The following is a 72,089-nucleotide window of genomic DNA, read 5'->3' on the forward strand; positions in this document are numbered from 1 at the left end:
TTTTTTTTTCTGTATTTTTTTCTACTGAAGAGCATCAACAGTGGCAGAGGAGGGGGCCTCCCAGGGATACATTTTGACATTTAATATATTTTTAAAGGTGACTTTGAAGAGGGGCTGATGGGAAAAGCTCTCCTGGTTCCTTGCAAAGGATTAGTAGCCATGTTCTGATCTGAAATGCAGGTCTTGCGGCGCCTTTCCAAGACATGCTTCCCTATCTAGTAGCATAAAATCTGTGTTAATTGGATATAAACAGTTAAAACTGAAGGGAGCTTTGGAAGGCCTAGAAAGGCAAAACATTCTCATTAATAATATTAATCTTCTAGAAATGAAGAAATGCACCTCACTAAAGAACGAAACCCGTTCTTCCGCAATATGTTCTTAGGGTCATTTTGCATTTCTCTCAAAAATGTAAACTTTCAGCGCCCACAAATTTAATGCCTACATCAAAGTCCTAGGGAATGTGTTTAGGGAACAGTTCAGGGATTCTACAAAGGAGGCAAAGCTTTGTCTTCATCGATGTATATTTTAGGAATTCCCCCACGTGGCTTAATTGAAAGCCTGCTTTGAGTATGGGAAGAGGTAAGTCAGACTTCAGCTGGTAGACTCAGCTCTAGAAAGACTCTGATACATAGACACACACAATGAGTGAGGGCCCGCTCTCTAAAACCGGTTTAACTTTACACAACCTAACAGGAATCCTTGAGGCTGGCAGTACATTATCTGCTGATAAGCAAAGACCCAAGCGCTTTTCTTTCACAAAATATGTAAATGGTGGCATGGGAAGAAAGCCCAGGAACCCTCATCCCTAGACTTCTTACTGATTCTGCGAGAGTAGAAGAGCAAGCCCTATGCAATAGTTATCCTCCCAAAGACAAAGACCTGGTAGGCAACTAGTGCCCATCCTCTCAGCTGAGTGGGTCAGAAGACAGATGTAGAATAGCTCGTGGGGCGGGGGGAGGGAGGGGGCGAAGGGAGGGATAATCTGTTTTACGTGGGGCTTCCCCAGATCCACCCAGCACGCCGCCGGCCTAGCCCTGCGCGCTGGGAGGACGCAGCGGGCAGCCGCAGTGGCCTCTGCGTCATGGGGTGGTGAGGAGGAGAGGAGGCTCCCTGCCTGCAGACCTGGCTCGATCTTTGGCGCCGGATCCCCGCCCGCAAGCACCACCTCTCCCCCGCAGCCTGTCGGGGGGCCGCAGCACAGGCGGGCTGGGCACGTGGGAGCCTCCGTCACACCCTCACTCACTCACACAAACACACACACACACACACACACACACACACACACACAGGCGCGAGCGTGCGCGCGCACTCACACACACACATACACACATAAACCAAAACACACACACCAGGAACCGCACACCAGCATCCCGTGCCATTTCCCTGGCAGACACAGGCGCTCACGAGTCTCTTGGTGCCAGCCTGCAGGACAGCGGCTCCCGAAACCAAGCCTGTCCTTGGCAAGCTGTTTCTGCTCTCCAGACAGCTCCTCTGCAGCCTCTGGCCCCGTTACCTGGATCCGACCCTTTCTCGACCTAGGAAACAGTAAGAGGTGCAGGCTCAAGAAGCACCAGAGGTAATGTCACGCTCTGGTGCTGGAGCACCGCCGGGGGTAGGGTGGGGCTCTCTCTTAGACACCCAGGAGTCAGGCGCCAGGAAGGACAGCAGGATGCAGGGATGGAGCTCCAGAAAGATTCAGACAGGATCCTGGGACGGAAGGAGGAAGGGCAAAGGGAAACGCGGAAGGGGGAAACTGGTTTCTGAGGATACCCTCCGGCTCTGCGTCCTGAACCTGTGCAAATTAGGGTTCGGGTGGCGGGGGTCCGAGGCGGCACTTGTGGGTAGAACACGTGGGTCAAAACGTGCCTCCATCCTTCCTAACCTAGGTGGAAACTGCCTGGTGCATCCGAGGAGACAGGCTCCTTTCCAAATCGAGCAGGGAATTGACGGGCGCGAGGGGGGTGGGGGTGACAGGGGAAGTCCGTGAGGAAAGTTGGTGTCAGAGCAGAGCTGCGCTCACGAAGTAAATTGGAATCTAATCCTCATAAGGGCGGGAGGTGAGGCGGGAGAGAAGCGAGCCTTTTTCCCGAGGGCTTGTGGATCATTTGCCACAGTCTGTTAAGCACGGTATTTCGTGAACCGGATTCGATTCTCTCCCGCTGGAGGCATCCTGTGATCGGCTGCCCGAAAACCAGCCTTTAGGCGAACACTCGGCACGTGGTTGCTGAAGAAAACATAGCACCGCGTTTCTCTGCATCCTGAAATGGGAAAGGGTGACAGAGAGGATAGTGGAGAGAACGGTGGCACAGGGATCTTAAGGAACGGCTGGGGCTGGAGAGGGACTGGGCATCCCTACGCCTTCTACGTAGTCCACGCACTTGGTTGGTCTGTGTGTGACAGCGCAGAAAAATTTGAATATAGGAATGTTGTACACCGGAGCTAAAGCCTCACTCTCTTTAACTTGCTCACTAGCCTTAAGCAAAGGAATGAATCTGAATCCCATAGGGGTACTGGGCTGGGGTAGGAGTGGGGTCGGAGGGACCAGAGAGAGTCTGCTTTCAAGGGCTCCATGGGAGTTTTTTGTTTTGTTTTTTGTTTTCTTTTCTTTTCTTTTTCTCAGAGACGTGAGAAGCAGCATTAAAAGTGCTCCTTAACATAGCTAATCTGGCCTCTCTTTCCTTTTTATCTTCCACCCTAGTGGAGAAAGGTTGGAGTAAGCCTGGGCGGGGCCCAGAGGCCAGCGTGGTGACGTTGCAAGTGTTTGGGTGCTTATGCAAATAAGCCTGCAGCCATTGCCTCTGGTCCACCCTCCCTGTCTCTTCACATCTTAAAGACATACCCATTCCTAGATCTGAGTTCTTCATTGCAGACCTGAGAATTATGTGGGGAATAAAGGCTTTGCTTTAGGGGCTCTATTTGGGATCTTTTTATTCTCTTCTGTAAAACGTATCTTATTGCTTCCAGTGCTTGGTCACTTTCTGCAAAGCCAAGATCAGAGAGCAATTGCATCATGCTTCAAACCCTGAATATCTCATTTCTTAATTACTTCTTATTAAATACGGACCTGATTGCATCTTTCTCAACTTTCTTAGTCTATAGTGGTTTAGACACTTTATGAATACTTGATGGAATGAATGATGTTTCTTGTCTATTCATAAACAATATGTATATTCCTCTCACATTAACTCAGAAGATTTTGTATCATTCTAGGAAATTTAAAACTAAATTAACTGACCACTTTTCTCCAAGTGAAACTTTGAGTGCATTTTTTTTGTGTCTCTAGGAGACAAGAATTAACAAAATTTGAAAGGAAGTTAGTGTCTCGTGTTTATTGCTAAAAAGATATATTACTACACATTACCTAGATGGTTTAAGAATCATTGTAAAATTCCAATAACTATGACCCAAGTTGTGACTTGTATGGAATTTAAGAAGCATTTATACATGTTTCTTGAAGACAAGGGTTTTGTTTTGTTTTTAAATCTAATTAACAATAAATTGGGCGTTTTAAAACTGAGTGCTCCAGCCTTTAGGCGATGAGCAGGACGCCTTTCTATAAATTATTGAAACATCTGAAAATGATTTAAAATAGATATTACAAGTTGAGCTTTATGTTTATAATCATACTTTTACCCAGTTTTAGGATGTGCATGTTAAAAAATGTTTCTCAGTCTTAAAAATGTACAAAATAGGAAATAATTTGGTGTTTCTTTAAACACTGGAGTTATATGCAGTCAGTTTAAAAACATGATTCCTAAGAATGGCAAAGCAGAAAGAGACTCCAGTGGTTATTGCAACCTCCGGGGTTTACTTTTCTTTTGCTTCTTCATATATCATTCAACTTTTTGTTGAAATTATGTTAATTCTTTAGCATGACGTATGCACAACTGGATATAATAATATATTAATATGCAGACTTGATGGTGAAGTGATTTCTGGGCAGATGGTATTATTAACAAAACTCCATAGGCATAGTGGGATACACAGAAGGTATCTAGTTCTCAATGGTCCGAATCTTTCAACTTAGTCTTGGCTTATGAACAACTTTACTCTTCTGCTGGTATTCAGTAATGCTTGATGAACTTCTTATGCTACAGTGTCAGCTGTGGTCAAACAGTATCCTTTTCTTTGAGAATTTCCAACCCTAAAGGTAAGCATGCAGCAGCATAGTTTAAAATAAACATTATTGCTTGATTCAGGAAAGAGAGAAATGCTTTATCTTTGTTCGCCAGGTTACTTAATATCTGTGGGATTAATCTGCCAAGCTTTCCTCTGAGTCTGAATGTTATCTCTGAGTAGAATGGCTCGTCATGGAAGCTTTTCCATGCATCAGACTGGAAAAGATCACAAAGATGACTCAGGGTATGGAAGAAGGTACAATCACTCTCAGACGTTGTCTGTGACCGCAGAGACCGAGAGAGCTTTATAAAGAACAACTTGGTAATACCTATCAAAATTAAAAAAGTAGTTTTGATCCATCCGTTTTACCATCAGGAATTTATTCTGTAGATTCATAAATGTAAGAGGTGCAAAAGTATTTACTAAGATTTTCTAATATAAATGATCAGATGCAATTTATATGTATCAAATATAAACACAAAGGTATTGTATGGCTATTAAAATAAGTCCAGTATGTTAAGATCAAAAGTGTGGACTTCTAAACTCAAAAACAAGAGACGTGAAGACTTAGAATTAAAGAGTTTCATTTAATATGAAAATGAATAGGTTGGGAAAACATTGTAAAAGTAAAAAAAAAGGTCAAAAAAGAGCCCTTGGCAGAGTATACTCAGGCATTCATTAGCTTGATTTTATTGATGCCTGAGTACCATTCTACCAAGGGCTCTCATTTGACCTTTCCACATTTACAATGTTTTTTTTTTGGAACATTTGGAAACAACAATTAAAAAGGATTAATATTTTCTGACTTTTGTACTTCACTAGCTCGATTATTTTGAGTACAAAAATCAAAAAGTATTAAACCTTTTTACTATTGATTTCAAATTCATAAGGAATATACTTTCAATAATTTTTCATTATTTGTTTTATTTTTTTGAGATGATAAATACAACATTTCCACATTTTTTTTCCTTCCAAACCCTCCCATACAGACCTTTGCTCTCTTTCAAATTCATGGCCTTATTTTTTTCATTGACTATTGTTATATATACATGTATATATACAAATATCAGTATATACAGCATTACTTTCATGCATGTTTTCAGGGTGCATTTATGTAGGACGAGTTCTAGTTGGTATGAATAATAAAAGCTGGGAGTCAGATACAGGAGGAAATGCTGAGAGATTAGGGAGATGATGAATAAGACCACAGCCACCTTAGCTCTCAACTTCCCAGCTGAAAAGAGACTGAACTCCTGTCTCCTAACCCCTTATCACTTCCTCTCTCTGCACAGCCATATCACTTCCTGTCTGTCTGTACAGACCTCCGGATCTCTATGGTTAACTAGTGGCTAGCTCTGCCCTCTGATCTTCAGGCAAGCTTATTTGTACAAACAAGATGCCACCACAGGTTCACTATTTGGTATCTGATAATCAATTGATGAGATCTCCCCTGTGTAAGACTGTTCCCTTTGCTCCACTCTCATTAATCCTTAGCCACCTACAAGCTTAATGTTTTATTTTATTTTGTTGTTCTTATTGTATTTTTCTGTAGTATTTAGGCCCCTTAGACTTTTTTCTCTTTTTTCAGCAGATAATATAAAGGAAAACTACAATAAATAAAAAATTCAAAGCTGTGGAGCCAAGTATCCATCTACAAAACACTCCCATACGCGGGGCTCAAGAAACGTTGAGGAAGAAGGGACAGAAATATCGTATGAGCCAGATGATCAGGAAGTTTGCTGTGAGACTGTGTCTCCTAGCAATGTCAGAAGCTACACCCCAAAAGTTTAACCAACATGGATGCTTAAACATGTGTTAAACCAGGACACAAGAGGAGATATGACAAAGTGATAGGGAGATAGCCCATATGGCCTCAATATTTTTCAGAATAAAATTATATAAAAGGAAATTTAAGGTAAAATGTCTTAACCATCTCCCTCACAGTTTTATTTACAGTAGATTTAGTTGAATAGCTAAATTTAGTTGGGTATATACAGACATAACAAATAAACATACAGATAAACAAAAGGCACTCTTTTTAAAAATCACTGAATGGATAAAAGATTTTAACTTTAGTTATGAGGCATTCACAGAATCACATGTAGTTGTTTTAAGGGATGACAACACTTGTTTATGGGTCAAAATACATTTTAAACTTTCTTGCCAACTGTTAACCTCTTTAAAAAACTATACTATGAGGTCATTCTCTGTAGGCAGGGACTGCTCATTCATTTCCTGACTACCTAGACCCAAAATAATCACACAGAAATTGTATTAACAAAAACACTGCTTGGCCTATTAGTTTAGGCTTCTTCTTAACTAACTGAGAAATCTTAAGTTAACCCATTCCTATTACTTTGTGTTTACCATAAGGCTCATGGTTTATTGGTAAGGTTCCAGGGCATCTGTCTCCTTTGGCAGCTACATGGTATATAAGTATTAAGGAAAATACTCTCATCTATCCTATCTTTGTGAGTCTAAAGTTTCATATCTACTTTACCTTTTATAATAACTAAGGAAAATTTTAACTATAACTATCTGTCTTCAACTCTTCAAAGACCCCGGAAAGATATAATATTACCTAAGTCAAAAAAAAAGTGCGTTGGAGGCAACTTCTAAAACTCTAGAATTGACAGAAACATCTAGTTGCCTGAAAAGTCACCCAAAGTTCTTATGTAACATTGGGACATTCATCTTCAGCCTACAGGCCTATAATATTCAGCAGACTTTTCCATGAAGCAGGAAATTTGAAAGATTGTTTCACCTATATTTGCAGTTTGCCAGTCACTTTCTTCTGTATCCTGAAGAATATCTGGCAAATTCTTTCATGAAGCAGGAACCCTAAAGGACTGTCTTACCTTTAGGTATGTTCAGCTGTCATTTTTCTGTAGGTCTTGCATGTCCATTTCATACAACATTTTTCTGGGGCATGGGCTTAGGAATGTAATTGCTAAGTACTATAGTAATCTCATGCTCAATGTAAAAGCAAATTCTGAAAAAGAAATCACCTAAATATTTTCTGGAGTAGTGGTCCATTTTTTATTCATTTTCAAAAGAATTTAGACATTATGATGGGTATGTAGTACCATTTCATTGTTACTTTGTTTCCTTACTTAATGATAACATGGAATCTTTTGTCTTGTGTTTGCCATCCATATAACATTCAGTAGAGTTTCTACTTGTTTCTTCACTCAGATAGTACTTTATATTTATTATTTATCATTATCTATTTGTTTGTTTATTTATTTTCAAAGTAGAGTTTCTATGTGTAACACACTTGCTTTGTCAAACAGGTTGGCCTTGAATTTACAGAGATCAACCAGCCACTGCCTCCTGCATCCTGAGGTTAAAGGTGTGCAACAATACTTCCCTGCTTTTACTTTGTATTTTTAATGAACGATTTTAAGAACCTTATAGACCTATATAACTATTTTTTTCACTCTGTGATCTTTCAGCATTTTCTCTAGTTGGGACCAAATTTAGGATATTTGTCTCATTATGGTAGTGTTTTACTCCTTACTTAAAGATAACACAGTGGTTAAGAGCACTGCCTGCTCTTCCAAAGGTCCTGAGTTCAGTTCCCAGCAACCACATGGTGGCCCACAACCATCTGTAAAAAAATATGGGGCTCTTTGAGGAAGAGACCTGCTCAGTCATCCACATCAACATAGACCTTGAAACCCAATATGAACAAGGTCAACACAAACTTCATACACAGGCTGCCCATGAATGCTTCATAAACAATCAAAACCTTTTATTAAACTTCTGCTTGTTTCTCTCCATTCCTTTCTTAATTAAAAATAAAATAATGTAATCACATCACTCTCCTATTCCCTGTCCTACTCTGATGATGTAAGTTACAAAACAATTCCACACCAGTTCAGATTTATGAATAATAAAAGGGTTACTCATTTAAGGGGAAAACTTACAGATCACTGTCCTAGATAACAGTCTTATGTGCTAACAAGAACAGAGTCTAGCAGCTGGAAGTGGGAGCCAGAAGCAAGAAAGCTGGCACACTTTTACCGCTGGTGTCACAGTATAAGGGACCATGCCCAAGTGGGCTGGTATCTTAAAGGTTATTGACTGAAGGAGCAGAATGTGCTTCCACAGCACCTCCCCCTTTTGTTTAAATAAGAGAGCTCCAAACCCAATACAAAACTATATACATGAGGATCAGGTATCAAGTGTAATTAGAATTACAACCAGAATAAATAATATTAAGCAAGGAACATATGCTAAATGTTTTAGTAAACATTCTATCCCATGGAGTCTAAGTCTTGTATAGGAAATGGCTTGGCTAGATCCTAAGAGTACCGTAACTATGACTATCTAATCTTCAACCCCATTGAAGGTCCGAGAAGAAAGATAATATTACTTAAGCAGGCAGGAAGAATAATCAAGTAGCTTCCAAAACGAACAATATATGATGGAGACAGTTAGCTACCTGAGCAATCACCCAAAGTCTCATTTTGCAATGTTGAAGCAACCAACTTTGCCTAAGGCCTAGTGTAACTGACAGACCATTTTCAGAAGCAGGAAACTTTTCAAAACCATCTTACCCTATCTTGGCAAGATTTGACAGTCCTGCTGATCCATTTCCAAATACCATGTACCTTGTCAGTGGTTGAGGCATTGTCAGTTCCTTGCACAAAGGCCAGCTTTGCCAAGATGAAAATAAGCTCCAAGTGAAGTATCTTCGGTGCTCAACATTCTCTTGGGAGTAGATTGATGCTGTCAGAAGCAATCATTTCTCATGTAAACAGAATCCTAAGTTATGTAAATGCCATGTTCCACAGATCCTTGAAGTGGTTGAAGATTACCTATCTAGACAGAATACAAAAAAATATCTAAAGAACCTAATTGATCTGACTGTATTTACAACAAACATAAACAACTATTGACCTATAATAATTAATACATGTATAACTTAAAGACTAAAACTTCATGTCAGAAAATTAAATAATTTGTAAACAAATGTGCAACAAATGACCTCAAAATGTAAACAATCAATAAGTATCTTGATCAAAGATAGGAGTAATATATAATGCAATGTTAAAGTATATCCTAAAAGCTGTATCAAGTTACAAAATGTCCTAAACAGAGGTAAAACCATGCATATATAAAATCTGACAAAATAGCTTTGCATAGGTGTACAAATAATGTAAACAAAAATAACAAATATAATTTTAACTTGTATCAATATACAAAAATTATAAATAATATAAATTAAATTATCCATAAATAATAGTTCACAAGTATTCACTCTATTATACACTATTATTATCTCTTTTTTTGTCTTTTTTCAAGACAGGGTTTCTCTGTAGCTTTGATGCCTATCCTGAAACTAGCTCTTGTAGACCAGGCTGGCCTCAAACTCATAGATATCTGCCTGTCTCTGCCTTCTGAGTGCTGGGATTAAAGGCATGTGCTACCGCCACCTGACCCAACATGCCAAATGATAAGTAAGTCACACACACACACACACACACACACACACACACACACAAATCCCACACTAGTTCAGAATTATGAATAATGTTTTTTATTTAAGGGGAAAATTTACAGTTCACTGTCCTGGACAACAGTCCTCTGTGCAAACAGAAACAGAGTCTAGCAGACAGAAGCAGAAGCCAAAAGCAAGAGAGCTGGGCTCACATTTAGTGCTGCTTTTACAGTATAAGAGACCATGCCCAAGTGGGCTGGCAACTTAAAGCCTATTGGCTGAAGGAGTAGAATATGCTCCCAGAACAGTACTCTCAACCTCCCCCATGTTCCCCCCCCTTCACCAGGTAAACTGATGGTCTTCTTTAGATTACTATTATATACATATATATGCACATGTGTGAGTGAGTGTGTGCATGTGTGCATATAAATGTACAAATATATAGATATAGCCCACTGAGTTCATTTATTGTGGCTTGAGTTCATTTCAGAACTCAGTATTTCACATTAGATAACCAATAAGGGGGCGTGTCCCTTATAGAGGCTAGTTTTTCCTCTTCCAATAGGCATTAATTGCCTGTAGTTCTTTGGTAAAAGGTGAGAGAGACTCCTTGGACTCTACATTAGCATTTCATTGTTTAGGTCTTGTTTAGGAAGCCATGTTGTTGAAATATCCTGGATGCAGCTTCCCAGTCATTTCTAATCTAATAGCAGATTTTCTGGTATTCAGCCTCCTCCTGTACAATATTCACTGAGAAATAGGTTCAGGATTCCTACTGTAGATGTGTCTTTTGGGGTGGATACCATACAATCCATTGATCTCTCATCAGTTTGCAGCTGTTTATTTTTTATTGTTAGTTTTCATATTCTTTATAGATCTATTCATAGTGGAAAAGTATACTTTGAAGCATAGCTTATTAAATTTTGTTTTGATGGATCTTGGCTTGATCTCACATCTGAGAGATCTCTTTTCTTAGCGCTAGGTATCCAAGACTTTTCCTGGCTATGTGTTTTGTGTTTTATAATCAAGTCTATAAACCATTCTGAGTTAACTATTTTATAATGTTTTAAACTTAGTTTATCCAGAGTTGGACTAAGGATGCTAAGTTGTTTTTTGAATGGCTTATTAAAATCACTGTTATTTTCCTATTGACATTACCTTTGTATTTTATTAAAAATTCTCTATTCATATTTTATTCATGTATATTTTTCTAGATAGAATATTCATCCCATTGTTTCATGAATTTATTTTTATGTTATCCCCATTTGCTATTTATTATTTATATTTTACTTTTTGTGTTGTTTGCATTCTCAGTAGCACTTTGTGTTTTAATAATTATGGTTTTATATTTCTTTCCATGGACTCTCTATTGTGCTCTTTCTTCTTGTTAATTCATAATATTTCTTCCTGTATTTTCTTGATGTTTGGTCTGTTAGAAATAAGTTTTTTTTTAGGTTTTTTTGAATAGTGGAACTTTTTTCTTTTTTCCTCAATTATGACATGTAGTTTTGCTGAGTATATTAGTTTAGGCTGACTGCCAGAGTCCTTTAGAATTTGAAAAGCATTCCTGCCAATTTTTCTGGCTTTCAAAGTTTTCATGGAGAAATCAGCTATTGTTAGCATGGGTTTTCCTTTACATGTGGCTTGAACTTAATTGTTTTTATAGCTTTAAATACATTTTTTTCCATTTGTAGCTAGTGTTTTAAGTATATATGCATGGGTATTTTCTTTCTAATCTTGTCTAGTTGGTGTTCTGTTGGCTTCTGGTCTCTTTTTCTGGTGTGTCTTTTCTTAGGTTAGAGATGTTTTCTTCTATGATCTTGTTGAAGATCTGGTCTATGATATTGATTTGAAATTCTTCTTCATCATACACACCTGCAATTTGAAGAGTTGGTTTTTACATGGTGACTCACATTTCCTGTATGTTACTTTCCTGTGTTTTCTTGCACTTTAATGCTCTTTATTTATTTATTCTTGATCTTCTACTTTATCATTGAATCCTGGCAGTCTTGACTTTTCCTACTTATAAGGCTTTTCTTTGCATTTTTCTAGTTGAGTTATAGGGTTTTTCAATTTCATTTTCATTTTATCATGAGTCTTTCCAAATGTTTCTATTTTCTTATTGAATTCCGTTCTCAAATCCTGGATTGTCTTTTTCATCCATTATCCTTATGTTTGTGTTTTCTTGGGTATCACTCTAGTATTTATTCCTGCTAAACTCATTTTCCTTAATTTCATTGAACTTCTGTTTGTGTCTTCTTTGAATTCTTTGATGGAGTTTATGACTATTCTTTTTAAAACTTATTATTATTATTATTATTACAAATTTTCACCTCCTCCCCTCCTCCCAATTCCCTCCCCCTCCCACATTCCCCCTTCCCCTCCCTCTCCAGTCCAAAGAACAGTCAGGATTCCCTGCCCTGTGGGAAGTCCAAGGTCCTCCCTGCTCCATCCAGGTCTAGGAAGGTGAGGATCCAAACAGACTAGGTTCCCACAAAGCCAGTACATGAAGTAAAATCAAAACCCAGTGTCATTATCCTTGGCTTCTCAATCAGCCCTCCTTGTCAGCCACGTTCAGAGAGTCCGGTTTGATCACATGCTCCATCAGTCCCAGTCCAGCTGGCCTTGGTGAGTTCCCATTAGATCAGCCCCACAGTCACAGTGGGTAGATGGACCCCTCGTGGCCCTGACTTCCTTGCTCATGTTCTCTCTCCTTCTGCTCCTTATTTGGACCTTGGGAGCTCAGTCCAATGCTCCAATGTGGGTCTCTTTCTCTATCTCCATCCATCGCCAGATGAAGGTTGTATGGTGATATGCAAGATATTCATCAGTGTGCCTACAGTATAGGGCCAGTTCAGGCACCCTCTCCTCAGCTGCTCAAGGAACAAGCGGGGGACATCTCCTTGGACACCTGGGAACTCCTCTAGAGTCAAGGCAACAGCTAATATCAAATTAAATAGAGAGAAACTCAAAGCCATTCCGCTAAATTCAGGAACAAGACAAGGCTGTCCATTCTCACCATATCTCTTCAACATAGTTCTTGAAGTTCTAGCAATAGCAATAAGACAACATCCGGAGATCAAGGGGATTCGAATTGGAAAGGAAGAATTCAAGCTTTCATTATTTGCTGATGATATAATAGTGCACATTAGTGACCCCCAAACCTCTACCAAAGAACTCCTACTGATAAATAATTTCAGTGAAGTGGCAGGTTAAAAGATCAACTCAAAAAAATTAGTAGCCCTCCTATACACAAAGGATAGAGAAGCAGAGAGGAAATTCAGAGAAACTTCACCTTTTACGATAGCCACAAATAGCATAAAGTATCTTGGAGTAACTCTAACCAAGAAAATGAAAGATGTATTTGACAAGAACTTTATGTCTTTGAAGAAAGAAATTGAAGAGGTCGCCAGAAAATGGAAAGACCTCCCATGCTCTTGGATGGGTAGGATCAACATAGTAAAAATTGCAATTCTACCAAAAACAATTTATAAATTCAATATAATCCCCATTAAAATCCCAACAAAATTCTTCACAGACCTTGAGAGAACAACAGTCAACTTTATATGAAAAAACAAAAAACCCAGGATAGCCAAAACAATCTTATACAATAAAGGAACTTATGGAGGCATTACCATCCCTGACTTCAAACTCTATTACAGAGCTACAGTAATGAAAATAGCTTGGTACTGGCATATAAACAGAGACGTCGACCAATGGAATCGAATAAAAGACCAGATATTAACCCACAAACCTATGAACGCCTGATTTTTGACAAAGGAGCTAAAAGTATACAATAGAAGAAAGAAAGCATCTTCAACAAATACTCCTGGTAGAACTGGATGTCAACCTGTAGAGGAATGAAAATAGATCCGTATCTATCACCATGCACAAAACTCAAGTACAAATGGATTAAAGATCTCAATATCATTCTGAACACACTGAACCTGATAGAAGAGAAAGTGGGAAATAGTCTACAACATATGGGCACAGGAGACCACTTCCTATGTATAACCCCAGTAGCACAGACAATAAGAGTAACATTGAATAAATGGGACCTCCTAAAACTGAGAAGCTTCTGTAAAGCAAAGGACACTATCATTAAGACAAAAAGGCAACCTACTTATTGGGAGAAGATCTTCATAACCGTTCTTTTAAAAAAATTCTTGTCCTGGGGTTCATCTAGGTAATTCTTATGGCAAACATTTCTTGATGTCTGGTAGGTTTTGAACAGAAAGTACTATATGCTGTCTATCTATACATTTTTGGCTGGTGGATAAGGATTTCTTAACAAATGGAACTTAAATCTAATCAGAAAATAGTTGTTGCCTGCCATTTCTGTGCCACTATTGTACCAGTGGGCATTTCTTGGCAGGCTTGTCATTATTGTAGCTCACAGGATTCACAGCTGTGTGTGATTAGTGATTACTGTCTCCTTTGATAGTTTGAAGGGTGCTCCTAGCTCTATGAAAGCAAACTAGTAGGGATAATTCTTCCAGGTATGTACCAGGTTAATTTTGCTATATTCTTTGATTCCAGTATTTGGTGTCTTTTCCATTACAGTCTAATTTCAAGTACAGGAGATGGAAATCAAGAGCAACAGTAATAGCTTGCAATGTTTTGGTTTGTTAAAGGGACGTCACTTGTTAACAACTCCATAAAAAGTAGCTCATTTACAGTGATATTTTGTTTGTGCTTTAACAAATAAAGCTTGCCTGAAGATCAGAGTGTGAAGTTAGCCACACTTGTCAACATAGAGACCAGGCAGCGGCGGTACACACCTTTAATCCCAGCACTTGGGAGACAGAGGCAGACAGATATCAGTGAGGTTGAGACCATGTTAGGCTACAGGAGATGGCATCAGTCTCATGGAGAAAAAGATCTAAGCAGTGGTGGCTTCATCTTTAATCCCAGCACTACAGAGGTAGAGACAGGAAGGGATATGGCTGGGCTGAGAGAGAAATATAAGGAGGGAGGAGACAGGAGCTGAGGATTCAGTCTGAAGATTCATAGTGATGCCATTTAGTCTAAGGATTCCCAGAGACCGGATCACCCATTCGGTCTGAGCATTTGGAGAGGGAAAAAATGTAGTGGCTGCCTGCTCTGATTCTGTGATAGTTCAGATTTCACCCCGTAATATCTGACTTGGGGTTATTATTATTAATATATATATATATATATGTGTGTGTGTGTGTGTGTGTGTGTGTGTGTGTGTAATAAAATATAAAGTATAGATTATGATTTGGGAATTTTCACTCATAATATTATTCTCCCCTGACCCCTGACTTCTGATGTGTCATTTGTTATCTTTTTGTTAATGCAACAGATACAGATATAGGGGAATATAAATTACAAAAGAAACTTTAGATTGAGCTCTAGTTAGATAAATATTTTATATTATTTGTTAATTTTTTCAGCATTTCATAAATTTTTCATTTGTTTCTTCTTGCAATTATTTCATAACTCTAGAGAAAATAGCAAAGTCTTCAGTTTTTTTCTGGGCATTGTAATAAGGCTTAACTTTTTCTTTTTATTCAGATAGTTTGTACATTATTTTCTATATTTTAGAATTAGAAAATATGTAACATAGAATCCAGGATGAATTTTAAATTCAACACTCAGATTAATATTTAAGGAAAAGTATAGCTGGTAGAATTTTAACTTGTTAAAATTTGAATATCCTAATATATATTTGTGGGTGTTCGAGTGCACTATGATCATAAAGCTTTTGGTAAATGCCAAAGCTCAGCCAGTGCTGGCTGATTTGTCATACCTCTCCCTCATTACAGTGCAGGCAATTTTGCCAGAACTGTATCTCAGTCCCGTGCATAGTTATCTTTGATATGTCTATAAGATGCACATGTCTACATGTCTACAATGTCTCTGCATATTTTTATTACAAGTGTTAACTAAAACATATTTCAGAGAGGCTGCAATAGTTTGGAGCTGAGAACTTCTGAAATATTAAGCAAAAATGACCAAAGTACTGAGACAATTCTCCAGCAAAGTTAGTGTGACCTGGAAAAGGAAAAGAAGATAAGGGAGGAGAAGAAAAAGAAAAACCTAGAGAAGAGCTAGCATCAAAATCATTTTAAAAAATGAAATAAAAGAAGAGTTTCTTTTTAAAAAGCCATTGTAATATCAGTAATCACTTTATGCCAGCAGAATTAGCAAAATGGCAAAAACCCTTCAAAAGAACAACAAAAAAAGACAACAATGAACAAGTAGCTGTATATCAATAAGATGAATTGAATTTATAAATTAAATATATATCCTGAAAAATAACTCCTGGTCTCAGATGACTTTATTGGTTAACACTGCCAAATACTTAAAGTAGAAAGAATATTAACCTCACACACTTTCTTTCAGAAAATAAAAGAAAAAAAATCTCAAAAACTTCCATTATAAAAAACAAAATGTTTATAGGAGATAAACATTATACTCACACTCTTAAAATATCTGTACAAATATTTATTGTGTGTGTATGTGTTTCCGTGTGTGTGTGGTGTGGTGTGATGGTCATAATTTAGTATAAAAAGAGACTTTGATGAGGTGTGGTAGCCACACTTTTCTGTGTGTTTCAGGATAAGGCTTAGAATGTAGTAAGAAATTATTCTGTTCTAGTAAAGTACCAGGCATGATTTCTGTCCTGTTGAGTGACTTTAAGTCCAACTACACAGCAGTTGGTGGCTTCAACTTGTGAGTGCCAGTACTGCATCATTAGTTGTAGTTCAAAGGTATTGCATCTGGGTAGGACTGCTAATCACTTTCCACCAGGCAGATTGCATAGCATTTTCTGGAACTGTGGATGCCAGACCACAAGTAAAGAGGTTTTCAGGTCAGATAAAGCTAAAGTCCTATGCGTGTTCTGTCTTCAGCAATATGGGCCCACCTTCAACTCCATGAGGCAACAAGTGGTAACATATACGTCTACTTTATTTTGTTTGGAGAGTTACTTGGACTATCCTGACAAACCATCCAATAGGAGGTCACTGGACACAGTGAAGAAATCAAGAGGTCCTGGGGTGCTCAGTCCCAAGTGGTACATCTCTATCATAGTTCCTGTATGAATGGCTTAGTGGATATCAGAGGAAAGGAGGCGGAAATATTTTAAGAGCTAGAATACTGGGATGTCTGGCATGCAACAGTCTTTCCTAAAATTAGCTACACAAATAAGTTGGAACAAAGGCGATATCAATAGGCATGTTAACAAAGAAGTTGCTAGACTTCGTTGGTTCTCAGGTCTATACAAGGTACTACAGACTGCCAGGAAGAGAGAGATTCAGCCTCTCCCAGGGATTAGTAATGTTAATGGTAATCAAATACAGAGAGGCCAACATTGAAATTGTATACACAACAACAATGAACTCAGAAGGTTTGCACAGGATCATGCAGACACATACACACACCACACACACACACACACACACACACACACACACACACACAGAGCAGTAATAATCCAAGAGAAAGAAGCTATCAGCTTGAGAGAAGTCAGGTATGGGAGAGTTGGAGAAAAGAAAGAAAAAAAAGACATTGTTTTGAGTCTATTTCAATTAAAAATATATTAAAAAAATAAAATGTACTAGAGTCAAGTCTTAAAAATAATTATCACAGGTTTCTTCTAGAGCTACATTAAACATAAAACACATATATTATTACATTATTACATAAGTTAAATCATTTAAGAAACAGTTTTAGTATTCTATATTAGCATGTTAAGAAGTTATGTAATTATTTTAATAAAGGCAGAAATTTATAGGCCAAAATTCAGTATCTTATTCAAGCTTTCAAATAAAAATTATAAAAGCTACTTCCTGAGTAACAAAATGAAACATCCTTAAAATGATAAAAAAATTTTCACAAAAGTTAAATTGCTTAAATTTTACTTAATTGAAACAGTATTTTTTCCTAGTTATGTTAGGACATGAAAAGATATCTACTCTTAGCATCTTTATTCAACATTGTATCCTGGTCAGTATCATTAGTTGGGTGAGGAATATTAGAATTAGCTAACTAAAAATGAACAAGTTAAATTATCTCTGTTCATTCACTGATCACATAAATATTTATTCTAGGTTATCTTGTAAAATGACAAAATCTAATATTATTAGAAGGGAAAAAGTATGAATTAAAAATCATTTTTATTCCATATAGAGTAAAATAAATTCCTAAATTAAGAAAGAATTATAATAATATAAAAAGTAAGGTAACTAGTGGTGAATTTTGCAAAGTATATTATGAAACAGTTGTTTAGTAAAATTGATGAATATTCACGTACATATTGTGACACGCACGCCAAGTTTGCAAACTTAAAAAGCCATACTTTTAGATGCCTTTGTTACCAAATAATTTTGCATATTAATTAATGTAATATTGTTTAAAATACCATTAAACTTGGTTTTTAATTATTTTTGTTTCAAAATTTTAACTTTTAAATTATTTCTCATTCTCTGTCTCTATTTCCTACCTGTGATCTGTGACTCTATCTCTGTATGTCTGTCTGTCTGTCTGTCTGTCTGTCTGTCTGTCTCTCTCTCTCTCTGTACATACCACAGCATATATGTGGAGGTGAGAGGACCACTTGCAAGAGTTGGTTCTCTTCTTTTACAACATGGGTCCTTTCATGACAAACTCAGCTAATCCACTAATCAGACATAGTGCCAACTGCATTCATTATCTGGGTTGTCTCACAGGTTTTTATTTTTGTTTTTTGATAGACCTTGACAAGTTTCAACACATGTGTTGGAAGACAAAGAACCAAACTAGGTAAAGCATTCTGTAACAAGAAGAAAATATAAAGTAGTTTTGTTGGACATGTGTATTGGTTTTAAAAGTTTGGGGGATAAAATGTAAGTGCTTCAAAGGCTTTATTCTTAATTTTTTTTTGTGTGTGAAGATAATTAAATCAAGGAAAAAATGTAGGAATGGGAAAAATTTAAACAATAATGTTCTCAGCATGTTTCATAAGTAGGTATTCTTATTAACAGAAAGACAAAATTTGATATTTAAATGTGTTATAAATATGCTATATTATTTAGAGGTTTTTTTGCAATTGTGTAATGTGATGCTGGCAGAAAAGAAAATGGAAAAACAAAAGAACAAAAGAAAGAAAGAAGGAAGAAAAGAAGAAAGGACCGAAGAAAGAGAGAGAGAGAGAGAGAGAGAGAGAGAGAGAGAGAGAAAGAAAGAAAGAAAGAAAGAAAGAAAGAAAGAAAGAGAGAAAGAAAGAAAGAAAGAAAGAAAGAAAGAAAGAAACTGGCACAAAGCCTCATGGACACAAGGGGTGCTTGACAATGAGATAGAAAGAGAAAAGAATAAAAGTAGTTCTGAGAATCAAAAAGCAGGATCCAGATGACGGTTCTATGGTGTAGAACCTTCATCTGGCGATGGATGGAAATAGAGACAGAGCCACACATTGGTGCACCAGACTGAGCACCCAAGGTCCAAATGAGGAGCAGAAGGAGGGAGAACATGAGCAAGGAAGTCAGGACCGTGAGGAGTGCACCCACCCACTGAGATGGTGGGGCTGATCTAATGGGAGCTCACCAAGGCCAGCTGGACTGGGACTGAAAAAGCATGGGATAAAACCGGACTCCCTGAACACGGCGGACAATGAGGGCTGCTGAGAAGCCAAGGACAAAGGCACTGGATTTGGATCCTACTAAGCATACTGGCTTTGGGGTGGGGCAGGGAGGCTAGCCTGTTTGGATGCTCACATTCCTAGACCTGGATGGAGCAGGGAGGAACTTGGACTTCCCACAGGGCACGGAACCCTTACTGCTCTTCAGATAGGAGAGGGAGGGGGAGTGGAGGGGGAAAGGGGAGGTAAATGGGAGGCGGGGAGGAGGCAGAAATTTTTAATAAAAAAATAAAGACAGAAAGCAGGATCAACTACTAATGAAGGAGTTATGTTCTGTCATTGATACATTTGATGGAACTTTAGGAACCTTCAGCTATTTTTTGATGTTTGTCTCCTTATGATGCAAACCACAAGCAAGGAAGATTATTTTCAAAGATGATGATGGTAGTTTGTTCTTCCATTGTCATACACCCATTTGTTGTAAGACGTTGCTGCACCTTCCTTCAAAAAAATGGGATTTATCTCTCTCTCTCTTTTTTTTTTTTTTTTTTTTTTGGTTTTTCGAGACAGGGTTTCTCTGTGGCTTTGGAGCCTGTCCTGGAACTAGCTATTGTAGACCAGGCTGGTCTCGAACTCACAGAGATCTGCCTGCCTCTGTCTCCCGAGTGCTGGGATTAAAGGCGTGCGCCACCACCGCCCGGCTCTTCTTTTTTCTGTCTTAAAGTTTAGATTGCACCTGGGTATGGTTTTGCACACCTTTAATCCCAGCACTCTGGAGGGCAGAGGCGGGCAGAGCTTTGTGAGTTTAAGTTTAGCATGGTCTTCATAGTGAGTTCCAGGACAGCTAGACCAATATAGTGAGATTTTATTTTCCCTCAACACCACATTCAAAACAAACAGAACTCTTTTAAAAATTAGCTAGCACATCTGATCAAGACCTCACCCACGGAGACGGTGGGACTGATCTAATGGGAGCTCACCAAGGCCAGCTGGACTGGGTCCTAACGAGCATGTGATCAAACCGGACTCTCTGAATGTGGCTGACAATGAGGGCGGACTGAGAAGCCATCGATGACACCAGATTTTGATTCTGCTGCATGTACTGGCTTTTTAGGAGCCTAGTCTGTTTGGATGCACACCTTCCTAGATCTGGATGGGGAGGGGGGCTTGGACTTCCCACAGGGCAGGGCACCCTGGCATCTCTTAGGACTGGAGAGTGAGGGGGAAGGGGAGTAGGGGGAGTGGGGGGGGGGAATGGGAGAATGGGAGGAGGTAGAAATTTTTAATAAATAAATAAATAAATAAATAAATTTTTAAAATTAGCTAGCAAAGTAGGTGGTTTCATTATGACATTTCCACACATTCATTGTATTGGTTGATTGTCCTTGCCTGTTCCTGTCTTCCACCTCCCTCTGGGCCTCTTGTATCCTTCTTTTCTCAATATACCCCATTCCACTTTCAAATAACAGGTCCTCTTACAATCTCCCCAACTCCCTTAAAACCTCCTCCTTTTTCCTTTTCTTGGCTCAGTTCCTCAACCACATTCCTTTTCATATAAAAATACTTATGTAATATTAGAAAGTAAGATCTACATGACATAGAACACATGGCATTTGTCTAAGCCTAGCAAGGTTCACTTAACATAATTTTATTTCAAGACATCTCCATTTTCCTGAAAATTGCATAATTTCATTTTCTTTATGGCTGAGGACAATTCCATTGTGAATATGCACTACATAGTTATTATACAATCATCAGCTGATGGACATCTCAGCTGATTCCATTTCATGGTTGCTGTGAATAGAAGTGTAATAAACATGGCTGTACAAGTATCTGTGGCTTGCTATAGTCATTTGGGTGCATTTCAAGGGCTGGGATATCTGGGTCTTATAATTTTATTCAGAAAATATTGAGAAAACTTCACACTGGTTTTCACAATGGCTATATCAGCTTACACTCATTCCAGGAATAAATGGAATTCCCACTTTTTATGCATATACTTCCCATATTTTAAAATCTTTATTGACCTCATGTGTTTCTTCCTTTGAAAACTTCCTGAATAGTTCTTTGGCCTATTTATTTTGGCAGAAGTTTTTTTTTCTTTATCTTTTGCAATTATTTACATATTCTAGATGCTAGACTCTTATTTTCAGTAAACTGGTGAGGATTTTTCTTCCTTTCTGTAGACTGCCCATTTGCTATGGTGACACTTTTCTTTCATGTGCATACTTTTAAATTTTTATGTAACTTAGTTTCTTAATTTAATGTTGTTTCCTTTGCTATTGAGATTACATTCAGAAATTTTTGCCTTTACCTTGAAGAGCATCTTCTGTTTTCTTCTAGTAGTTTCAGATTTTAAATTAAGGCCTATTATCATTAATATAGATTTAATGCAACATGAGAGATATATATCTAAATTAATTTTTCTGAAGGTGGATATACAAGTTTGCAGCACTATTGGTTGAATAAGCTGATTTTTCTTCCACCTTCATAAAAAATAATATGACCATGGTTGTGTAGCTTTATTTCCAGATTTAGAGAGGAGATTCAAGCTCAGGAGGCCTGTCTTTGTAAACTAGATTTAAATATTTGGCAGTGATATATCTTTTCACATGGACATATTAGTTCTTATATGATTCCTCCATTTGGTTCCATAGGTCTAGTTATCTATTTTATTCAAATCGGCGTGGATTTAGCTGTGAAACTGTCTCTGACCAGAGAGTCATTTTCAAATATAGCTCAGAGGCTAGCTAGTATATTTGCTTGGGCTCAACGTCTGTTGTCTGGAGTTGGGAATCTGTATTTACAATATAGACAGTAGGAGCCAGGATTCTAGAAAGGGTACATCCAGAAAAAAAAAAATAGAGCGATCTGAATGCTAGTTTGTCTCCTGCCTAGTTGAGGTGGAGACTTTCAGGTCATCATATTGGAGCTAAAAGAGGTCTTTTGTGCAGCAATACAGCACGTAATAACTGGAGCAACAACTATCCACGGAAGCCTAGCTCACATTAGTAAACCAATGAATCATGCACAGTTAAAACCCTTGCTCTGTTTGAAGTTAGGAGGTTTTACCTGATGTGTAGAAAAAGAATGTAGTATTTATTTAAAACAATCCTGCTGAGCATGGCACATCCGTTCTGGACATGCAACAAATTAATTATAGACTAATGCACTCAAAAGAGTGAACGTAGCCACAGCAGTAAAAGTGGGTACTTACTGCTCCTTCTCATTGTGGTGATACTTCTGCAAGAACTTTTATTGGGCAAGCTTATTATCATTTTCAATTTACAAATGAGTTGAATAACTTGGCCAGGATAATAACATCCCTAAGATTTAGAGAGGAGATTCAAGCTCAGGAGGCCTGTCTTTGTAAACTAGATTTAAATATTTGGCAGTGATATATCTTTTCACATGGACATATTAGTTCTTATACGATTCCACTATCATAAAAGAAGAAAGCTTATATGAGAACATGCAGAGACGAAGAAGTTGAGGACAGTATCTTTTAGATTATGAAACGATAGCTCACATTCGTGTCCGACATCTTTCATGACGTAAAAATGGCATTTTTATGCTTGTATTTATACCTATTCATTTTATTTTATTTCCCAATTTTGGTACATTATTTTAAATTTCAATCTACATCTTCCTCTCAACCGACTTTCTACAATTACTAAAAAAAGCAAATAATGAACGATCTACATACTGTTTAGATTTTAAAGTCTAGATTAATGTGTATTTTTCCAAGCAAGAATTAAACTAAAAGAAGTAGGTGTAAAACTTATACACATTCTAAATTATATACTATTGAAATTGTTGAGCTCTGACTGATCAAGATCAAACATATTTTGTAGTACTAGGTAGGGACTCTACCAAAACGAGGAGCAAGAAAGATGTTGAAGTATTGTTTATATTTTTCACTATTAAATATCACATTTCAACTTTTATTTCACAGGTATCTACAGAGTATTGGGATCAGTTCTGGGATTCCTAAAAATTCCTCACCTTGAATCAAGGCTCTACATGATATTCTTCCGAGATTTCCTTCATTTTGAGTAACATTTGAAAAAAGACATTTGCCTCAAAAGTGTCTCTTAAAACAATACTTTCCAATGCCTAAGAATAGCAAAGTGGTAAAGAGAGATTTAGATGATGAAGTCATTGAGTCTGTCAAGGACCTTCTGTCCAACGAAGACTCACCCGAAGAGGCTTTTAAGAAGAGTGAACTAATCGTTGATGTTCAAGAAGAGAAAGACACCGATGTCGAAGATGGATCTGAAGCAGATGATGAAAGGCCCGCTTGGAACAGCAAGCTGCAATACATTCTGGCTCAAGTTGGATTTTCTGTAGGTCTGGGGAATGTGTGGCGATTCCCATACCTCTGTCAGAAGAATGGTGGTGGTAAGTCACGTTTGCTTGCTTTAATGATGAATTGCGACACTGGTAAATTACTGTTCCTTAGTTCGGGTAGCTCCAATTACTGCTACAGTATCATATTTTCAGAAATTTTGAGTTCCATTACAAAGCTAGGACGACCCCTTTGTGGGAAGCCAGCCCAGCTCTGTGTTCAGATTAAGTTTCCAGAGAAACAGACTGGTGTCCTACAAACACTCAGGGATTGCTCAAGGAAATCCATTCTTGAACTTCTTCCCTGGATACTGTAAACATTGCTAAAGTACTGAGGGAAACTTTTCTAACATGGGCTTTGTTCCCTGCATGCCAGACTTTTGCTTTCAATAAGAATCTAAAGCCGACAGCCCTGACTGGACATGAATGTTCTCTCGGTGACTTCCCACCTCTGAATTTTAAATTGTTTCGTTCTTTAACAAAAGAAGAACTAACATGTAATTTAGGATGATTATGGTCTTTAAATGTGGACTAGCACTTTTAGGACTCACAAAGGAGTTGAACCAGGTAATTACCATAATGCCATTCATTCTTTGTCCTTGGAGGTTTTACACCATCTTTTCTAGGTCTGTAAGATAATACTGAGGAACGCTGTCCGGCTCCAACAAGTACTTTGAAAAAGAGAATACTCTTATTTAATTTCAAACAAAAATAGTTTCAACATTATTAGCACTTATACTATGTATAGTGGACACATAATTATCAATAGTTTAAAAAGAATAAAACTGTCATAAAACTCTTGAGAAAAAGCTGGGGATGGAGGTACATGCCTTCAATCCCAGCACTCAGGAGGATCTCTGTGAGTCTGAGGCTAGCCTGGTTTACAAGGTGACTTCCTGGAGATCCAGAACTGTTACATACAGAAGTGCTGCATCAAAAACAAAACAAAACAAAACAAAAAAAACCACAAAATACAAGACCAGCCCAGATGGTGGTGGTGCACGCTTTAATCCCAGTTCTTAGAAGGCAAAGAGAGGCAGATCTCTGTGAGTTTGTGTCCAGACTGGCCTGCAGAGCGAGGTCCTGGAAAGGCTCCAAAGCTATAAAGGAACCCTGTTTCGAAGAAACCAACCAACCAAACAAACACATGTATGCATCCATAATACATACACACACATATATGAGGGGAATATATATGTCTATATATAAGTATAAAACCAATATTTTATTTTACAATATTTTATCCATGTTTACTTTAACACTATTTTATTGTTAAAGTAAACATGGATAAAAGTGCATACTCTGGACTGAGATGATGACTCAGTAGGAACATTACATGGTGTGCAAACTTGTGCCCCTGAGTTTGAAGATCATGCATGGTAGCATGCATCTGTCACCCTAATGCTCATGGCAGGAAGTCACACAAATCCATGAGGCTTGCTGGTCAACCAGTTAAACTAAATCAGTGAGTGCCAGTCTCAATGAGAGACCTTGTCTTAAAAGACAAAGTTTACTTTGATAGACAAAATGCCTGAAATTGACCTCTGGCGTCTACACACTTATGTCCCTACACATATACAAACCCAAACCTACATATTCCAAATGGCACTCATTTTTTTTTATCTCCAACTATTACAAGGGGTGCTTGATATTATTTCTGGTCTGTGATAGTTTGGTGGCTGAAAACAATTATGGTTTTATTTTGGAGTAATTATAATACACTACACACACACACACACATACACACCCACACCATGTCAAATGAATGCAACTATTCACTTGCAATTTTTCCTCAGTTATAAGATAAAATGCCAAGGCATTATGGTGATTAAAGTATATTTTAGGTGGTTAGAGAATTCCACCAGGAGCACAGTAAGATGTTTTGGAAAGCAAACTTTTGAACGAACCTGACTGAGAGCTAAGAATTCAATATTACATGAAGTGAGCCACACACTCCATACTGTTCATAAAACAGTAATTCTCTAGCAAGTTGATAATATCCCATGGGAATTATTTACTGTGTCGAAGATTAGCACCTGTATATGTCTGTTTTTTTAAAAATAAAAATTGTTTGCTTTTTTGTTTGCTGCTTGCCTTTTTGTTAGTTTCTCACTATTTGTTTCATTTTCTAAGATAGGCGGAAATACTTACTTTGAGACATTTCACTTTCTATAACTTCCTGGACATCCTGATAAGAATAAAAGCAGACGCAGATTAAAGTTTGGTTTTATTCCTTTCAGTATGACTTCAGCCTTGATGGACAGCTATTAAAAGTTTGACTGTTAGTTACTAATAACACCTACCTCTCTACCTCTTTCTTTGATAAAAGTAATATTCGGGTTAATTTCCCTACTATTGATTTCTTGCCTACCAATGTAAATAGAGAGCAGTATTGCATATCTTGTAAAAAAAATTGTAGGCTGAATAAGAGAGGAACAAGGACTATGTAGCAGAGTTTTCTAGAAAGCCAAGGAGTATCTTCATCAAACACAAAGCATCCAAAACTCCTTATTCTAAATAACAAACAAACAAACAAAAAACCAGGTCTAAAACACACATTGATTTGTGTAGCTATTACATTTACTACACAGTGCCAAAGCTTAATAAATCTTAGAAATCAGAGGATGTCTCATATTTTGCAGTCACTACAACAGTTGGTAGCCTGTTTTTTTTTCTCTTGTTTCAAGCAACGTGACCTTTTTGCAGCTGCACCATTTCTTCATGCTCAGTTCCCACACATGTAAAATGAGACTGGTAATTGTAACACACTCAGTGTGCATGTGTGAGCATGCACACATGCATGTGTGTGTGTGTGGTCTACACATGCATTTGTGTAGGTCCATGTTCCTGTGCACCCAAGGAGGGTAGAGGAGCACATTCAGTATCCTGCTTTGTCACTATCCGCCTTCCTTCTTTGTAACAGGGGGTATTTATCAATGAACCCAGAACTAGGCTGCCAGCCTAGAAATTTGAATGTATGGAGCCCAGCATGTGGGTCCTTCTGCAACCATTTGCAATGATCTCATAGAGAAATGGATGTACATAATTTCTTTATCCCATCAATCAAAAAGAAAAGAATGATATTGTTCAGTGATTCAGCTGGTTTGCAAATTGTTAGTTATAATTTACATGTGATTTTGATGGAAAATGCTTATTTCCTTAACTATGGGTGTTTTGCTATAAATATAGCAGCACATACCCTTTAATGGTAGATAGTGTGTTTTACTTTTTCAAACATGCTGTGCATTCTTCCTCATAATGTTGAAAATAGAAACATATGGTTCCTGAACTGAACTTTTTATATGTGAGATTTTGACAAAAACCAAGAACTGATCCTCTATTTTCAAATGAAGCCGTTTTACCTTTTCAACAAAATTAAAGTAGGATTTTTATAACCCCTTTTGATCAGAATTATTTCTACCATAGGATAATTTAAAAATTTTTAATTATGACTATTATTTTGTACGTGTGTGTTTATGTGTGGTGTATGTGTGTGTTCAGAGGAACATGCATGCAGAGGTCAGAGAAGGTTTCAGGACAGCTTTTTCCTTCCACTGTGGTTCAGGAAATCAAATTCACATCATCAGACGTGCAGAGAGGCACCATCTAGCTGGCCTGCGAGACTTCTTTGAGGAACTAAATCCACGATTCAACCTTTTGGATGTTCAAAGAAAATCAGTATTTTCTCAAAGACCTCTCTATTTGTATTTGTATTCTTTTCATAAAATCATCTTTCATAAAATGTTTAGTGTCAATGTATACTCTACTATAACTTGAAAATACGGCACCCTCTGTTTGTTTCTGTCCCTCTAGGTGCATATCTTCTGCCATATTTAATACTACTTCTGGTAATAGGAATTCCCCTCTTTTTCCTGGAACTTTCTGTGGGTCAAAGAATTCGGAGGGGCAGCATCGGGGTATGGAATTACATAAGCCCTAAACTGGGCGGGATTGGATTCGCGAGCTGTGTAGTAAGTCTCTTCCCCTGGCACTGTTCTTACCTGTGCTGGTTTGGAATAATGTAATCTCCTCTCTGTAAACTCCAAGTCTTTGTCTCTGTATAGTTTTTTTTTAGTCACATATTGTATGCTACTGGTACAGAGAGCACTATACAAAGTCATCTATGATAACTGAGAGTACCTCAATCTCGAAACGGAATTTAAATGTTCAACTCAGAAACTATTTTAAAGTAAAGACTATGCTTTCAGATGAAAAATATAATAAGATCAAGACCTAAAGATTATTAAAACTTAAAAATTGTTAAATATTATGAAGAGAATTCCACCCTTCTGTTTTAAAGGGAGTGTCAGAGGATGACCGATAAAACAACATTCTTTTACTTTTTTTGCAGGTGTGCTACTTTGTGGCTCTTTACTACAATGTCATCATTGGCTGGACATTGTTTTACTTTTCTCAGTCTTTTCAACAACCTCTTCCTTGGGACCAGTGCCCCCTGGTGAAAAATGCATCTCATACTTGTAAGACGCATGTTTTGTTGTCTTCTCCTCTTGAACGATTTCAAAATTAACAAAGGCGCAGGCTTTCTTTTCTGCTTTTTGGAAACTGCAGTGGGTTGCAACAATAAAAATCCAAAACCAAAACAAGCAAACAGAATGTCTGTAGTGAGCATCATAAGAGACTCCCTTTGGCGTTTGGAATGGTCACTTGTCGTAATCATTATTTTTTTAAATCTTAGAATATAAAGAACCATCTTCTATAGAATGCAACTCATTCATGAAGTTAAAAATGTTCTACTAGTCCCATTTAAGAAAGTAAAATCACGTGAAGTATTGTATTTAATGCAGTATATATAAATGTAACCATTTAGACTTGCAATGTATGCAAATATTATTTTGTTAACGTTATAGTTAACCTTAGTTTTCATGCAAAAATTCCAAAATTCCTGTCTGAATTTTACTTTAACAGCACATACATATCACTCCATTCTGCTTTTCAGCAAAATCCTTTTGGCCAGCAGCTGTCACAATCTGACGGTGCTGTGCTCCTGTATCATATAATTATGGGTCTGGGAAGGGAAATGTAAATTACTTGTTTCAGTTATTTCTTTAAGAAGTTCATGTATTCCTCAGGAATTCTTAATAACTATCAAAAAGAATACCTGTTCCCGGATTTTTCAAAGTCTGCAAATTTTTGTATTTCATTGTGAACTTGACCGCTGTTTTCAGGTTAATTATTTTCTAGGAAATGGATAAGAGTTGGCTAATGGACTTGCTCAGCAAAATTCAATATTACTCCTTGCTCCTCATATATAGTCTGAATTATTGCATCTTATCTTTTTTATTTTCCACACAGATATCGAGCCAGAATGTGAAAAAAGTTCCGCCACCACCTATTACTGGTACAGGGAAGCTTTGAATATCACCAGTTCCATCTCTGAAAGTGGAGGCTTAAACTGGAAGATGACTGGCTGCCTGCTGGCTGCCTGGGTCATGGTTTGTCTGGCCATGATCAAAGGCATTCAGTCTTCTGGAAAAGTTAGTATGATAGAATCCCTCCTGATTCGGCTAAGTACCCTTCGTGGGTATTGCCAACCCCTTGTAGCTATCCCCAAAATTCAGCTGACAAATTGCTTGTAAAGCTTCATTCTAAGTATTTACCGAAAGTGATGTTTTAAAAAACGTGCCTTTAAAAAGTAGATAAGTAATAAGCAAAGTGTTTTGTAGTGACATTTAGTATCATTTATAGTATCTAATTTTTTCCAGCAAAATCTTTTTTAAAAAAAAACATTCAATATTTAAGTCTGTTCATTTTGCCATTAGTTCAGTATCTGATAGTTCTCTGACTACATCACTCCCAGTCATGGAAAGTGATGGACTGACAAATTAAGATTTTTGTTTGTTTGCGTTGTATCAGTTCCTTCTTTTAAGTCTTTTTCTAAGAAATGATTATAAAGAATATTCAAATTGTGTACTTTTGAGTGTTTCTTAAAAGTTCTTTCCTTAGGTAGTTAGAATAATGCCAACAAGCAACACAGAATAAATAAAAGATGACAAGAGCTCACCTTCAAAAAAAAAATTAAATATACTGGGCTTGGAAAGGACATTAGGTGCACTGTGAAGTCTGAATAGTTTGCTGTTTTCTTTTTTAAAATGATACATTGGGCACATAATTTTTATTCATTCTTTTGCTTTCGAGCGCATTAGAATCCAACACTTATCACTGCCCTTCCCATCCTTCAGCTGCTTCATAGAAAGAATTCAGTGTTGGCTCCTGTTCCTGTCCCCTAATGGTATAATTATATTAATTTCTCTTTTCAAAGTGTAGCTGTAATCATGTGGCTTTTCAGTCTAATTGGGCATCATAGTTAGGAACACTGGGAAGAGTGGAAGTTGAACTACTCTACTATTATTATAAGAATAATTAATAACAAAAAATCATGTGATAATAATGATGATGATGATGATGATGATGATGATGATAATAATAATAATAATAATGTGACATTGATACTGATGATTTGAACAAAGCCGATGTTAAGTAATTATACCTAGTAGACATCTCTTTGTTCTGGGACCTGTACTACTTTATCTTATTTACTCCTCAAAGCCCTAAAGTGTAGTTACAACTTTTCATATCCACTTTACTGATTAATAAAAATGGCTGAGACAGGTTATCCTGTGTAGCCCAACTTTTTTTGAATTGGAGTCTCCCTGCCTCCTGTGTGGTAGTCACACAGCCATGTGTCACCTTGCCTTGTTGTCTGTGTCTTTAATGGAAGAGGCTGTGGTATGGTCCACGCTATGCCGCCTCTGAGTATATATGATATTTGTGCCCATCAAATGATGACTTGAGAATGGGGATGAGAGTGGACAGAAGTTGGTCTAACTCATCTTTGCTTCCTGTTAATTCTGTTTTAGTAACAATATGGATGGCATTTTATCCTGTAAATCCATTTATCTGACCTTCATGTTCTTGTTGTGGCTGCTACATTATTTTGCGTGTCACTAAGTGAATGTGATAGCCGCACAACTAAATGTCTTGAAATCTTTTGTAAATGTTATTATGTCTAATAACAACTTCCTAATTTTAGACATTGCTTAGATTGAGTGCACCTTGACCACGTAGGGGGGTCACTGAATTTAGATTATAAATAAAGGAATAAGTTCTTAAGCAAGGTTTCATCACATCAACATAATTGCTAAGTCAGTGTTATGTGGGAGGAAGAGCCATCTCTGGTTGACTATAGAGATTTGAAAGCTGTCATGATTAAGTTTGCTAAGACTTTCTGAGTTTGTATGTTATTGTCACTTAAAAAATAATTTATTCCTTTAAAAAATATACTAGTGTCTATTATGCTATTTTTACAAATTGCAATTGTACACATGTGCGGAACACAAAGTTGATGTTACAATTATTCTGGAAATTGTATAATAATCAACACAAGTGAATTAGCATCATATATTTATCAACTTTTCTGATAAGACGATTTGAAATTTACTCTCATGATATCAGATACTTTCCTGTTTTGTCTTTAACATCATGCAATAAAAATGTATCAGTAGAATGGAGTACAAGTTATGCAGTACATGTGATTTACTAAGTAAGAGGACCTTAGCGAGAGGGTGGCATTGAGGCAGAATTTGAAGCAAGACTTGGGCTGTGTTGTATTGGATGTTTTAATACAATTGAGGGTCTCTTCTCCTGATTCATCATTCTCATCCAAAAGTGATTTTAACAGTACAGACAGGGCAAAAGCTAGCTGTAAGCACCACGAGAAAAGATATGAATGTTTAAGTTGACACAGTTCTTAGTATTGAATAGAGAGGTGAAGAGGAGAATTGATTGTAAGGGGTGAATGTGTGTGTATTAAGCAATCAAACAAAAAGCCTCCAAATTAAGTATTCCACGAGCACTAGGTAGAAAAGTGTGATGGAAGGCTAGCACGTACACACACTGTCATTGGGAAGTCCCAGTTGGAAGATGGGACCTCCTTATCTCGTTTTTTTAAACGTGCACACACACACAGGGTGGAGAGTGGGAGATGCTGCCTGGGACCTGTATGAGTGACAAGAGGAGGAGGCTGGTAATCACTCAGGCTGACTAAATACCCCTCAAGATGCAACTGCAGCACTGGATTCTGATATCTTTTTATTTGTCTGCCTTTCTGTGGGGAAGAGAAATTGTTGGTCTGTGAGCACAATCAACAATGAGTTAAATAAAAAAGGAGACAGCAAAACCACAAAGAACAGGACTATTCCCCAGTATAAGAGAGTAAAGGGAATAAGAGAGATAATAAATACACATATAAAAAACAAAACGAAACTTCTAGGACAATGCTTGGTGACAGTAAAATTAATTAATTGCCTCTATAATAGACAGTCCAGTCTCACTGGCTATGTTCACAGGCTCTATGAGACCTGGTTCCAGCATCTTATGACATTTGTGACCCCAGATTAGAAGGTTGAAATGATATGTTATTATTGACTTGCTTCCAGCTCCAGGGTGACATTTTTTGTTAGCATTTCTTCACTATCAGTGTGTTACTCTGCTAAATATGGTGCATACGTTGGTTTCTTCACTCTGACAGCCAAATGAGTTCTAAGTTTTAGCTCTAACCCACAACAAAATCAATAGTTCAGAATCAAATTAACTATCCTGAATTAAGTAACTAAAATACTTATATAAAATCAGGCATTGAAGTCAACAGTAAGATTTCTTCTGAATGTGTGTCTATAACAAACATTTTAATATAAAGGGAAAAACAATTGAGAATTATTATAAGTTTCCCAATTCTAGTAGTGAAACAATATGAAAATAGTCTACATAATATTTTGGTTGACAAAGTCATCTTTTACTTAATATAATTGCTGCAAAAAGTATTTTGGTTGGAAACTCTAAGGAGGCTCTAAATTAAACAGAGGAATGTATCTCATTTCTCTATTCTAATCAAATGTACTTCTTAGACTATATCAGGCTTATCGATTCTTCCATCCATCTATTTATTTTACAAAGGTATTAAATATTTGGTCTTTACTAGAATTTGATTTAGTTTAGCAAGGGGCAAAGTCTGGATTTAGGATTTCTGCATTCTAGTGACAGAGGCAAACCACAAAATTGTAAAATCATTCTAGGTACAAGTGTACAACAACAATATATACAATGCATGAGGTTTAGGTAGCTATATACAATAAAGTGATTTAGGATAACAATGTATATGCATATGTGGTATATAAGGCAGAGTTAATGGAGTTTTTCAGTTTCATACAAAATCTTGCTATAAAAATATAGCCATTTGTGTAAATGTAAAGAATTTCTGTTTAAGAACAAGTTAGATGCTTTATACAGTGTAGCTTAAGATACATTCTTGTAACTCTAAAAATTTTATAAATGAATATACAGACCTTTCTTTCTTAGAGAAGAATGTAGTCATGGGCTTGGCATACTTAACACTATTCATCTGTTTGATATATTGACTTGTTTTCACAGTATAAACTGGAAGATTTATGTTTTTCTTCCTTAAGAATGTATGTTAAATCTTGTTACCAAATCCAGATTAGTTTATTTAAGAACACAAATGTATGTTGAACTAATAAAATAAAGTGGAAATAATTGGGACCACATAATTAGAAAACAATTTATAATTCTATATAATAAAGACATTTTAGAGTGTACACAGAAGAAACCTTAACTTTCTAGGAGTTCTCTTCTAATGTACAGTATATTTGATGACTTACTGAATGCTGTGAACTAATATATAGATATTAGTACAGTAATTTCTGTCCCCATAAAGCCCATAGTATAAAGATCCAGGCAGATAATTGCTGTATTACGTATGGCAATGGAGGCAAAGAGAACATGCATAAGACAGCCATTGCAATTAGTCTGGATTTTAGGAGACTTCACATAGTGGGCAATTTGGAATCATGCTAAGATAGTTGAAGGAAAGCTTATGAGAAGGATGGAAAAGAGGTCATTGCGGGTGCAGAATCAAGCATAATGAAGCCCAGAGAAAGCTAAATGCTTCTGCGTGCCTCTGACATCCACTTTGGGCAGCGGGAGATAAAGCAAGAAATGTGAGCTGGTTGCTGATGGACGTGGAAGTGTCTGCCGAAACTGGTAAAACGATGGACTGTTATATAGTAAACACTGTAAAGATTTGGAGATTTTTAACTGTTCAGCAAACAATACCATCAGGTTTCTAGAAAGCTCCATACAGAAGAGCCATGGATGTTGAACCGCTGCCATACAGAGGCGAACTGATAGGGAGATGCTGGAGGAAAGATCAGCAGGAAATAAACTGAGAATCAGCAAAGTCCTTCACGCCACTTGTGAAGTAGCAAATTGAATTTGATTTGAGAAATGTGCAGAAAGGACCCGTGCTTTTGGTGGCCTCGTAATTGTAGAGAGCTACAATCCAATAAGATCTAGAGGACTGGAAGATTTACCAAATGCTGAAGTCGACAGAGATAACCAGAAAAGTAATCCCTCCTTCCAAAACCTCCCTAATAAGGAAAAATTAGGAAATGAAAGTGAAAGCATATCATCAAAGCAGAGGCCATTCTAAGATTATTGGAAATGTTTGTTTTCACTAATGACAGCAGTATTACTTTATCAAAACACAGATTTTAATATACTGACATCCTATACACAGAACTAATAATCTGATAGCTTCAAAATGCTTAAGTATGACTTTCAGAGGATAAACTACAAAGGAAGCAAACGCAGGCATCATCTTTCTATTACGAGTTCTTTAGAGTTATCGAGTCACATGCTCCCTACCCCGAGGCCTCCTCTTCTTTGATAGTCTCCCCCTTAATCCCCCAGGCTCCCTTCATTTTTTTTATACACAGGCTTATCATATAGCTATTCTGTTTCTGTAAATGTGTTAGGAGTTCAAGATCTATCAGTGAACAGGAAAGACATGGCCTCTACCTCCACAGAGCTTCTATAACAGCAGAGCGGACAGCCCACAAGAGAACTCAAGTAAGGTAACTTCAGCAAGGCTATCTGCTGTCCCAGACAAAACCAAACCTAATGGTAGTATCTCCAAGGGGACGTCACCGTCTCTACTGTGGCAGGAGTCATACCAGATGGTGGATTCAGCTTGGAAATAAAAGGGCAGCCTTATTTGGGCTGCTCAGGAAGATTTCTGTGAGATGTTTCTGTGAGTAGAGAAGAGGAGCAAGCAGGTGGTGTGCTTAACAGGGAGAGGCTGAGCTTGCTGCACCTACCAGGTGGTAAGGGCATGAGGGCCTGAGCTCTGCATAAGGAGAACATTATTAGCTTAAAGGTTTGCAGGACTGAGGGAGCAATTAGCAATCGGTTCAATGCTATTAGGAACACTTAGAATGCAGTTAGCAGAAAATGACACAGCTGGCATGCTGATCTGGAACCTGAGGGCATATTGCAGATTGTCTCGGACAACTCTGCATGTATGACTTAGGAAACGGGATGGCCGGGACCATTTTCTGAAGGGGGGAGGGGCACAAGTTAGAGAGAAATTCAGAAGTTTGTTTCTACAATGGGGAAGTCTTATATTTGTTAGACCTCCACCTGGAGATGTCAAGAAGATAGTTAATGCCTGAGTCAAATGACTCCTTTGGGTGATAGCAATTTGCTGAGTTCCTTACAGGCAAACAAACCAGAAATAACGGGTTAAAGGTTTTATACTGAATGCAGTACCTAAAGATTACCCAATACTTTGGGAGTTTCATAGCTTCATCATAAAACATTACATAAAATATGTGTAAAACATGAACCAGGACTTGTTAGGCAGTTTACGTTTGATCCTTTCCTTCCTAAATATTGTTTTTAATAGGCATTATCAACACAATTAATTAATCGTACACCATAGTTGTGCCCTAATTCAAGGAAAATTAAGTCAGTTTTTTATCATGTAGGCACACAATGATATATACAGTCATTGAGCAGAATTAAATCCTGCTGTTAGAAGCAACATAGATGGTAAACATTTTGTATTTTTTATTTCTGCATACACACACACATGCAAATACACTCTCTGCATATTATCCATCTACTAAATGAGATGACGTTCTATCATTTACATCACAGATAGAACATAAGTGTAATAATGCAGTAAGGGAAAGACAAATTCTATGTGTTTTCCTGTCTGGCTAACTAAAAGAGCCTATTACGTGAGAATCCAGGACAGTAGAGTGGTCATTCTAGAGACTGGGGAGGAAAGAGATGGATAAAGAACTATTGGACAATGACACCCAAAAGACAAAAGGAAGATCATAATTCAGAATTGGGTACCACACTGGGGTGAATATAGTTCACCACAACTTACTGTGACTCTTAAAATAATTGCAAGCTTAAAGGCTTATAACACAAAATGTTAATTATCTTTAAATTGTTGGTAAGCATTTTATATAAGTATTGAATTATACTGCACCCCATAAATATATGCAATGTGAATCAGTTTATGCAGAGTTTTATTTATGTCTCAAATAAGATCTTAAAGAATCCAGAACACTTTCCTTTAAAAATGATTTTAGAAATTGTTAACCATATTGTTCCTCACATTACAAAAAATACTATCAAAGTGTAGTTATAACCATAAGAATTGTCATTAATCTGTCTCACCTATTGTATTTTTTTTTTTGCTTGCAGATCATGTATTTTAGTTCTCTGTTCCCTTACGTGGTACTTGTATGCTTCCTAATCAGATCTCTCCTTTTAAATGGCTCAATTGATGGCATCCGACACATGTTTACCCCTAAGGTATGTGCCTTATTTTCCATTATGTTTATTGTAAATATGTCTCCTTAGCTATGTTTAAGGGTTAATTCTTTTAACATAAATATATTAGACTTCTAAATTATAGTGTGTTGGCCACTACAGAGAAGTGGCTTTTCTGTATTCCCAATTCGACCCACCCCCAATTTTTAAAACATACCATTCAGGTTCTTGAGTAAGATTGTCGGTATTTAAATTAGAAAAGTCTCTACCTATGAAATAGCTTATGGTTTTACAGTAATAAATCCTGGGAAATTTGATCTGCATATACTCATCGTCCTCTAGTGGAGTGGTTTATATCTAATATGTGTCATGGATTATTTGAAACATCAACAACAGTATCTTTTTGCTAGAAGAACTAGTGAAAATATTAATTTCCCCAGTATCCGCAGGTTACACACCATCTAAAATCTCTGGGGGAGATCCCCACTGTTTGCTAGAATACTGTCTTATAGAGAATTATTGTTTTCTTGGGAATGTCTTGCTCTCTCTGGATTCATAGAGAAAGTGGTAAGCTTGATAATTTTTATAAGCACGTACACATATCAGGAAATTTTCCGTTAGTTTCAAAGAGGGTTTGAAAGTCATGCTGTCAATCTACTAAGTAATGATAAGTTTATTGCTGTCTGTCTTGTTCCTGGTTACCCATAATTTACTTGCAGACTTAATCATGCCTTGTTATTTTCAATTCAAAACAAAACAGAAATAGGTTTTGGGAGTGTCTGTGTTTTTGTGGTTCAACAACATAAAATATTAGCTTACCATTAGTTTGTTCTGGGTAGGAGGTCAGAGTGTGCAGTTAAAATAGTTCCTACTCTGGAGGTTATGTGAAGGACGATTGTGGTTTAAAGGCTGGCCTGTAAGCATGGTCCTTTGAGCAGGGGCAGGAGGGATTAGCTTCTGTGGAATTCTTTGTCAGCTGCCTTGTTTGGAGGTAAAAGGAGCTGTGTTCTTTGCATGTCTGGGTCTGAGTTTGTATTCATTCTGTAGGAGCAAAAATGCTGACGTGGGTGTCTGGTTTTCTTCTTTAGTCCAAAGTGCTCTTTAATATTTGGTGCCATTGAGAACTTTCGGTGGAACACTGCTTTGGATTCATACTCTTCAACCACCTTAGAATTAAAATCTGCTCCAAGCCTCACATACTTGATGACCAAAGCGATTTATATTCAGAGTCTTGACGAAAATGTTTCTTGAGTTCAAGGCAACTAATTCTTCTGGCTTAACTTCTGAACTGTAACTACTTTCCCACTTCACAACTGGCTGTCACACAGTTCTGGAGATTGATTTTAGTACTTAGTTTAGAACTGATACGAACTTTTACATGGATCTAGCTTTTAAAATTTTAGCTTATAGTAACATTTTAATCTGAATTAGGGATCTCCTTTAAAATGTTAGTTTATTTTTTTTTCCTTTTTTCCTCTTGTCAGCTAACTTCCTGTTTATTATTGATAAATGGTGGTTGTTTGTTCTAGGGCAGGAGTTCTCAGACTGTGGGTCTCAATGTCTTTTTCAAACTTCTATCTCTATAATTATTTGTATATTGATTAATAACAGTAGCAACATCAGAGTTATGAGCTAGCATCAAAAAGAAATTGTATGGTTGGGACAACGTGAGAAACAGTATTAAAAGGTTGCAGCATTAGGAAGGTGGAGAACCACTGATGTAGGTTGTTGATAAAAAATTAAAATAATTATAGTATATGTTTTGTTTGTTTGTTTGAGACAGGGCATCACTTTATAGTCCCTTATGGTCTGGAATTTATTCAGGGCTGGCCTCAAACATGTGGCAATCCCCCTGTTTCAACCAAGTGCTGGGATAGCAAGCATGAGCTATCACACCTGGCTATAAGTTACTTCTTTTTTAATCTAAAAAAGCATTTTATTTACTTTTTCATCTACTTATTTTACATCCAAGCCTCACCCTCGCTGCCCCCACCCCCGGCACACACCTCCCATTCTCCCTTCCCAGGCCTTCCACCACCCCTGTCCTACCCCCAATTCCTACCTCTGTCGTTGTTTCCATCCAGGAAAGGGCAAGTCTCCAGTGAACACCAATAAAACATGGCATGTTATAAGCTATTTTACTTTACATTGTTTACATTGTTTATGTAGGAAAGAAAGTACCTAAGCACACAGCATACCCGGAAACACCAAGTGGAAATTCACCTTGGTATTTGAAAGCAGGTTGTCTTTAGAGACGACTCTCTCCTGCCATCTAGTGGTGACGCCATGATAGACCGCTGAGTGTATTTGGAGAAATACTCCACATATTAAATAACTGTTAAAAATATAGTTAATTTTTAAAATATTGATCTAATATTTTGTCCAGTAATAATACTTCATAAAGTATTAAAAATTAATTAAAATTACCCGAAGCACTACATCCCTATATTTGAGAGAGAGTGGTTCCGAATATTACTATTTATTTTGCCTCTGACATGCAATGTAGCGATGCGCTGGTTTCTCATCTTTTCAAAGGCTCTGATAACAGATTCAACAGCTGCATGGGATCCTATGAATATAAATGAGAGAAACATGCAAAGCACTTGACTGTGTTTGTCACTATAGATTTCATGCAGTATCAATATTGGATAGTTAGACTTTGATTGATACTGTGGCAATAATTTTTTGCTACTTTTTCTGTTCAAAAAGCAGAATGAAGAGGATCATGAGTTGCCTTGACTTGCACTTTTTTAAAAAGTGGAATGGCTTTTGTCTCTTTTAAAATATTTATTGATTTATTATGTGTACAGTATTCTGCTTGCATGTATGGTTGCAGGCCAGAAGAGGACACTATACCTCATTACAAACAGCCATGAGTCTCCATGTAGTTGCTGGGAATTGAACTGAGAACCTCTGGAAGAGCAACCAATGCTCTTAATGTCTGAGCCATCCCTCCAGCCGTTATCTTGCTCTCTCATTAAATCTCTTAGCATCACGGTTTGATTTGGTGTGATTCATATTCTTAGCTACCACCTACCTTGACATTACTCCAAGTAAAGACAATGTGACTTCGATGTGAGAGAGAAAAAAAAATACTAATTAAGCATTTTCATGACTGGAAATAAGATTAAGCGCTTATTGAAGTGATTTATTTCATTGAGTTCTTGAAAGATTTGATGGGTTTTCAAAGAAGTAAGGCACAGCCCACAAGATGGAAGGTGTTTGCACATTCAGAACACTCGTAATGCATTTGGACCTCCTTCGATTCTCAAAGAAATGGAAAGGTATCGTGACAGCCCAGCCATTCCAATCATGTACCAGTTACCTCCATCCTTAGATTTCCAGCAAAGTTTGCGAAATGTGAGAAGGCTGAGGTGTGAAGTGATTATTTCACTTTGTGTTGGTATTTGATGTATTACGCAATGTAAAAGACAAGGAAAGATATAAAATGGGAAATTAGCAAAGACTAGTAATTTCCATGTCACCATCTGCAGTTATGATTTATTTGAGAACACTGAATAGTTCTGTCTTAAGTGGAAAAGCCACCATGTAAGGGCTTGATAATATTCCCTGTTGCAATCTTAGCTATTTTTCTAGAAAATATTATTCCTAAGTGATAATTTATTTTCTTATTTTAAATTACATTTGGGTTCACAAATATCACTTATCCATATTAAAACGGTCTAATCTCATATAAGTGATTGCTCAGAACTTGGAATTTATTCCTGACTTCTTTAATTCTCTCTTATTTTCAAACAGCTCGAAATGATGCTGGAGCCCAAGGTGTGGAGAGAGGCGGCAACTCAGGTCTTCTTTGCCTTAGGTCTGGGATTTGGTGGAGTCATTGCCTTCTCGAGCTACAATAAGAGAGACAATAATTGCCACTTCGATGCTGTCCTCGTGTCCTTTATCAATTTTATCACTTCTGTCCTGGCGACGTTGGTGGTGTTTGCAGTCCTGGGCTTCAAAGCCAATATCGTGAATGAAAAATGCATTTCACAGTATGGACAAATCATTTCCATTTGCTTTTAATGGTACAATTCTCTATAAAATCTGCATCAAAGAAACAGGGTGCTTCATTCTTGCTCTGCTCTATTTTTTTCAGAAATTCTGCGATGATCTTGAAATTTTTGAAAATGGGGAACATTAGTCGGGATGTCATTCCCCATCACATTAACCTTTCAGCTGTTACTGCGGAAGATTATCATTTAGTTTATGACATCATTCAAAAAGTAAAAGAAGAGGAGTTTGCTGTTCTTCATCTCAACTCCTGTCAAATCGAGGATGAGCTAAATAAAGTTAGTAAGCCATGTCTGAGCAATCAAGCAATTATCATTCAATTCAAGTATGCAGCCTCCAAAAATGTTCTTCAGTAAAGTGGGTTGCAAAGTGCCCAGCGATGCAGTTTCAAAATTCTCAGATATCTGTGCATCTCATAGAGTACGTTTACTCACAAAGATTTTCATTATTTTAAAAAAAGAAGTCTTACTCTATGCAAACCAATATCTCTTCCAGAATGAAGACTAACCCAATACACAATTTGGTACAAAATTTGATGCAGAACTTGAATTTTGATTTCCGAGTTTTTGATAAATGAATGAATGAATGATAATTTTTGTTAGACAGTTGAGTTCAACACATTCTGCTTATGTCTTTTTCTTAGACTATAATATATTTTAATAAGCAAGGAATTGAGGAAAAGTCATAAATGTCTTTCTCTTGGTTGCTATTATCTACTTACCTTGTCAACTGGGAAGACAGAAATTGGCTATTAATCGCTTGCTCTAGTATAGTTAGCTATGCCTGAAAGTCAACATAAATATCTCATGCTGGCAACTATGGTTGAAGCATTAAATAATTATAACTTTGAATTCTAAAATAAAGTATAATTTCTAGTTTGTTCATCAATTCTTTTAACTGAAGAAATACAATCACCTTTCAGGTAGTCTAGAGTTTTGCTTTTTAATACAAATAACATGTTTCTCTCTCTCTCTCTCTCTCTCTCTCTCTCTCTCTCTCTCTCTCTCTCTCTCTCTCTCTCTCTCTCTCTCTCTGTGTGTGTGTGTGTGTGTGTGTTTATGTGTGTGTCTGTGTGTACATGTGATGGCATTCCCCCATTGGGAATGTTTAGAGAGACCATAGTTTGAAAGGTGTCTTCACCAATCTCTTTTCTACCTATGACTTGGGACTGGGCCTCTCTATGGAACTTGGCACTATGATCCTCAGGGATCTGCTGATCAGCTTGTCATGTCTGTATGTGCTATCAAACCCTTACATTTGTACTGCAGTTATAGACACATGGCAACAGGCCTGACTTTTACATGGGTGCTGGGCAGCTGAACAAATCCTCATATTTGTACAGCAAATGCTTCACCCACTGACCTGTGGCCTCATTTTTTCAAAAAAATTATTTTCCCCTTGGGACTGGAGAGATGGCTCATAGGTTAAGAGCATTGCCTGCTCTTCCAAAGGTCCTGAGTTCAATTCCCAGCAACCACATGGTGGCTCACAGCCATCTGTAATGGGGTCTGATGCCCTCTTCTGGCCTGCAGGCATACACACAGACAGAATAGTGTATACATAATCAATCAATCAATCAATCAATCAATATTTTTTTAAATATTTTTTTAAAAAATATTTCCCCTTAGACGTATATTCATTGTACTTAGTACTGAGTTACATAAGAACAGTTTCATTTGGGAGTTTTATTTCTTCCATGCACACTAATCCTTAGACCTCCTCCTACTGTTTGTTCCCTCAGACAATGCTGTTTATACTTTAAAGAATGTAAAACTTAATACATATATATGTGTATTAACTTAATGTTTAAATATATATACATATATATATATGTGTGTGTGTGTGTGTATGTGTGTGTGTGTATGTGTATTAGACAAAAGGGTAAGGAAAACTCACCAAATATGCAAAAACTTTAACCACTGAATAATAAGAAAACAACAACCCAATTAGTAAATGGGCTATTTTTTCCACTAACCACACACAGACACATACAGATACACACACACACACGTATACACACACACACATACAAAACACACATTTTAGAAACCAGAAATGAGAGAAAACATGCAAGATTAGTCCTTTTGAAACTAAGTATGTTTGATATGATTATCTTCAGTTATACTCATTTTTCTGTACAAGATGTGACCTTGTTCTTTAGGACTAACACAATTCCATAGTGTATACATCATGTCTGCTATTCTTGCTGATGTGTACCTATGTGTATATATGGCTCATCATGTCTGCCATTCCTCTGCTGATGTGCACCGACTTGGTTCTAACCTAAGTTGTTGTCAACAGTACTACAGTAACTAATGTTCAAGTATGCCTGTGATGTGTTACTGGGGTGTTCTTTATGTAAATATCAGGCATGGTACATCTGGGTTTTATGGTATATCTACTTTTAGTTTGGAGGAATACTTCATAGTGATTTACATATCGTTAGAGTCCTACCAGTGGTATATGATAATTCCTTTTCTCAATATTCTCACCAATATTCACTGTGATTTTTTTTGATGACTGCTATCCAGACGTGAGTAAAATGAATAACAAATAATAATGTTTTAATTTTTATTTCTGTTATGACTAAAATATTGAGCTCTGTGCATGTGTTTATTTGGGGTTCATTTTTTGAAAAATAGCTGTTCATAGCTTCAGTCCATTGACTATGTACTTTTCTTCTTTTTTAGTAGTTAAATTTCTTTGTATATTTTGGATATTAGTACTCTGTCATTTGTATGGCTAGTAAACTTATGTATAGGCTGTCTGTTCATTTGTTTCTTTTGTTGTACAGAAGTTGTTTAACTTCATGATACCTAATTTTTCAGTTCTCAGCTTTATTCTGTCAGCAAATGCAGTCCTAATCTGAAAGTCTTTGAACATTCCTATAATTTCATGTGTGTTCTTAACCTTTCTGTCTAACAATTTCAGCAGTTATGAAAATTATCAATTAAACAAAAGTTTTTTTGAACATCGGAATATAGGAATGTTAGATTTAGATAAGATAAGGCTGCACTGGATTTTTTTTTATCAAAAGCATGTGTTTTTTTGTTTCTTGCATTTTTTGCCAATGATAGATTCGTCTCTCATACAATACTCTACTTCTTCCATCTCTTCTACCACCTCGTCTCCTCCCAGACTCACTCCCCCTCCATTGCTCTTTACAAAAGAACAGGCCTCCAAGGGAGAACAAATAAACAACACAAAATAAGATGCAATAAGATAAGGCAAAGGCCCTAATCACAAGGCTGGACAAGGCAGTGCAAAAAGAATAAAAGAAGTATTTCATACACGCATTTTGACCAGTTTCCCTTCCTCCAGCTCTGTGCTGTTCCTCCCCACACATCCCTCTCCACTCATGAGAGAGAGAAGAGAGAGAGAGAGAGAGAGAGAGAGAGAGAGAGAGAGAGAGAGAGAGAGAGAGAGAGACCAAAAAGGCATTTCTTTCTGTTTTTTTCCTTTGAAATTGATTTTTCTTAAGATCAAAAACTGACTTTCTATAATTCAGTAATTTCTTCTTTTGCATTCTTTTAAGCTAAAATGTTTATTCTTTCCGATGTACATTTTCTTTATTCTAGTTGACAAAGCCACTTCATGGGTCAGAAATATTTGCATACATATATACCGTGTTTTGTGTTTATTGCAATAAATCAGTATTTGCAATCACAAGTTTTAACAAAAGTAACAAATATCATTTATTTACTAATGTACTTTATCATTCCCAGATCTTTGAAATAGTACACAACACCATGTGGTTGTATATTCTGCTTAGCAACTCTGAACTGTATTTCAGTCTTTGATTACTCAATACCATCAGTCTAGGTCTTGGGAAAGAGAACATGATTTAAGGAATAAAAGCTTATGCTAGCATATTTCTTTGCAGTAGTTCTGGCCATTACCGTTGGATAGAAGCATCTCAGGCTCTTGCTCTTGGTTAATACCGGTTGTCTATGTTCTGCAGGCTGTGCAGGGCACTGGCTTGGCTTTCATTGCCTTTACAGAAGCTATGACTCATTTTCCTGCATCTCCATTCTGGTCAGTGATGTTTTTTCTGATGCTGATAAATCTTGGACTTGGTAGTATGTTTGGAACCATTGAAGGAATCATCACTCCTGTTGTGGACACATTCAAAGTGAGGAAGGAAATACTAACTGGTGAGATTTTGCTTTCAATTTTCAGCATCAGCTGTGGCCCATTTATGTTGCTGAGAGAATAGATACTGTAATTAAACTCTGTTATCTTTTGGATTGCATTAATATCAATATGACAATAGATTATAATTTATAATAATAGTAGGTCTTATTGTTTTAGTGTATTAGTTCTTTCAGAAAAAACTGTATTTAATATAAGTTACATTTACATTTTTATCTTTTCCAAAAAGTAGTTTTTATTGCTATCTTATATTTGTTACTTGTCTTTTGCTGTGGGAAAAAAAAACAAACAAACAAACAACAAAAAAACATGTTCAAGGTAAGTAACTGAAGAAAGAATCTATTTGGAATTTACAGTTTCAGAGGGTTAGAGAGCCTGAAGTAGCATGTAGTTAGTTCAAGCAGGTTGTGAGACCTCACATCTGATCCACACAGAGGGAGTGGAGAAAGCTATACCCAGCTTCTTCTAATTTTACTCACATTAAAAGGAGATTGAGACATACAATACAGTCTTTATTTATTTATATTAACTGTCAAAAAGGCCAAGAAAACAGCTTTAAAATGTGCAGAGAACTACACTATCAATTACAAACGTATCCGTAAGGTTTTACATTAACAAGTATCCCGAAGTTTGTGAATCTATTTCTTAGATGTTAAGCAGGAAACATTTCTTCTCAGTTGATGCTTGTTTAAGGAGGATACTCCATCCCTATAATCGTTACATTGCTTTGCATAGTCAAGCTAGGCAAGATAAATATGTAAATATGGGTTGGTAGCGAAATTTTTTCTAATTGGATTTTTCATGTTACGCTTTAATGACAGTATATTTCAATCAAACATGAGCATTTGTACGTTTGATAATCCATTAGATACCACACTAGACTCATTATTGCATTGGTATTTAAAAACTACAGAAGCTTATTAAATGTAATAATCACCTATGAGTGTGTGCTGCCTGAAAGGTCACTTTTCTATTAATAATAGAAATATGGAAGAAATATTTATTTTTAAAATTGTCATATAATTGCTCCTCAGTTATTATTTGTACTTGGTAAATGGGATGCCCAAGAATTAAGGAGATGAGTTATGTACTATTAAATTTAGAGGTTAACCCTGTGTAACTTACTTCTAACATGTAATTTTCCATAGAATCAAAAAAGTTATTACCTATAGCAAATCATGAAAATTGAAAACTAGTGATTGAATGTAGTGATTCACAATAAAGGAAAGTCTTGGTTCTATGCAAAGGCTAATTTTTCATTTGTTTATTTTCTTTAGTTATCTGTTGCCTCTTAGCCTTTTGTATTGGCCTGATATTTGTGCAGCGCTCTGGGAATTACTTTGTTACAATGTTTGATGATTATTCTGCTACATTGCCTCTGCTAATTGTGGTCATTTTGGAGAATATTGCCGTAAGCTTTGTTTACGGCATAGATAAGTAAGTATTCTTGATTGCATGCAGCTGTTTTTCACCTCTATTTTTGAAAAGTTTGATCAATATTTCATTTAAAGGGGAACAAAATGAAAAGGGATGAATCTTCAGCAAGTCAAGGATTTCACAGTCTTTTCTTGATTGAACAGTTTAATTGTGTGTATTCCCTCAGTGCATGAGGGTTGGGAATGGCATACAATTTAAGGTTGTCTAGAATTCTAAGCCCTGGCTTAATTCTTATTCAAAGGATAACTTCCACACTTGAAAAGTATTTGATATGTTCCTAGACTGTTTCTCTGACTTGTTATTGTTTTTCACATTTTATATATAATGAGAATATGAAACCCAAGGGGCTCCTTACTCATTTAGAACCTGAATAGCAGCAGATCTGTGACTCACAGATTCCCCCACTTCATCCTAAAGCTTGTGCCCTACTTATTAGACTGGATTGTATTATGAGAAGGGAGAAGGAAAGAGAGAAAGAGAGATAGAGAAAGAGAGAGACCAATATAGATAGAGAGAGACAGAGATAGAGAGAGGGAGTTCATGTTTTCTGGTATCAGAAAGATTTGGGAAAATTACCTAGTCTATTCTGAGATGTGAATACATTAACAGCACATAGACTACATATGCAATTAACTGACTTTTCTGTGCATTTAAACCCCAGTTGCACGCTTTCTATGTGTGAAGAATGTGTATTTGATAAATTCTGGATGAAAAACTTCTGTATTATCACAGAAAGGCATGGGAATTAAGGGGGCTAGAGAGATAGCTTAGTGAGTAAGCACTTTCTGTTAGCACAAAGACTGAAGTTCACATTCCTAAAACCAATATAAGATATTGTTTGGGCATGGTTGCTTGCCCATAATCCCTCCATAAAGGAAACAGAGACTGGAAGTTTCTAGGAGACTGGTTAGCTAAAAAGCATAGTGTTCAGAAAAAAAAAAAAACTCTGCATAAATGTATCGTGATTATGGAAGACATGTGTCTCAGTTAAGGTTACTGTTGCTGTGATCAAACACTATGACCGAAAGCAAGCTGAAGAGGGAAGATTTTAATTTGGTTTACACTTCCGGATCATAGTCCTTTACTGGAGAAAGTCAGGACAGGAACTCAAGAAGAGCTGACTCCTGGAGGCAAGAACTGATGCAGAAGTCATGGGAGAATGCTGCTTCCTGGCTTGCTTCCCATGGCTTGTTCATCCCATCTTCTAATATAGAACTCAGGGATGCCACCATCCACCATGACTGGGCCCTCACTCATTGGTCATTAATGACCAATTAAATGAGAAAATGCCTTACAGCTGGGTCTCATAGAGGCATCTCCTCAACTAAGGCTCCTTCTTCTAATGACTCTAGCTTGTTTCAAGTTGGCACAAAACCGGCTAGTATAACATGCAATGTCAATCCTAGGGCAACATACCCACATACATACATGCATCCATCCATCAATCCATCGATCCATCGATCCATCGATCCATCGATCGATCGATCCATCCATCCATCCATCCATCGATCCATCCATCCATCCATCCATCCATCCATCCATCCATCCATCGATCCATACACATATACACACAGATATGTAAGCATACGCATACAATCACACAACCTACATATACATATATAAAAAATGAAATGCAAATTAAGATAGCAATGAGCTATCCTTACCACTTGCTAGAATGAATAACATTTCAAACACCAACAACACCAAGTACTGATGAGAATATAGACTAGAAGAAAGCCTCATTCGTTGCTGTTGGAGATATGAGGTAAAGTCGCCATTTCAGAAGACAGTTCTCCAGCTTGTGATAAAATGAAAATACTTGTAACATATGACATGTCAGGTATACAGTTTGGTATTTACTAAGAAGCAATATATTTCAGACAAGAACTAGTACAAATATGGTTATAGCAGCTTTCCTCAGAATGGTCAAAACCTGGAAACAGTCAAGATACCTGTGAACAGATTAATGGGTAAATCTACCCAGAGAGGAAAATATTGTCCCATCCTAGATAAATTCCTACAAAGTCATGAAAACAATGTGGGAAATATAATGTGTATTGCTAAGAGACAAAAGCTGTGGCTGATAATGCTGCATCTGGATGGATTCCAACTTGTTACATCTATTTAGATAGTATCCAAATAAGTGCTTGGTAGCAACTGGGGGTAAGGACAGATGTATAGATTGAGCCCAAGGGGTGTTCATAACACATATAATAATAATGAATGTAAGTTGTTATGGTTTTGTCCAAACCCATAGAAGGAATAATACTAATAATGAATTTGAGCTATGGGCTAGGGGATAATGATATATCAAAACAAGCTCATCCTTTCTAACATATATGCAACTCTGGTATAGGATGTTGATAATGGGGGGCATGACTCATGTGCTGGGATAAGAGATATATTGGATTCAGCATCTTTACATCAGCTTTGTTATGAGCCTAAAATTGTTCTAAAATTAAATGTCTATGGAGAAATGTTCTCCAGTGACTAACATTACACACACTTTTAATATGGGGGATTGTTTCTTCCTGTTTGAAAAGGCACAGTGTGCTAACTGTCCAGGTAGAAATTTAATTTAGATTTTGATTACAAAGCCAAGTTTCTTAATGTGTTACCACATAGCCATTGAATCCTAACCTTCACTGTGATAGAATCTGATATTGTTACTAGATTTCTCTCTCAATTAATAATAAGTTATCAATTTAGATTTACATTTAAATAGTTTATTTTTTGAAGAAGGCTTGCTAGAGAATATGATTTTTTTAATGGTAGTGTTTCTAAACAATAATAACAACAGGAGGAAAAGTAATGCCAACAATAGCTGCATTTGTTGAATTCCTATTGTGTAAGAAATCGTACATTCTGCAATGATTTTAACAATAATCTTTTAAGTTAGATACTGTAGTTTTTGAAGTACCAAAAATTAAATTCAAAGAAAGAAAGATGTATGTTAAAAGATGGCGGAATTGTCATTTGGAATAACACAGCTTGATTTCAAATGTCACAATTTATCTAAAGCTCTGGTATGGAAACTCTCACACAAGAATTTTCCAATTTAATTAGTTTTCCTTTTACATCATTGAGCAGCATTGAATACTTCCTGCTCAGCTCCAATGATTTTATGATTTCATAAGCTCAGTAACCTAATATGCTTCTACCTGAATCTCCACTAATACCTTTGAAAGATGGCAGGCAATTGAGAATAGACAATCTAAATCCAAACTTTTGTCATAGCAAACAGTTTAGCACAGAGAAAGAAAATATTAAATTATACTAACTCAGTGTTATTAGTCAATATGAATTCAAATGTAAAAGGAATATTCTTAAAGCCTGGAGATGATGGCCACATAGTTCTTTGTTCCTTTGAGTTTTTTTTTTTTTTTTAAATTTCTTTACTGGTTTTAATAGTGAAACCAAATACTTACAGTCTTTGACAAGAGGATCCCCCCACCATGAATCTTCATGAAGGTTAAGGATAAGCCACTGTTACCTAAAAGACTTGTATACATCCCTTATATGGGAGAGGGCAGTAGAAAACATGCAGCTAGGTTTCTGACACCTTCTTTAATCTCTTTAGTTCATTGAAGCAAAGCGTGTCATGCTATTTTGAAGATGTGCCCTAATCTCAAATGAATATCTTAGGTCCCATCCCTCACTGCAAGGGCTGCAACGAGCTTAGAACACAGTAAGATCTTTAGTGAGAGAGTTAACAAGTTTCTGAAAGCAGTAGCAAACTAGCGTGCACTTCTAAAATTAAACTCTGTTCTGAATAAAAAATAATGAGAAGATAATTAATTTAGCAAAATAGACATAAGCAGGGCCAGTCTAAAATGGAAGAAGAGATAAATGAGAGGAGAGACCATAGGTCTGAGACAATACAAAGACAATCATTGATCATTTTGCAAGCATGGAGGTGTTCTGTTGCCTTCCATCCTAAGTTTTGGAAACGGTCTCTCCCTGAGCCAGGGACTTTCTATGTCTGCTAGACTGACTGGCAAGTGAGCTCCAGTGATTTAGTCTCCATTTCCTTAGCACTGAGGTTGATAGGCATACTGATGTGCCTCAGCTCTTTATGTGGGTGCTGGAGTCTGAACTTAAGCCCTCACGCTTGAATGGAGCACACTTAGCCCACAGAGTTACCCCTCTATCCATTGAATTTGTGATCAGTGCAACCCATACTACAGTGTTATATCTAGAATTCTATCAAATTAGTAAGGTAATGTCATATAATGGAGGAATAATTAAATGTTTTCTTTTTCACAGGTTTATAGAAGACCTGACAGATATGTTAGGCTTTGCTCCAAGCAGATATTACTATTATATGTGGAAATACATTTCCCCTTTAATGCTACTAACATTGCTAATCGCTAGCATTGTGAATATGGGATTAAGTCCTCCTGGCTATAATGCATGGATTGAGGAGAAGGTAAACTGCAAAATAAAGAAGATAGTTATTTTTCTTTTTTCTTTGCTTTTGACTTTTTTAATTTTAATTTTTCTAAAAAGAAAGCAAACTATTATTTTTTTCATTACACATACCAATCCAAGTTGCCACTCCCTCCATCTTATTTTGAAGTGAAAATATGCCACGTTAGAAATCTTCGTATTTTATTTACTTTATAGTAATATATTAATTTGTTTATTTATTTATCACTTTTGAAAGATGCTGCTTTGGTTTGGGGTTAATAAGATTTATAATTTGTATCTCACATAGCTATGATGTTTATACACTGTAAACTTCTTTAGCAAATGACACTCAAAAAGCCTTCTAGTTATTAAACCAGATCTCTTCATTATATCATTGAAGAACAATTGGTTCCATGGCCTTTGACTTTAGGAAGGGTAGTAAAGCTCCAGGAATATATACCTGTAGAAATTCATTAAATATAAGCTACTCACAATGCTTAAAATACATATTAGCAATGCAAACATAATTTAAATAAATATTAAATCAAGGCTTTATGGCAATTGTTTTCTGTTAGCAAATGACTATGGAAGGCATCTTTCTAAGTAGTACTAGGCACACTGGCTCAAGCATGAGATCTGTATTGGCTGTTACAGACCAGTGTGCTGATTTTAACTCCTTTATGGTCAATAATTCTATATAATAATGACAACACATTCACAATGGAAACATAGACCAGCCTGTCTTATTTATCAAACCATGGGACCAGATGTGCTTTGGAGTCTAGGTTTCAAGATTTTTGAGAGATGGTATGGTACACGTAACACATGTCTGTTGCTTAGTAACAGAGTACCCCCCCCCCCAGACTTAGTGATTGATAGTTTTTCCTAATTATTGTCAATTCTTTTGTTTTTTCCTAAACTAATAGATGTGGTAGCATTCGGTTGGGAAATAATTGCCCCCGCTCCCTCTCTCTTTCTCCCTCTCCCTTTTGTCTTTATCTCCTCTTCGGGTTCCCTCAAGTTTAATGGGGTCGGGGCAGAATTCTAGGAAACAAAAATATTAATGATCAGACTTTTTAATCATTGAGTTTGCTAAATGTCACTTCCATGACTTATGTCAGTCAGAGCAAGTGAAATAATTGTCTGAGAACCTGGCTTATAAACCCAAGACCAATATAACGCTTTCATATGTGCGCATAAGAAGATGGTTGATATTTATCTTTCCTTGACTTTACCAGGCTTCAGAAGAATTTCTGAGCTACCCGATGTGGGGGATGGTTGTCTGTTTCTCTCTGATGGCTCTAGCAATACTTCCTGTCCCACTTGTTTTCGTTGTTCGTCGCTGCAACCTCATAGACGATAGTTCCGGCAACTTGGCCTCTGTGACCTATAAGAGAGGAAGAGTCTTGAAAGAGCCTGTAAACTTGGAAGGAGATGATGCAAGTCTCATTCACGGAAAGCTACCAAGCGAAATGTCGTCGCCTAATTTTGGTAAAAATATCTATCGAAAACAAAGTGGTTCCCCGACCCTGGACACTGCTCCCAATGGACGCTATGGGATTGGGTATTTGATGGCAGACATGCCAGATATGCCAGAGTCAGACTTGTAGCTGAAATGGCAGCAGCTGCGCATGGTTCATTTTTATCAATGGATGTTGGTTCTACTATGAGAAGCCTTGGGCTTCACTTATCAGAAGGTGATCTCAGGTGTCCATGGCTGTGATCTTTAATCTCAGCAGGATAAGTCAGTCTAAGAAGAGCGTTCCTCAGTTTACATTTGCACAGAAATGATTAAAAACAAAGCTGACAGTGACTGAGGTCATATTTTGCCAGGATTTTTTTTTTTTAAAAAAATACTTTTTTGGCATATTTTCAAGTATTTCTATCTCTTTAAAAGGAAAACAGGTGTTACCTCAGTTTCTAATGATTTCTGGATTTAATATTATTGGCCATTTTAAAATCATTGGTATATCTTACAGTTTCTAATTTTGCCTTCAGGGCAAGTCCCAGTATTACCAAAAACTGTTGTGAGAGTCCATGCCTCTCTGCATAACTCCATGACTATGTTCTGTAGCTAGGCTCTACTTATGTAGGCACTTAGTTGAAGAAGACTGCAAAGTATTTTCTTATGTGACAGCTGTATAGAACAATACTATCCAAGAGTGAGTGAGAAGGCACTATGCTGGATGAAGTGTTAGATTCAGAGGTGACAGAGGATCTCATGTGATGGCTGTATATATTGTGTAAAATAGGTGGGGGAAAATGACCTAAGAGTGAGTTGCTCCACACTCTCTAGAATTATGCAGACTCTGCATTTTTCTTATGCCGTGTGCCTAAAAACCTACTTAGTATTTATTGTGGCTTCGAGATCACTTCTAGTATATTTATATAATATACTTACAATGTATAGAGATGCATATTGGGACTCTACGTGCTGATTTGAAAACTTGAAGCAAGATAGTATTTGATTTCATATACTTCTGTTGTGCTTCATTTTATGCAAATATAAATCCTTTTTAAAGTGATTATTAAAACTGTATGGCATTACATTTTAACCTACAAATAAATGAAGTTTAAACAACGGTGTTTGTTTTCCTCATTGATTTTCCTTGAAATCACCTGAACAGCATTGTGCTTCTTGCAATTCGTGAGCAAGGTCGTCTTGCATTCAGCCAGCACTTAAGCATTTTGTAGTAATCATCACATTTCCAGTGGGATCAACAAAGTCACAGGGCTGCCACCACTTTACAGACAATCGAGTTTAATGATTGATGGGTGGCTCTCATGTAGTCTCAAAGTATGGAAAAAGGCATATAATTTCTAAAAAACTGTGTTTAGAGATGAATGTTTGTTTCATTTTTTTCATCTATAGCATTAGGTAAAGAATCGGAAACACAATAGAATAACCTGAATATACAATGCAGTTTTATTAATTATAGTCAGTTTCCTTTACGCCCTCCCTTCCTTCTTTCCATACTGAATGTTAAACCTATCACACAATCAAGGCAAGTGCTCTACCACTGAGTTATATGCATGCCCAGGCCTGCCCTGTTAATGCCTATGATTTTTAAGAGTCCTCTACATTTAATTACCATTCCTAATCATTTCCATAACTGCATGTCTACTTTTCTACATTTCTTCTTCTACTCTGTTGCTGGTAATTCATTGTTCTAAGCTCAGTTTCCAACTACAATGGTTGCTTTAAAAAGAAAAAAAGCTCACACATAAGTGAAAACATACAGTATTTGACTATCTGTTTCAGGATCTTCTCATTTCTATGGTTTCTTCTGTGTTGTCCCAGATGACAGTCTTTCCCCACTCCTTCTCTCTCTCTGTCTCTGCTAAGTAATATTTAGATTTTATATATAACACTGCTTTTATATATATAAAAGTGGTTACTTCTTTTTCTCCTGGTGCTTTGGTGGACACATATGTTGCTTCCTTATTTTACAGTTTCCTGCATGGGGTTCCAGCAGAAAGAGCTCGGTGAGGGGCTGATTTCATTTCACTTCTGACAAAGTGTATAGTTTGGGATCCTACCTTATACAGCAAAACAGATCTCTATCCCTTATTCTCAAACTAATTAAGAATAATGCAGGAAGTGTGTCTTTGACTTGGAGAACAATTTCAATTCATTCTAAGATTCCTGCTTGCCGCACGAGGAACATTGGTCTAGAGGTTAGAGCGAAGTCAAGTGTCCTTTCGTTTTGTATTGCCATGCTGTCGATTCTACAGTCATTCTTTCAGGTAGTCTTTGCCCTGATTTCAGCGTTTGTTAAATGAAAATCGGCAAGGTACGGTGGTTTTTGTCTGTGCTGCCAGTACTCAGAAGATGAGGCAGGGAACTGCTGCATGTTCAAGTTTAACGTAATCCACAAAGTGCGACGTAAGCATGCCTGTGCTAAATAGATACCCTGACAATATATAAATAAGTAAATAAAGATCCACATTACTCCTTATAAAAAGCGAGTCAATGTGCCATGACAATTATAACTAAAATATAGATAATATCACATTTCTTTACTAATTCCCTATTCTTAATTCCACTTTCCTATATTAATTGCCTGTGAGAACTTTATCTGTTCTTTCCCCAGCTACCTTGGTATATTTATCAACAATAACAACAGAAGTTAAAAATTGGAGGTAATTGTTCCCTAAAGCTAAAATTTGAATCAATTGGCATTTTTCCTACTAATTCTTCAAGGTTTGTCCTAAATTTGCATCCAGGACTGTCATAGCTAAGGGATGTCTCTTTGCAGTTACAAAACAGAATGAAAACTGGTAGAATTCTTATCACAGTACGGAGAATAAAAAGGCTGAGGGAAGAAAGGCCCTCATTGCTGGGGTCAGAGTCTCAGTTTAGGAGGCATTATCATAATTAGGTGACGGAACACGATGTCACGAAGATGTATTTGCATTTCTGTACCTCTTTGATGTTTACAATATCACATTTGCTCATCATTAGCTTTCTTTTCTTTCCTTTGATTTTTTTTATGGGAAACCAATGAATTTATTGGACTTATAGAGCCATGGTGAGGGGTTGTGTTATTGGAACATGCTTAAACTCTGCCAACTTCACTGCCAAAAGTCCTACTGGATCATGAATAGCAACATGGAAGTTACATCATGCAGCTGCCGTTCTCGACTTTTCGCTTTCTGGCCACTCTAGTTTCTCCCACGATTACGGGCAGTGGGAGGTTGTCAGGAGGATGTATTGGCTACAGACATTAAACCCTCTCTTTTTTTTTTTTTTTTTGGTTTTTCGAGACAGGGTTTCTCTGTGGCTTTGGAGCCTGTCCTGGAACTAGCTCTTGTAGACCAGGCTGGTCTCGAACTCACAGAGATCCGCCTGCCTCTGCCTCCCGAGTGTCTTTTTTTCTACTAGGAAGCAATAACAAACTTTCCAGGTTGCACTTGGTTTTACGGTAAGGAAGATAAGATAGTGTGGATGCCTCAGTGGATTAACACCAACTCCGACAACACGAATTTGACCCTCAGAACCCGCAGGGTAGATAGATAGGTCTCCAGCCATATGCTTTCACATCCCCCTCAGACACAAATGATTACTTTAAAACGTTATTTTAAATTTTTTTTTATCTTGAGTGGTCGTCGCCACTCTCCGAGCTTCATCATGCTGCTCAAGGATGACAAGAAGACGAAAGATGCCGGAAAGTCGGCCAAAAAGGACAAAGACCCAGTAAATAAGTCCGGCGGCAAGACCAAAAAGAAGTGGTCCAAAGGCAAAGTTCGGGACAAGCTCAACCACCTAGTCCTGTTTGACGAGGCTACATACGACTAACTCTGTAAGGAAGTTTCCCAACTATAAACTTATTACTCCAGCCATGGTCCCTGAGAGACTGAAGACTCGCGGTTCCTTGGCCAGGGCAGCCCAGGGAGCTCCTTAGTAAAGGGCTTTTCAAGCTGGTATCAAAGCACAGAGCTCAAGTAATTTACACCAGAAACACAAAGGGTGGAGATGCCCCAGCTTCTAGTGAAGATGCATGAACAGGTTCAATCAGCTGTACATTTGGAAAAATAAAACTTTATTAAATCAAAAAAAATCAATTCTTATTTTTTATTGTTACTTTATTTTACTATATATTTTGCCTCTTTTTATCTTTTAAATATTTTAAATATATCTTTTAAATATGTACTCTGGCTTTCAGTTTAGTGTTTGTATGGATTTGAATGGGATAGTTCCAATCCTTCCATCACTTTGCTACCCTGGTCTCAGTCCAGCAGCACCCTTGTCCAAATTGTGTGAGCCCATTTCTCTATCTAAAATGCTGGGTAACTCTGTTCAGTTCAGTGCCCCATTTTTTAATTGGGTTAATTAGCATTTTAAAGTCTGGTCTCTTGAGTTCCTTATATATTTTGGAGATCAGACCTTTGTCTGTTGCGGGGTTGGTGAAGATCTTTTCTCAGTCAGTAGGCTGCCTTTTTGTCTTAGTGACAGTGTCCTTTGCTTTACAGAATCTGCTCAGCTTCAGGAGGTCCCATTTATTCAATGATGCCCTTAATGTCTGTGCTGCTGGGGCTATACGTAGGAAGCGGTCTCCTGTGCCCAAATGTTGTAGAGTACTTCCCACTTTCTCCTCTAACAGGTTCAGTGTGTTCATGCTGGGTAACCTGTTAAGCACAAAAGTACTTCTCAGTTCCACAGACCTTTGGGTGTTTTTTTCTGCCAAATTTGCAGAATAAACAACAGATAAAGCAGCCTGTTTGGCTGAGATTAGAATTGCCACTTTAAAACCAATGTATTTTATTCCTCCTTCATAAAATCACATTTTTCTTCATTACAAATGCAGTGACTTATTTATAAGACATCTTGGAAACCATGACAGAAAAAAGCAGTATTAAAATTAAAGCGAATATAATTGTAAAAAGCTGTAGAACAGATTGATATAGAGTTCCAAGAGGAAAATTTACTCAGTTATAATAGTTACAAAAACATCTTCTTTAAGTGCCCAGTAAATGAAATCCCAGTGTAACCTAACCTGAGAACATGGTACCCCAGTCTTCCTTGACTTTAGAACATGGCACCTAGTATACCCTGACATCAGATCATAATATCCTATTTGTATCCTGATGTGAAACCATTATACTCAGTATATTGTAACCTCTGTACATATTACTCTACTACATGATATGATATGGTATTTACTTTAGATTAATCTGACCTGAGAACACGCTTCCTTGGTTTAAACTCTTCTGAGACCATGGTTCCTATAGACACTCAACTAAAATCATGGTTGCAAAGTGTACATTGACCTGAGATCTCAGTACCACAGTCTACCCCAACCAAGAAGCAGAAACAAAGTTTAACATTTTCAAGTACAGTGAGCAATATGGCATCCTTTTAATCTGTCACTTACTAACCTTAATCTACCACATCCACAAGGTAAATTGCATCCAAAGATGCTGGCACTCACCAATATACACTCGTCTTCTCACAATATTCACTATCACTGTGATCCAAAATGTGACACTTTTCTGATTAATTTCAAGCCAATAATGAGAAAATGCTAGAAGGATCAATATGTGAGCACAAAAATAAACTAAATCAATATCTTATAAAATTGTGAAATGAACGCAGTAAAAATGGGAGCCTGGATAGGCCAGCCATTGCTACATGTATTAAATAAAAAAACAGCTATTATTTTTTAATTTTATTCTTTCCTAATCCACTTTTGGGTAGAAATATTTGAAGTAAGACATTTCATATGTTTTTTTAAACTTAACCGTAACTACCATTTTTTATAAAGTTCTTCAGGAAGAATAGCTCCATGTTATCACAAAGTCAATCATTGTGTAATGTTCAATAAGAGTGCCAGCTCTTCATTTCTTTTAGCCAGTTGTGTTCTAGTGAACTAATTATATGACTTATTTTTGGTAGACAGCTAATCATTCAAACAACACCTACCTTCACATCGTAATATATTTTCTTTCCCTATTTTAAGCTGCATCACAGGAACTCAGAGCCATAAAACATAAGGAAGTTTTTCTTATTCAATAGTGAAATTTTCCCAGTTATTAATAAAATACTTACATCCCAACAAATCCTAACTTAAACATGTAGGTAAACATTTTATTATTAAAATGTAAAACCTCATCCAATAGCATAACACACTCTTGTTGTAATCAATCACCTTACTTTAGAAAAAATCCTATGTGAAACCTCAGGTTTTCAGTTTTCGGTTGTTTATTTTTTGCTATAGTTAGACTAACCAGATAGCTTATTTTCAATATGCGTATGTGGTTAGTTCTAGGATTGGAGTCATGACCAGAAATTATCAAATTTTTCATAATGTTGATCAAAGGCATACATATTTAATGTATATGGTGATGTTAAATAAGATGTGTATTAATTCTGAGTTTTGTTTTGCTTGATTCTGACATGACAAATTGAAAGTGCCTAACTTTTTATAAATATCATCTTTGGGGGAATTCAAGAATTATATACAAGTATTGCTTTTTATAATGATCATATTATTTTAAGTAACATTATGGCATAAAATTCAGAGGGATAAAGAAAAATAATTTGGGCATTAACAACCTGCTCTGAGTGATAAACTATTACAGAGTTTGTCTGGCAAAACACTGAGTAGCATTTTTACTTGCACGTTATCATTTCAGTCATCAGTGAAGAGGAATTATTTTATTTGTGAATGAGCTTTTCTTTTCTTTTAAGTGCCTCTGTAACACTATTAAAGAAAGATATGCACTAGGCAGAGGAACAAACTGAAGATTCTGTTTTCCTTTCCTGTGTCCATCACTGATTAGCTAGGCTTGAACAGCTTGTCTAGTGTCTATTGATGTGTTCTCAAGGCTGACTTGAATTTTAAAGAGAATGCTCACACTAAAATTATACTTTAAAAACAGTGCAGTAATCCTGATTTTCTATACAAATATTGAAGGACATAGTGACAGCAGTACCTTACTATTGCCCTTATTTGTATCAGATTCGAGTTTTAAAATTAATTCATTTTTATTTGCATGCCTTGGTGATCTGCCTACTTGCTTGTCTATGTGCGGGTGTGGGATCCCCTGGAACTGGAGTTAAAAATAGTTGTTAATTACCATGTGGGTGCTAATTGAATCCAACCCTGTCCTATGAAAAGCAGCCTGTGCTCTTAACCTTTAAGTCGTCTCTAGTCTCTAGGTTTAAATTTTTTGGGACTTTTGAATATACTATTAAAAATTATGTGAATATATCTATTTTATAGCTCATATATTTTAGGAGGTTCTATTTATTTTCAAAAATCATTTATCTGTAGTAAATGCTTTATCTGTAGTAAGAGACTTACAACAAATACCTAAAATACAACAAATACATAAGATACAACTAACACCTAAGATACAGTGGGTAAACTGGTTCACTTATCTAAGAGTGATCACAAATTTCTATACTAGTGGGCAGAGCTATTACTAAATGATCAATACATTGCATTCACTTTCTTGATATTTTAGATTTTATAAAAGTCTATATTTTAATAAAGTTTTGTTGTACGTGTTTTAGGAGTCAATAAACTTGTTAATTTTTGAAGGAAATATTTTTTAATAAAAATTAAACATTTTCCTTTAAAATTGCATGACAGTGAAGGTTCATAACATAAAAGTTTATCTTTTAAAAATGAACAAAAACTAAAAGCACCTTACCGGATTTTATGTAGAAAAAATTATAAAAGCAGAAAAATCATTCTAAGTCTCTCCACTTCTTTGAGGGTCAGCTCTGTGTGATAATGCTGACTTTCTTCAGACAGATCTTGTCTCATTTCTTCTCTCTGCTAGCACATGGGACAGTTGTTGCTGCTCTTTAAAGTCCTCTGAACTCTCAATTAATCCTTGCTATTTCCTGTGCTCACTTTTGTGACAGTTCTATCCTCTGTCTTTGGTTAGACCCAATCCACATTTCAGTTCTCATTTAGATGGTACTTTCCTTAATGCATATATTCACTTTGATCACGTTCTTTCTCGTCCTTGAAAGAACACTCATCTCATTATATTAAAATTCTTTCCTACATCACTCAATGAACTCTCAAAGGTCAGGAATTCTGTTTTGGTCAGAACTGTATTTCCAAAACATATGTAACATTTAGCATGAAAGGGTGAAGCATTATTGAATGAATGAATAGAAAAGGAGGAGATGTGGAAAATACAAAATAATATTAGTTTCAGAAGATAACGACAGCTCAAACCTGTGTGTTTGCTGTGGACTGAATGTGGTTGTTCATTCCAAATTTCTGTATTTGATGCATTTTCCCCCTGTGAAACATATGAAGGGTTTAAAACATGGTATGAAACACAGTGAAAGGTTTAAATAGGAACTTACCTAAAGCACCGTCCTTAGAGGATGTCATAATGGTCTTCATAGGCCACAATTAATAACTATAAAATAATTAATAACTATAAAAAAATTTGGGACAGGGTTTTCTGTGTAGCTCTAGCTGCACTGGAACTCACTGTAAAGACCAAGATGACCTTGAACCCAGAGATCTGCCTGCTTCTGCCTCCCAAGTGATAGTGTTGGGATTAAAATGTGGCATTTAGTGTGCCAACACCAACATGCTATTATGTAATTGATTTGTATAATTTCTCCTTGCCTGTATTTCAAGATTTGAAGTCAAAATGAGAGTGTTTAACCATCATGATTTGTATGAAAGCACAGCAGGCTAATAGTATAGCATCCCTAGCCCTGAACCTAGAACAATAGTGGCAAATAATACATGCTTTCACTCCTACCTTAGCATAAATTTTGTTTGTTTCTGTGTGTGCTTTTGAGGAACAGTCCTAACAAAAAGCATTTCTTACCAGCATAGAGGCATGGGAAAAATGAAGACACTATTCACACAACAGTATTGGGAGGGATTTTCAGATTATTATTCAGATCCAGAAATCCACCCTCCTGGTTATTTTTTCAAACATCTTTTATATCAATGTAAACTGGTGGAGAAGATAACAAAAAGCTTCATTACCATTCTGTTTCCTAGGTAGCAGAAATGAGTCAAGCCACATTTACATGGTCAACACTTGGTCACATAGGCTGAAAACACCTACTCTCCAGGTAACCTCATAGTTACAGTGGAAGGAGCAGAATTATATTAGCATATCCTGACCACCTGTTAGGATGGCTCCGAGTTTGCTTTACTTCAAGAGAAGTCAGGTGACCACCTCCTGTGTGGAAAGTGCAAATTGCACCTGTAATTTTCTCAGATTCTCTGACCACCAGACAATGTGGGAATGGACCTGCATTTTCCCGCCCCTACACTATGTGTGTTTATGTGTGTATGTGTACTTATATGTTTATGTGTGTGTGTGTGTGTGTGTGTGTGCATGTATATGGAGGTTATAGGTCCAAGGCAAAGGTTTTCCTCTCTCACTTTCCATCTTACATTTTGAGACAGGAACTCTTGTTGAACTGAGCTCACTTATTTGGCCACAGTGTATGGTCAACAAGCTGTCAGGACACTCCTGTTTCTGCTTCCACAGAGTTGGTTTTTTTTGCACATGCCACCATGCCTGGTCATTGATAGGGTTGCTGGGGACTTTAACTTGAGTCTTTATAGTTGAGCTATAAGTGCTTTATTAACTTAATTATCTCCTCTGGCTCTTGACATTGTCTTATCTTCTGCTTAATCCAGTTTTTTCATCTATGTAAATCAGTTAGAATTGAAGTGCCAAACCAATTATTAATCTGTCCTCAAACACACACACACACACACACACACACACACACACACACACAAAATGTATGTATATATATTACATAATAATGTGTAGGTATATGATATATATATTTGAGAGAGTGTCTCACTATATTGTCTGGGGTAGCCTGCAAAATACTTTGTAGTCCCGGGTGCCTAAAATAATAGAGTTCAGTCTACCTCTGCCTGAGTGCTGAGTTAAAGGTGTGCACCATCATTCCCAGGCTTGTCCTCAAGCTTAAAGACTTCACCATTGTGCCTTATTTGTAGGAAGACAAGTTTGAAGTAGACCATGTGATAAAGAATATTCTTGAAATAACATACTGATTACTCTAGGGCGTAAAAAAACAAAATTTTAAATATATTTCAAATTCATTAAATTACCTAATAAGGCAATACAATAAAAAACTTTAAAAACTAAAGAAAGAATCATAGTACTTAGAAATTATTTTTCTTTCTCCATTTTAACTGTACATGTAAAGTTCCTGTCATTTAAGTTTCTTCCAGAAGAGGGCAGTAGCACATTTCCTTATCGCTGGTTTATGTTATGTCCCAGTCATTGACACTAATAATTCAGTATTGAAACTTTTTTCCATAAAGCCCTTTATTTTTATTTTGCAATTTTATATTATAAATATACACTACCATATAATTTATAACCTGAATGCTTTCAGTTCTATGGGAGATAGAAAATGATCACCATTATTAATTCTTTTTACATTTTTCCTTTTATGAAAACTGACTTTTTTTGTCACATAATGAATTCTGATTATGCTTTTCCCTCTCTCTATTTCTCTAGTTCTTCCCCACCTCCCCTCCCATGCAAATCCACCCCCTTTCTGTGTATCATTTGAAAGCAAACAGCTTTTAAGGCATTATACTATACTATAATTAATATAACAAAAGCTACCCCTTCAGTAGAATAGAACAAAATAAACAGATGGAATAGAGCCCAGAAAAAGACATGAGAATCAGATAAGGACATGAATTCTTTCTCATTCACGCATTTAATAATCCCATGAAAACAATAACCTCAAAGCCTTAATATATGTGCAAAAGTCATGTAAAATAAAATGAGCGAAAAAATGTAAATAAGTAAAATAAAATAAAATATGGTAGGGGAAAAAGCTTTTACACAACATCACAAAACAAGGAAATCCCAATGAAATGTTTGAATTATTTTTCTGTTGGTCATCTACTGCTGGGCATGCAGCCTTCTTTTATAAGTAATTTGTTTCCCCAGTGAGATCCCTTTGGAGTACACTAAATTTTCATTTGTAACTGGTTATCTATTGGAGTTGGCTTCCCAGTTATTGATGGGGATGTGTGTCTATTTCTCCCTTCAGCTCTAAGACCCTGTCAGGAACAGTCCCTGTGCATGACACCGCAGTCTCTGTGAGTTCATATGTGGGTCAGTCCTGGTACCTTGATGTTCTCCATCTACTTTGGTACTTACGATCTTTCTGCCTCCTCTACTGAAGGGTTCCCTTAGCCCTGCGGGGAGAGGTTTGATAGAGATACCACCCTCTTTGGGCTAAGTGTTTCAAGGTCTGTCACACAATCTTGTTGGCTGTAGTTTTTTTCTTCTTCTTCTTCATTTGCACCTGCAGGAGGAAGCTTCTCTGATAATAGTTGACCAAGTCATTGACTGATGATTGCAGCTGATTTTCATTAGGAGTCAATTTGTTGCGATGGACTATTAGTAAAACAGTAGCATCTGGGTTTGTTGTAGGTCACTAAGCTATCTAATTTCAGGTTCTTGGTTACCCACGCAGTGACAGAGCTGGGCAGCATCCCAAGAACTGGTCCACAAGTCATAGAAAATATTGTTTGGTTACTTCCACTAAATTTGTACCACCATTGCACTAGCATATCTTGTAGATAGGACACCTTTGTAAATTGAAGTATTTGTGGTTGGGTTGATGTTTACCTTTCTCCTTTGGTAGTGTGCAGAGTGCCTTCCTGTACAAAATGAAACAAATGAAAAATGTGGGGGGTGAAGGCTCTATGTAGGCACAAGCTCAACTTCTCCATGTTCACTGAGTTGTGTAGGTGTTGTCTTCAACAATAAGCATTTGCCATCAGTTTGTGAAGAGCAACCTACAATCTTGGAAACAGTTTAAGTTGTTTGGTGGTTGCTATGGCACCCCTTTGGACACTTCAACTAGATGTAACCCATTTCTGGAACTGGAAACATCATTTGGCGATAAAAGATGTCCAGTTGGGGTCCTCTACTTACGTTGTTATTTCGTGATTTCTTTTAGATTGCCTTTACATATAAGTATATATTGTAGGAAGCTTCAACTGTATCAGGTTTCCTTATGACCCCTCAAATGACTCTTGACTTTGCTATCTCTCTACATATTCCATATTTTGTTCCCTTCTTCCTTTCTGCTCCTCATTTGAACATACTCTGCCAGGCTCACTTTCATCTCTCTGTAACTATGTATTTCTTTTCCCTTTTTTAGGAGAAACTATCTGTTTACCCAGCCTCTTACTATATATTTAACTTCTGTGTTTCTTGGATTGTAACACAGCATTCAGACATGTGTAAGATGAAATCTTAAAGTAGTTTTGATTTTCATCAGCTTGATAGCTAAGGATTTTGAGCATTTCTTTAAGAGTTTCTAAGCCATTTGAGTTTCCTCTACAGATAATTCTCTCTTTAAATCCATACCCCATCTTTTATTTGGGTTATTTGTATTTTTAAAATATCTACTTTCTAGCCTGGCGGTGGTGGCTCACGCCTTTAATCCCAGCACTCGGGAGGCAGAGGCAGGCAGATCTCTGTGAGTTCGAGACCAGCCTGGTCTACAAGAGCTAGTTCCAGGATAGGCTTCAAATCTACAGAGAAACCCTGTCTCGAAAAACCAAAAAAAAAAAAATCTACTTTCTTAAGTTCTTTATGTATTTTGGATACTAGTCCTCTATCAGATATATAATTGGCAAAGCTATTTTCCCATTCTGTAGGCGGTCACTTTGTCTGAATGATTGTGTCCTTTGGCTTCCAGTTTCCTGGGAGTCAATGTATCAAATGTTGATCTCATTACCTGTGCTAATAGTGTTCTATTCAGAAACTTTTTCATGTGCCAATGAATTCAAGACTATCTACCTACTTTTCTCTTGGTACTTTGTATATGGTTTTATGTTGAAGAATTTGATCCATTTACAGTTGAGTTTTATATATAGTGAAACTATTTGAATCTCTGTGTGGAAGAATCCAAATGATTTGGAGCACAGACATCCGGTTTGACCAGCACCATTTGTTGAAGATGATGTCTTCTTTCCATTTTTGACTATTTATCAAAAATCAGGTATCCGTGGGTATGTAGATTTATGTATGAATCTCCAGTTCTATTACATTGATCAATGTGTCTGATTATGTACCGATATTATGCTGTTTTTATTACTATTTCCTGGAAATACATTTTGATGTTGACCATCCAGTAGTTATTTTATTACTTAGGATGGTTTAACCTATTCTAGTTAACCATGAAATCTACACCACATAAAAACTTCACAGACTAATTCAAAAAGAATTACATGCTATGTTCTCTTATGAACATAGTTGCAAAAATTCTCAGTACAATACTTGCAAACTGCTGGGTGGTGGTGGAGCACACCTTTAATCCCAGCACTCGGAAGGCAGAGGCAGCTGGATCTCTGTGAGTTCAAGGCCAGCCTGGTCTACAAGAGCTAGTTCCAGGACAGGCTCCAAAGCTACAGAGAAACACTGTCTCAAAATAAAAAAAAAAAAAACCTGCAAACTAAATACAAGAACACATGAAAAGATCATCCGCCATAATCAAATAGGCTCCATCCTAGAGATGCAGGGATAGTTCCACACATGCAAATTAATAAATATAATTCACTGAACAAACTGAAAGAAAAGAAAAGCACACTTTCATTTCATTAGATACAGAACAGGTCTTTGAAAAAATACACCTCTTCATGATAATAAGTTCTGAAGAGATGATGGATACAAGGAATATTCCTCAATATAATGAAGGCGTAAGTTCATAGCCAACATCTACTTAAAAGTAGAAATTCAAAGCCATAAATTTAGAAAAAGACAAAGTTTTCCACTCTACCCTCACCTATTCAATATAGTACTTGATGTTTTAGCTACAGCAAAACACAGTAGAAAGGGATCAAAAGGATACAAATTAAAAAGAAGTCTTTTATTTTCAAATGATATGATACTCTACTTAAGCAACCTGAAAAATTCTTCTAGGAAACTTCTACACCTGATAAACACATTCAGCAAAGTGACCCTCAGATGTTTTCCTTTACCTCATCTGATCTAGCAACTACTCTCCAGCCAATTATTGGTAATAACCCTTTTGAATAAGCCAATCATAATAGTTAAAGAACAACCCCCAGACACCCCTTCCTTCTGTGTTTTTCCCCTTAAAAATAATAATTATAAATAAATAAATAAATAAATAAATAAATAAATAAATAAATAAATCAGGTAAGAAAAAAAAATAGCCTGTACCAGACATTCAGGGTCTTCTAGCCTCCCGACTGCTGGAAGACCCTGTCATGACAGAATTAATAAAATCCTCATGCTTTTACATCAGCTGTGATGTGAGAGATGGTCTCTTGGGATGACTCCTCCTCCTTGGTGATTGGATGCTAGGGTCCAACAGACTCAGTGTTCTTTTGTTGTTGTTGTTGTTGTTGTTGTTGTGTTGTTGTTGTTGTTTCTCCAGTCAGAATTTCTCCTGGCTAGGACTCAGTTTTCTTTAAGGAGCTGGTACTGGGAGTTTGTCCATGCTTCAGTAAGTATATAAATAACACAGAATGGACTAGGTATTTATTTTCTGTTCTTATTCTTTTCTTGTGAGGGGTTATGGGGGAAGCCATAAGAGGATGGGTAAGTATTGGAGAGGACTGCGAAGTGAATATGATCGACTTGCATTATGTGAAACTCCCAAATAATCAATAAAAGTATTATGTTGGAAAAAATGTACAACATCTTATATATACAGTTTGCAGGGGGAAAACGGAGAATCAGCAGAAATCTAACACACAATGGGACAAACTTAGCAGGAAGCTAACCAAGCAATGTTATACAAAGGGAGCACAGAATATCTTAAGTGTGCCACAAACTCAGCAGCCCTGAGACTGAGTACCACAGACCTTGAGGGTGGGGGGATAGAGTAGGAGACCTAAACCATAGCTTCTTTAAGGCCCTGGCCCCAAGCAATTACTGGCCTTGCCAAGTATGTTCCTGGTTTTAGAAAAGGAAAAATTCCTTTTCCAATCATTAGTGCCTCCGGCAAAGTCCTAGACAAATCCAACCCTTAACAAACTGATTCATTTAATTCCATTGGATCATAATATTAGTGGTCAAAAATCAAAAGAAGGAAGCTTAAAACCTCTAATTAAGAATGCAAATATTCAGAATATTTTCATCAGAATGGTGATGTTAATATAATCATCTTGTGGGAGTTATATTTTTATATTCACATATAGAGAATAAAGTGTGAGTATTTCTAACCCTAACTCATCAGTCTGTTTATTGATTGTGTTCAGAGGATGTATCTTTCTACAATGATACTTAATACAGTTATCCTGGTAGACAAATTTTATTTAGTTGCTCAGTGTTTTTTGAGAATGTAAATGTATTAGAAACAATATTAGGACTTGGGAACACAAAAATTTCTAGTCAGCAGTTCTTATCGTACGTTCCACAATGTACTTTCCATATCATTTCCATATCAATCTCACATAGTTGAGCCTTGTCATTTCCCTTCTCTGATCTCAGTCTCCATTTGGGAAGGATCCGAGTCCTCACAGCTGTCTCTTTGCTTGTTTCTTCCTTTGTTCTGGCTTTTCATTAGTTTTAAGAATTTCAGTAGAAGCAATGAGAAGGCACCTCTAGGGAAACCCTTAGGTCTCTGGCAGACTCTTAAACAGAAGCAACTCCAATTTATTCCTGTTAATTAGGAACTTTTATCCTAGTTTGCTGCTTTCTCCTTTGTTTCTTGCTTCAGTGACATGAGGAGTATGACCCAGCCAGGTGTAGTTTCTACTCCTGGTGTGCTGACAATGGTGTGCTCATATGAGTTCACAGGACCACAGGATCTCTGTTGGAAATCCCTTCCACTCAAGGACAGCACTCATTAGGTAGAAATTGTTATTTTTATGAGTGTTTGCTACCATTGAGCACAGCACCATGCTGTCAACCTGGACCTGATATTCACCATGGTGTCACAATTGATTATAGAATTCCATAATGGAACAGGGAAGCATGTCTTCTCCAGCATACTATAATAGGGTGAGTATGTACATGTTGCCTCTTCTACTAATCTAATTCTTACTGTTTTATTAAAGATTATAATGAATGACCATCTCTACATTCTCCACCTCAGACTAAAGAATATTTTAAGTGGATTTCTTGATGCATCAGGGGAAGAATCTGTGTTTGAGAAAATTTCATCAGTGGAATTTTCTGAGGCCTTTTCGAGGACAAGGAATCAATAATATTCAAAGGCAAAGAATAAAAGGATAATTGTTTGCATATGGTTGGCCTTAAGTATCTTTGCTTATATCAAGTGGTTACTCATTCTTTACTCTGAGATGCTAGCTAGTGTCATTTCTGACACCACAGCCCCAGCAACAACAGCTCTTGTTTATGGAAGAAATTGGCTTCCAGATTTTTTATGGTGAACCACCCCCTGTGGTGATATTTTGTTTGTGATCTAACAAATGAAGGTTACCCGAAAATCAAAATGCGGAGCCAAGACACTAGTTAGCAATAGAGGCCTGGCAGTCCTGTCACACATCTTTAATCCCAGCAGTCAGGTTGCAGAGACAGGCAGATCTCTGAGAGTTCAAGGCCACTCTAGGCTACAGGAAATTGAATTAGGCTAAAAGAGAAATAGAGCCAGGTGGTGGTGACTCACACCTTTAATCGCAGTACTTGGGAGTTACATTCTTAATCCCAGCACTAGGCAGGTGGAGATAGGAAAGGATATAACTAGGCAGAGAGAGGAATATAAGGCAGGAGGAGACAGGAGCTCATAGCATTCAGTCTGAGGTTTTCTAGAGACTGCATTTAGTTTAAGGATTCACAGAGACGGGATAGCCTATTTAGTTTGAGGATTTGGTAGAAGAACTAATGGCTGGCTGTTCTGCTTTTCTTATCTTTCAGTATTAACCCTCATACATGACTCCAGGTTTTATTATTAAGGCCAGTTAGAAATCGTCTACACTCCCCAAACATACTGACAAAGTCAACATAGAATTTGGAGTTCTATGTGTTCAGAAACCTCTTCTTAGAGATCTGGGATCTAACCTCTACAAAGCACTGGATTGGAACTCCTGAAGCACCACCAGGGAGCATCTTCTGTTTGTAGGGATAGGCTCTAGGTAGCTGAATTACTGCTTTCTCTCTTAAGTGTGATATCAGTTGGTCAATAACTTTCCTGAAACTAGGGTTTAGGTCTACTAGTTTTTCTAGCAGTTTCAAGTATGAAAGTTTATATGTCTTCTGTCAACCTTAAGAATCATGGCTGCTTCTATGCTGTATTCTCTTTGGGACATCGCTTTAGCATGGTAAGTCATCCATCCCTCTTACATGGACTTTCTGCACTGGATTTTCTATATAAAAATAACAAGTTTATGTTTTCTGAACTTTATATTTATTAATACAATGTACTCACTGTCAAACCCTAAACAAAATAATGAATTTCACCAGAAATGTCCAATGCAATGAGAGTCCGTATGCTATAATAAATTGTGTGCATATGGAAGAAAGCAAGGGCAAATGATATTTTTGAAGTTAAATGTGGAATCCTAGATAAGTTGTATTTATAACCAAAGTGACGAGAGTCATTTGTAAGGATAATTTAAAATGTATCAGTAAACTGGTGTCACTAGTAAACACACTTGGTGTCAAGCCGAAGGACTCACATATTAGGAGAGACCAATTCCTGCCAAGTTTTCTCTGACCTCCATAAGAAGACATGTGTGCATACAGTATATGAGATGAACTGTTGGTAAAGACATTGAAACATGCTGAAAGGAACTATCAGAATTAAAGCCAATCTTTCCCAAGAAGAGACTCTTGGCAGGTTACTGAGTGCAGACACATGTAGATAGCCCATAAACATTTACCAAAGAATGGTACTCCTTTACTATACTTTATAAAGAAAGAAGTAACATGCTCCACAAACTGGATTAGATCAATTCAAAGCACCATCTGTCTTCTTTTTTTTTGATTCTTTTTTGTTCTTTGCAAATTTTCAGCTCTAAAATGGGCTATAACTCACTGCAACCTTGTCGATAATGCTCCATATCAGTGATTCTTAACCTTTCTAATGTTGTGACGCTTTAATACAATTCTTCATGTTGTGGTGACCCCCAATCATAAAACTATTTTGTTGCTACTTCATAACTGTAATTTTGCTACTGTTATTAATCTTAATGTAAATATATAATTTGTGATCCCTGTGAAAGGGTCACTTGACTCCCAGGGGTTCATGACCCCCTGAGTTGAGTAGATTGAGAACTACTCATTTATATTGAGTCTCTTGGTGTATTACAATATTTGAATAGAGATATTCCCATGCAAGGCCAAATACTACAGTAATGAAAACGTAAGACGGTAGTTGCTTGAGAGGTAGCTAAATTCAGAGCTGGTGTTATTTTCTAGATTAAGACCCAGTAACTTTTTATCATGCAATTTAAAAAACTTATCCAATGAAGAAAGAATAATAACCAAGTCCCATTTTCCCACTTTCATAATTATAAAGAAGTTGCCAAAATTTTAATACATTTAATAGGTCATTCAGTGCTGTGAGCCTCAAGTATTATATAGTAAAAGTTCAGCTGACAGATCCATAGACAAACCCACAGGAGTGTGATCTGGTGGGGAGCCCGATATGTGGAACTTTGGGAACACCTTTCTTTTGAATAGTCACTGTCAATTCTGTAAAAATATTAAGTCATGGCTCTTCTCATCTCTATAATGGACTACTTCCACAGTAGAATATAAATCATTCGCTCAGTATATAACTTCTTCCTGTATGGGCAACTGAATGACTTTCTTCACACTCTGGGACCCTGATGTGAAAGCATTCACTCAGCCAAACCTTTATTCTCATAGTCAAATCTACATAAAGCTAGTCCTCCACAATTATCCCTATTGTCAGTACTTTTGCAAAGAAAGGAGCCTTACAAATATCGGGTCACATAAGAACCTCAATTGGAACAAGCGTTGAATAGGGGAGACAATATGTCTGGGTGACTCTGGATTCTCTACCATCATTCTCAGGAGAGTATAATTTACTGACCTTTGCTCTACCCTAACAAGCTATTCAGATCTGTACTTACCTCCACCTCATTGCATTGACACAAGATCTTAGTCTAGAAAACTGTTTATGCCTTACCCCTAGAGATACAGGGAAAAAGCTTTAGTTCCTAAACCAGCCCCAGATAAAGGAATTCCGTCTCACCTGGGTGCCAGTGGATACAGGACTCCCACAGCACCCTGTTGGCCTGGGGACCAAGTGCCAGTGCCATCTGCTTTTCTGCTGTGCAGCTTATGTTGGTTGCCCCTGCTACCATAAAGGAAGTGTTCCCAGCTGCTGCTGGAAAGTACTTAGAGAGTACACAACACTACAGTGTATTTTCTTTCTCTTTTTCTGCATTTTACCAATTACAAACTCTAGCTTAACTAACCATACAAATGTAATTAACAAACTTTTTTTCTCTTGTTAGAATTCTGTACTGATTTAAAGCCCCATCCTAATCCTCTTGGTATCTACAGGGGAGCTTCAGATACACAACCTTCTGAGACATAAGATGCCTACTTTACCAGCCTCCATCCATCTTGTTAGACCTGAGAAATGTTTGCTTGGTACCATTGTTATCGCTTATGGAACTGCTAACTATGTTGGTGTGAGATTATAAACTGGAAACCTTGTGGGTCCGGGAGGAACAATACAAAGGAACATCAAAAGGGAACCTTAAGAGAGCATTGGAAGAATAAAGAGAACATGATAAAAACAGACAGACAAACAAACAAACAAACAAAACAAAACAAAAAACCTTATGTGAGTTAATTTATTTACCATCAGATCTTTTTAGTCAGTTTCTACTTGCGATAGTGGACCCTCTGAATGGTGAGAAGTTTAAGGATTTGTTACTAACCCTTTAACTGGAACAATGAGCCTATTAACCATGATAATTGTATCTTTTTTTTTTCTCAAGAGGAATGTAGTCTACGTGGGAGCTCCTTCTGCTCCTTCAACCAATATCTGCTGAGATACGAGCCCATTGGGGCGTGGTCTCTCTCTTTAAAAAATATGGCCACTTCCCTCCCCTCACTCTCTGGCCTCCAGCTCCACTTCTGGCGGCGACTAGGCTCCCTTCCCAATTGCGCAGAGGGCTGCTGTCTGGGACAGTGATCTGTAAGTTTTCCCCTTTTAATAAACAACCCTTCTATTAATCATAATTCCAAACTGGTGTGGGATTGTTTGTGACTTATGCCTTCACGTGGCCTCCCTCCTTTTCCTGAAATAGAATCGTAATAGTAAAGTAACACTGCATGTTACTGGCATTAATTTTATTTCAGGGTTGAAATATCAAAAGGGTAAAATCCCACTTATGTCCTATGAGAAAGGGAAAATATTCTTTTCTTTTATGGTTAAGTGTTTGGGAATGTTCCACCTGGCCGTCAGTCCTGACATCTTCA

General features: G+C 36.9%; 1 protein-coding gene and 1 pseudogene across 1 annotated transcript; both read left to right on the top strand.

Moving 5' to 3' along the window:
* The first annotated feature begins 23,260 nt into the window (after positions 1 to 23,260).
* Slc6a15 (solute carrier family 6 member 15) lies at positions 23,261 to 51,787 on the top strand. Its single transcript, XM_038314957.1, has 11 exons — positions 23,261 to 23,549; positions 27,309 to 27,466; positions 27,847 to 27,973; positions 28,809 to 28,990; positions 36,090 to 36,200; positions 39,918 to 40,159; positions 40,264 to 40,456; positions 44,140 to 44,332; positions 45,608 to 45,767; positions 50,034 to 50,196; positions 51,416 to 51,787. Exons 1-11 carry the CDS (start codon positions 23,261 to 23,263, stop codon positions 51,785 to 51,787), a joined length of 2,190 nt encoding a protein of 729 aa, XP_038170885.1.
* Positions 51,788 to 55,308: 3,521 nt separating this feature from the next.
* On the top strand, positions 55,309 to 55,682 carry LOC119803228 (annotated as a pseudogene).
* The last annotated feature ends 16,407 nt before the right edge of the window (positions 55,683 to 72,089 follow it).

Source organism: Arvicola amphibius, chromosome 17 (assembly GCF_903992535.2).
Source record: "Arvicola amphibius chromosome 17, mArvAmp1.2, whole genome shotgun sequence".
Lineage (NCBI taxonomy): Eukaryota > Metazoa > Chordata > Mammalia > Rodentia > Cricetidae > Arvicola > Arvicola amphibius.

Excerpts from the sequence above, each read along its gene's own strand:
- Slc6a15 (XM_038314957.1), top strand. The coding sequence starts at position 23,261 with ATGCCTAAGAATAGCAAAGTGGTAAAGAGAGATTTAGATGATGAAGTC. Across the intron at positions 40,160-40,263 it reads AATGAAAAATGCATTTCACA|AAATTCTGCGATGATCTTGA; the intron begins GTATGGACAAAT and ends TATTTTTTTCAG. Across the intron at positions 44,333-45,607 it reads GAGGAAGGAAATACTAACTG|TTATCTGTTGCCTCTTAGCC; the intron begins GTGAGATTTTGC and ends TATTTTCTTTAG.